This window comes from Adiantum capillus-veneris, chromosome 9 (genome assembly GCF_014529385.1).
Source record: "Adiantum capillus-veneris isolate H3 chromosome 9, ASM1452938v2, whole genome shotgun sequence".
NCBI lineage: Eukaryota > Viridiplantae > Streptophyta > Polypodiopsida > Polypodiales > Pteridaceae > Adiantum > Adiantum capillus-veneris.
The window spans coordinates 146,927,347-146,999,435 of NC_140939.1; the positions used below are offsets into that span (position 1 = coordinate 146,927,347).

A 72,089-nucleotide genomic window follows, 5' to 3' on the forward strand; every position below is an offset into this window, starting at 1 on the left:
CAACCAAGTTTGAGGAATCCTAAAAAGATTGGGCATACCTTCACAAAGGAGTCTTTTCAAGAGTTGCAAATTGGTTGCGAGGAGTTTCTAACACAGGAGGAGACAAAGTGCTTCAAAGAAATGCTTTCAAAGCAGGGTAAGGCTTTTGCATTTGAGCCACATGAGATAGGATGTGTTGATCCTTCTATTGTAGCTCCTATGGTAATTTTCACAATACCTCATGTGCCTTGGAATCTACGGCCTATTCCGGTTCCAAAGGCTCATATGCCAAAGTTAGTAGAGCTACTGAATGAGAAAATCAAAATGGGAATCTTGGAGCCTTCTTGTGCTCCATACTCAAACAGGTGGTTCACAGTTCCAAAGAAGAATGGTTCTCTACGCTTCATCCAAGATATGCAGCCACTAAACATGGTGACAATTAGAAATGTAGGTATAGGTCCAATTGTGGATGAGTTTGCAGAGGCGTTTGCAGGGAGGGAAATCTACTCAATGGGGGATCTCTACTCAGGGTATGATCAATTTCATCTTGCAATCGAAAGCAGAGACTTGACAACCATGAGGACACCTTTGGGTTTGGTAAGGATGTGTACCTTGACACAGGGAGCAACCAACTCGGTTGCACATATGATGAATGGGAGGAATAAGGTCTTACGTGACTTTATTCCTCAAATCACAATTCCTTTCATTGATGATTTGCCTATCAAAGGATGTGAAGAAAGTGACAAAGATGAAGCTTTGGATCTCAAGGGATGTCGTAGGTTTGTGGTAAATCACATAAATGATTGTGATAAAATATTGTCTAGGTTGGAAGAAGTGAATCTTACATTGTCAAGGAAAAAGTCTATGTTTGGTGTCACTGAAGTGCTCATTGTGGGGCACATGTGGGGTCCATATGGTAGGAAACCTTGTCCAACAAAGGTAGATGCCATCCAAAGAATGAAAGAAACGTGAACTAGCATCACTGAGGTTAGAAGGTTTCTGGGAGCATGTGTCTTCTATGTTATTTGGATTTCACATTATGCACATGTAGCTGATCCTCTTTATCAGCTCCTTAGAAAGAATCAAAAGTTTAAATGGACAGAAGCACATGTAAAATCCATGAAAAAGCTAAAGGAGTTACTCCAATCAGCAACAACTTTGAGAAAGGTAGACTATGAGTGTCAAAGGCCAGTAATTGTGATAGTAGACACCAGTCCTACAGGGATTGGATGGGCAATAGGGCAAGATGACAAAGAAGGACACAGGTATGTGGTAAGATTTGGAACAAAGGTACTAAGTGCTCGCCAAAGAAACTATCCACAAATAAAGAGAGAGCTATGGGGTATGGTTATAGCCTTGAAAAGTGGGAAAGAGTACCTAATTGGTGCATGTGTGGTTGTAGAAATAGATTGTCTACCACTTCTTGGGATGATTACAACCTGCTCAACGCCAGACATTGCTATGTTGCGGTGGATTGCCTACATTAAGTCCTTAAATCCCGAGTTTAAGCACATTGTAGGAAAAGACAATACAGTGGCAGATATGCTATCAAGGGCAAGGTATGAAGATGAGTCACAAATGATTGACGAGGGGGATGATGTAGGCACAAAGTTCTATTCTATCTCTCATGTCAAAGGTAACAATGTCTGCATGACTAGTCCACTTGAATTGTTCTTGAAATATCTTTATGAAGGTGATTGACTTTCTATTGGAAGCTACTTGAGTACTCTAACAAAACAGGATGATTGTTCTGAACAAGAATTCAAGAGGATACGCAAGAAAGCATACGGGTACTTTTTAAGGGATGGTTACTTGTGGAAGCATCCTAAACAAAAGGATGCTACACCACAACGGGTTATATGTAAAAAGAGACTCAAGTAAAGCTCATTCAATTGGACACAGGGGTGTGTGGGCAACCTTCTCCAAGTTGAAAGAAAAATACTGGTGGTGGAAGGGTATGTATAAAGATGTATCTCAATTTGTAGAGTCATGTGTACTTGTCAAATGTATTCAAATGTCTGACATCGTGATGGATTGCACCCTACATATCCACTAGCCATGCACTATAAATGGGTTGTGGATCTAGTCACAATGCCTTTAGGACTCTGGCAGATAAGGTACTTGGTTCTTGCACGAGAGGACCTAACTAATCAGGTTGAAGGAAGAGCATTAAGAGCTAAAACCACAGAAGCTGTGTGCAAATTCCTTCTTGATGAGGTGATTTGCCATTATGGTTGTGTGGGAAAGATCACTGCAGATATGTCAAAGAAGCAAGGGAGTTCTTTTCTAGATTAGGAATCAAGCTTTCTCTTACTACAGCTTACAACCCTGAAGGCAATGGAAAGAGTGAAAGAGGGCATCCTCCTATCATCAAAGCTTTGGCCAAGGCTTGCGAAGGAAGAGCTGGTGAGTGGCCAAAATTGTTACGATATGCTTTATGGGCTGATCGTACAACACATAGCTCAGTAAACTGGCTACATACCTGCGGAGATGTATGGTCAAAAGCCAGTGATGCCGATTGAAGATACAATTCCCACATGGAATGTACTACCTTGGCAAGAGGGGCTTAGCAGGGAAGATCTCCTTGCATTGCGCATAAGGCAACTAGAGAGAAGACCTGGAGACATTGAGGCTACAAAAGAACGACTCAAAAATGCAAGGTTGAAAAACAAGGACTACTTTGATAAGCGACATGGACTCAGGAGCAAAGCAATTGACAAAGGTGATTGGGTTTTAGTATATGATAGTAGCCTTGATAACCAGCACACAGTCATGCGTAAGTTTTCAAAAAGATGGTTTGGACCGTATGTTGTAAAGCATGTGCATGAAAATGCTACTTACAGCTTGTCTGAACTAGATGGTACAGAAGTAAAGATTCCCATTGCAAGAAAAAGGATCAAAATGTTTAAGAGAAGAAGAGACAATGATCCAAAAGATGTTGATGAGGAAGAAGAGAGAAACACGGGTGAAGATCAAAGTGAAGATGAAGCTTTGGAATAATCCAGTGAGAAGAAAGCAAAGAAGTTGTACAAGAGTGCTAATCTTACAAAGAGACAATGTGGCACATACCGGAGGATGTGCAGGTTTAGAGGGGGTGGATGTCGTGCTGTGATACGTACATAGTGGGAACGCATGCTACAAGAGTTATCTTGTAACTTTTTAGACACATAGTTATATTTTCTATAATGTACATATGCATATTTAAGTATAATAATATGCTTTCTATCTCATCTTATTATTTATCTCAAGGGTAACCTATTCTTACTTTACCATCAGAAAATACTATGGAAAAAGCGTCAATAGCTCCACCTCTTTAACTTCGGGCAAAAAGCATTGATTCTTTCTTTCTACCATCTCATTATTATCTCACGCCCTATCTAGATCCTATATCTAGGGTAATTTTCAATCTATACATTTTCTATGCATTTTTCATATTTTTCTTATATTTCTTTTTAAATAGCTACTAGGAGGGAATCAAATCCTAGTGGGACACTAGGTGGCATGATTTCAAAGATACACTTATTTTAATGCATTATTGCAAGCATGATTACAAACATTTGTCAAGGAGCAATGTCATGCTTTCATATGGCATGAGGTGTCCATTGGAATCAAATAAAAGTTTAGGCTAAGGGGACCACAAGAAGACTTTTGCTGCCAAAACTGTACCCTATTTTGATGATTTTTTTACACAAGGTTCCAATTCGAATTGGAAAATGTATATAAGAATGAACTCGTAGGTAATGCGCTTAAGTTTCTGCCTATATTTTTACTTTTTTATTTGGAGCCACGGTTGAGGAGATATGATCAAAATACTAGACCCCAGTCTGCCCACACCATGCAAGGACAGCTCATTTCCAACTTTTCCAGTTTTTGTTCACACTGGCTCTTCTCTTCTTGTGTAAACCCTTGGGGTTTCCCTTCACCTATAAAAGGAGACCTCTTCTTCTTTGAAAACAACTCAAGCATTCAAGCCATTGATGAGAGGAATTCATGAGGGAGTGAGTAGTAATGCCAAATTGTACTTAGCCATTAACATAAGCCTAAGCCTACACTTTCTCCTAGAGGAATACTAGCCATTCTTGCATGCTATCCATGGAAGATCAACTCTAATCAAAAAAGGTCTTGGACTTGGCGTATCAATCAAAGTGGAGTTGTCCCCTCTTCTTCTCTCTCCATCAATAATGTGTCGAAGGGTTTGTCAAGTAAAATGTGTTATACATTGATGTTTTCTTGATTTCTTGTTGTTTTCTTTTTCATCTCTAATCCAACATATATATATATATGTATCTAATCTCATCTTCTTAACCAAACCTATCTCTCTCATTCTTACTAATTCATCCTCTCTACAAATTCTAGGTTCCCTTTGCTACAGGTACATCTCTCCCCGCAGTATCCTTATTGCCTACTGGCAAGAATAGGGCTTGGGAGGGAAACTTCTCATATCTACATTTCTCACATACTATCCTAGATGAATAACCCACATGATGATCATTTCTATCGCTTTCACTCTATGCGATCTATTAGAATTAACCTATGGATTAGCCGTAAAATACACTTTCAACAACGTCTAGTGTTTCTCTTTGGCCCAGAAAGGCTTAATGAAATACTTCTATCACCGGATCCCATCATAATACCTCTCATAGACTATAACTTTTCTTTTGACGTAAGCATAGTTATCTTGCTATGAACCAAGAGGATTTGTACACACAATTAATCCCAATCACTAGACAAAATATATATATTATGGTAAGCACAAAACTACAATTCCAAAGAACAATTCGTAGCCTATTTGGTCAGCCAAGATTGAATGCCATTAATTCTTCTATTAACCCTTTCATATTACCCATGATACGATATGACCATAGCTTTGATGTTTTCATCTTCGTGTTGTTTTGACATTCTCTTTTGTGTTCTTTCTTTGTGTATGTGAGTGCAAGAGAGAAAGAGTGGGTCTTCTTTGATTGCACTTCTTTCCACACCCTAGTCTTCATCACTACAACAGAAAAAGGTTTCATCGACGCAGATATCAACTCAGTGCGTCGCTATGTGCGTTGATATCCGCGTCCCTGTGAACCTGTCGCTATGTGCGACGCAGATATAGACGTAGGTAGCGACGCAGATAGCGACGACCATAACAGAAAAAAGAAATCTTGGATAGAGGGCAGGTGGCCTAGCCTATGCCCAGTTAAAATATGGACGCAGTCACAGCCAGACTTCCTGCCCTCTACCCAAGAAAGCGAGCAGCACCAAAATCAACCATGCTCCCGCGCGCAGAAATTTCGACAGAGTTCCCTTTGTTTTTACATAAACTTTTCAAAAAAAACCATATCATGTATACGCCTCCTACATGCTATCCATGTAGGATCTCACATGAGATTTAACGCCAATGAAAGACAAGTACCGTACCAACTGAAAATCATAACCATAACGAACCATAACCATAACTTAAAAGCATAAGCATAATGCAGATAACCATAACCATAAAAAAAATTAACAATAACCATAAGCATAACCAGAAAGTTAAACATAACCATTAACAAAACCTGAACCGTAACTATGTCTATACAAGAATAGGAGAAATAACCATGTCTATACAATGACAATGACAATAATCATAACCATAAGGGAAACAATAATTATCTGAACAGTAACTGTCTGTAAAAAAAAGAGACACGGAAGCGTGTCTGTGTCTCACAAAGCATATATATGAAATCCAGTCCACTAATGACTAGGCGTCGCAACCTGCACATAGGACAACTCACAAATTTAGTATTGATATTACTTCACATATACTTACTTAATTAAATCAACTTACACATATTAACGTCTCACCTCAAGCGAAGCTTCAAGATCATTCAGTACTTCATAGATACCTCTGCGATATCCATCTCACTCCTCCTGGCGTGTCGGAGCTCGATGCATCGCAAGATTCTGCGTTTATACAAAAATCAAAGTAATAAGAATACATGATTCATCACGTTTTAAAAAACTCCATAGTTAAGATTGGATTAGAAACTCACAAACTCATAGCGAAAGGTGTCGAAGCCTCCGCTGCCAAGATGAGATGTCCCCCTGGTCATTTGTCGTACCTGCGCAGCCTCACGCTGTTGTCTGAACCGCGTGTTCGTTGTCCGCTCATCCTCCCTGATCTGCAGCCACGTCTCGTGTGGGATGCCCGAAGGCTTCGGCGAGCCGGTCCTGAAAGCCTTCTGAGCTGCATCTCGTCGATGTTTCACGGTGTCCCATGAAACACCCTTGATCCACCTCCTCGGAACAACGAAAGAACCCGGAGCAGGCTGGTACTCTCTCAGGATGGTCTCCACTATGTAATTGACTTTGTCCCCATCCTGATCACCCCAAGACATGAGAAGGATGGTCGAAAACTGCAGCTCTGCGAGCTGGTGAATCCGCTGTCACATCTTAGTCCCGACTCTATCCATGTCAACAGAACCATCTGCCTGTACAGTATAGAGCTTGGAGGCACTAGGATCGTGTGCCCCCCAAGGGGTCCGAGGTGTGCTAAGAGGTGTGTCGAGAGGTGTGCCTGGGTAGGACAGGGGTCGTGAGCAAGGAGGGGTCGAAGCATCTGTGGACCATCCTCCATAGCAACCACCACCTCCACCTGACGATCGCCGAGATCGGCGAGTGCGCCTGTGCTGCGGAGATGAGGACTTACCCGCCTCTGTCCCACCCCTAGGTATCGAAGTGGCCGTGATAGGAGAAGCAGGCGTCCTCCCCCCCGTAGGCGTCCCCCCCTAGGAGTCGGACCCTCTGGTGTGAATCCCGGAGGCGTAGTACCAGTGCCTCTGGCTACCCAGTACTGAGAAGCCTCTGCCATCTGAGCAGGCGTCATCCGTGTAACGAAGCCCATGAATGCATCTGCACTCATGGAAGCGGGATCTGGAATTTGGTCTGCCATACTAAAGTCCTGCACAAAGAAAGTAAAATAAAGCGTTAGAACACAATTGTTTAAATTAACTTTAAGCTTAATTTTAAATCAACGTTTTTACACAAACACTTACAGGCCTAGGCCTCGACGAGTGAGGCATCATCGATAAGTCCTCTATCTCTAATTGCAAACGTAACTTTGCCCCAACTCATTCTGGCAGATTGTCTTCATCCATTGCATCTTCATCTACAAGTGTCAATTCTGGCTCGTCTGCGTCATCCCTTGTATATCTGTCAGCTTCCTCTGCCATACCTTCGTCCATCTCATCTAATGTCATAGTAGTATGGACGTCTTCTAACTGACTTTCCTACATGCATGAATCTTGTTGTAGTCCAAGCCAACTGAGGTCAGAAGTTGCTTTGCGTCTGGCCTGGAGGGGGGCATTTCATTGCCAACCGAGAGAAGTTGCTCCCGCAATAACCTGTTTAAGCCACATTAAATTAAAAAGCTCTCCGAGCACATCACCGTTGCAATCGGAAAATCTCTTTTGTAAATTACGTACCTAAACAAAGCAGTGACGCTTGCATCTGACCACCCGTACACTAACTGAAGATTCAAAAACGCCAGACAAGTACGAAGCACAGATATTTTGGCGCCTTCATAGATTGGTTGACGTGCCAACTTCCTCAACATGTCTTCAGGAGATAGGCGCACGGCTTCTGGTACTGCTTCGTTCGCGTTCTCCTCGCTTGTCTGGAAGAAGGCATCCAGCATCTCCTCCATGCCGTCGTCTTCTGTCTGTAAGCCCTTTTCTGCTTCCATCCGTGGCTCTATATCGGTCGGACCTTCACGCATAATCTTTTTTCTCTCTCTCTCAGATGTAGGTGCTATGTCACAAAAATCAATGCCCGTTTCGTAGGAGTCGTATCGCGGATTCTGTACGGTTTCTCTAGAAAACTCTCCATACTTGTGCACATGCTCATTACATATCCTACGCTTGTGCAGGATTTGATACTTGCAGAGCGTGCACGAGCATGCAATCTTTTCCTCCATGTTAGTTGATGACGTTTCCATCTACAATGATTATGAATGTTGTTTTAATATATATATATATATATATATATACTCCTCACAATGTAAACTACCTCGCATTCTCTAGTCTTGCCCAATCTTCGTACACCTCGGTCCAGAGGTGTACGGAGATCAGGACCACCAGGTCAAAATCTCGTCTTTATTGGTCAAATCCTATATGGGTAGACACATACATGCACTCCCAGGTGTACATGGCAATGCATGTAGCAGGCAAAACCCCTTTTGCCTCTTTTAGTTCCATAGTTTCTTCTCTGTCTACGTACCCTATCTCTCGTTCTTTCTCTCTCGATCTCGCTCTTGCTATCTCTCTTTCTCTCTCTATTTCCCTATTTTCCTATCTCTCTCTCTGTCTCGCTCTCCACTTCCCTATCTCTCTCTCTCTCTCTCTCTCTCTCTCTCTCTCTCTCTCTCTCTCTCTCTCTCTCTCTCTCTCTCTCTCTCTCTCTCTCTCTATATATATATATATATATATATATATATAGCTCTCTTTCTCTATCTCTCTATTTCCTCTCTCTCTCTCTCTCTCTCTCTCTCTCTCTCTCTCTCTCTCTCTCTCTCTCTCTCTCTCTCTCTCTCTCTCTCTACTTACCTCTCTCTCTCTCTCGCTCTCTACTTCCCTATCTCTCTACTGATCGAACGAGCGACTGAGCTAGGGATATCTAGAGGCCCACGACTGCGGAGGACTACACAACATCGACAGAGGCTGCATCGAAGGATCTAGCTAGGTCACTTTGGCTCTACATGCACAACGCCCGGTCAGACTACTGACCATGGAGGAGATTGATGAGATCCACCAGCGACGACAGATGTTGGGTTTCCTATGATCTACCTATCCCAGCTAGCTGGTTTAGCCGTTTAGTCCACACCCAGCAGTTTAGGATTCCATAATATTTTATTTTGTCATCTTCTTACTCTGACTTTGTATCAGATCCATCACATTGTAACTTTCTTGTCTCATGTCTCATAGGTCACTTTGGCCTTTCGAAGACGTTAATATAACATTTCATTTCATTTCTCTCTTTAATTTTAAATTTCCTAAGCACATTAATTCTCTCTCTCTCTCTCTCTCTCTCTCTCTTTGATTACCTACACACACACACACATTTCTCTCTCTCTATCTTTCCTACACACACACCCCTCTCTCTCTCTCTTTCCTACACACACACACCGCTCTCTCTCTCTCTCTCTCTCTCTCTCTCTCTCTCTCTCTCTCTCTCTCTCTCTCTCTCTCTCTCTCTTTCCTACACACACACACGATGTAGAGAGAGAGAGAGGGAGGGGCTGGGGGGGGCGGAGATGGACATAATACCTACGCAGCAAGTTTCGGCCAAGATCTGAGCAGGCGAAAATGGCCCCTGCGCGCGGGTTTCGCTTTTTTCCCCCAAATTTTTTTGCGTCGCTATACGTGTGGATATACGTGTCGATATACGCGTGGCAAATAAAGCCTTTCCACGTGTATATCAATGCACACTGCGACGCGTATATCGACACATATAGCGACGCACGCTAATTACGTCGATATACACGTGGAAAAGCATGGTCGTCGATATATACGCGTCGATATCTTCATGTAGTGTTATAGTGCATGGCATCTATGGTTTAACTCCTTCATATAGTTTTTGTTGAGTTCTCTCACAAACTCTCACAGCCATAAGCCCGGTGCTTTCCTGGCAAGACCGCAAATTTCTCGACTACGTATAAACGTCATCTCATGATACATATGCTATGACAAAAGGAAACTAATGCTATCTAGCTACGGCTAAACTGACGTCGTCTAATCAGACGTCTCATCACATCCAAGCGGCGTATCTGTCGAATTTTGCAAAAAAAAAATAAGGCAGCTTTTTGTAAGTATAAACATATAGCGAGGTTTATAAAACATTACAATAAATAGAAAAGAGTAAAGCCTAATACTAACCATGCCACCACGAGAACTCAGAATGTCCATCAGGGCGTTTAAGCCCCTCCTGCCTGCGTACTCACGCTCGTATGGTGTGGGGTCACGTCCTGTCATTGACTACTGTCAAAACATATAAAGAATCCATTATGTTAAAATTAAAAAACCCCTAAACCTTAAACTATCAAAGCTAAAGAGCAATGAAAAAACACTTACAAAATTGGCCTCAAATGATGCCCACCCGCCGCTCCCCAAGTGGTGCGAGCTCCCTACCTCTACTCGCGCTCTGCTACCTTCTTTTGTTGCTTCCACTTGTCGGGATTCTCGCGTGATGCTTTCTTTGCATTCTTCCAACCTTCTTTGGCGAGCTAATCCGGTCTGTTCCACCTATGCTTCATTGCTTTTTGCACTTTGGAACGCTTGTGCTTGCAGTATTCGCGCATTCAAACCTTCATCAAGTCTTCATTGAAGTGCTCATCCCGTGTTGGAACGGGAAACTCGTCATGAAGCATGTTGATGACTATGTCTTTTAAATCACTTGGCACTTCACTCCAGGTGTTTAGTATGCAGTGTCTAAACACCTGAGAGCAAAGACCGCGCTTGCGGGAGATCACCTTCTTGCCTTCATTATCCAAGATGATGCCACTGCTGAAGTCGATGGAGTAGATGATGCCACCGCTGAACTCAGCAAGTGTCTCCACTGGAGTCTGGGCCCCGAAGCGAGGAGTGTCGACTGGAGTGACTCCTGGAGGAGTAGCTAGTGGTGTGTAGCCACTAGGAATAGCGGTCAGCCGTGCAAAACCTGGTGTCGATGGCGATGTCGTGGCTGGTGTCAGGGCGTGCAAAGAAAGAAAGGGTAAAGAGCCTCGTCGTGTTAAGTATGGAGCCTGATTTACCCTTGTAATTTTCTGTGGTAAAAGCGCACATTTGTAAGGCCCCCATTATGAGGAGAAGCCATTGTGCGTGAAGGAAAATCACTCACCGGAAACCAAAATTTTCATGGACAAGAATCAGGGGCAACTTTAAAGGCCTCGGGGGTGGAGGCCCCCGAGACTTTTTTTTCCGCCGAAATATTATGGCCGGACGGCGGCCGGAAAGTGGTCGGAAAACAACCGGTCGGTTGTCCGGTGGCCGGTAGTCAATGGCCAATGGCCGGTGGGTGGAAGTCAATGGCCAGTGGCCGGTGGCCGAATTCAAAAGCGAACTTGTCTTCTCAAGGGCGGCCACACATGGGCGGATTGGAGGGTCCGATCTGGACTTATTCGCACAAGGACAGCTACACATGACTGTCTCTCATAAGAGAGGGCAGCCCTTTTGGCCTAAAAAAGGAGGCCATTTCTACACACATTTCATAGTGTAAAGTTGATGCAACAAGGTGAGTGTGAGGTGGTGAGAGTGAAGCAAGGCGGGAGCTCCATTAAGGGTATAATCCCTTTGTAAACTACTTCTTGTTTTGAAGTACTAAAGCCATTGAGTGGCTGCTTTCCCGTGGACGTAGCCCACATTGGGTGAACCACGTATATCGTGTGTACTCTCTCTCTCTCTCTCTCTCTCTCTCTCTCTCTCTCTCTCTCTCTCTCTCTCTCTCTCTCTCTACTCTATAATCTCGTGTATATAAATCTGTCTCTCTCCATTAAGTAATCTACTCAATTATCTATTTAGCTACGTCTTATTTCCTAACAACTGGTATCAGAGCAAGGTTTGCTCGTAGCTAAATTATCTCAAGGAAAGGATTCCTTGAATTGAGTGGGAGTTATGGCGGGGGAAGGGAAGCTCAAGATTGAGAAGTTCAACGGCAAAAACTACCAACATTGGAAGATGCAGATTGAAGACTATCTCTACCAGAACGACCTCTATTTGCCACTAGGCGGTCTTGCGAAGAAGCCCGCAACAATGGCAGATAAAGCATGGATTGTCCTTGATCGAAAGGCACTGGGAACAATCCGGTTAAGCTTGGCGTCAACGGTGGCCTTCAATGTTTCAGAGATGAAGACCACGGAGGACTTGATGAAGTCACTTGACGACTTCTACGAGAAACCATCGGCATCCAATAAGGTATTTCTTATGAAGCGCTTGTTCAATCCGGTTAAGCTTGGCGTCAACGGTGGCCTTCAATGTTTCAGAGATGAAGACCACGGAGGACTTGATGAAGTCACTTGATGACTTCTACGAGAAACCATCGGCATCCAATAAGGTATTTCTTATGAAGCGCTTGTTCAATCTAAAGATGGCAGAGAATGGTTCAGTTGCAGAACACATAAATGACTTTAACACAAACATAAGTCAACTTTGATCAGTGAAAATCAATTTCGATGACGAAGTGCGAGCTCTCCTTATACTATCATCTCTACCGGATAGTTCGGACAGCCTTGTGATGGCTGTAAGTAATTCTATCTCTGGCACAAATACTCTTAAGTTTGATGATGTTGTGGGTGTTCTCCTAAGCGAGGAAATGCGAAGGAGAAGCACAGGAGAATCATCAAGTGCTGCACTATCAGTGGAAACAAGAGGAAGGCTTAAGGAGAGGTTCAAAAACCAAAAGGGTCATGATCGCTCAAGGCGGAGCAAGTCATGCACAAAGTCAGCTCTTAAATGTTGGAACTGCGGCAAGAAGGGCCACGTCAAGAAGGATTGCTGGTCCAAGAAGAAGAAGGAGACAGAGTCTCAAGACAACAAGCCAACATCGGAGGCCAATGTGGCAGGTAAAGTAGAGAAAGATGCTCTAATTCTCTCATTAGACAATGTGTCTAATTCCTGGAAAGTAGATTCCGGGGCTTCATTCCATGCGACACCACACAAGAAACACTTCCAAGACTACACCAAAGGTAATTTTGGGTCTGTATACTTGGGAGATGATGAAGCTTGTGAGATTGTCGGCAAAGGTACAGTTTCTGTCAAAACTTCTAACGGAAATGAATGGAAGCTTAAAGATGTTAGGCATGTTCCTTCTCTTCGCAAAAATTTGATCTCTACAGGACAATTGAACGATGAAGGTCACAACATTGCATTCGGAAACAAACGGTGGAAGATCTTAAAGGGATCTTTGGTGGTTGCCAAGGGTGAAAAAGTCGGTACACTTTACTTGTGTACTGTTAGCACGCAACCTTCAGCTTGTGCAGCAACTACAGAAGTTGACAGTGTGGTGTGGCACTACCGACTTGGGCATATGAGTGCCAAAGGAATGCAAATCCTTCAAACAAAGAAGCTTCTACCAGGTTTGAAAGAAGTGGACTTAGAGTTCTGTGAAGATTGTGTTTATGGTAAACAAAACAGGGTAAAATTTCAAAAATCAGGAAATGAAAGAAAAAAAAAAAACTTGAGTTGGTTCATTCTGATGTTTGGGGTCCTGCAAGTACGCCATCACTTAGTGGCTCATTGTACCATGTAACATTCATAGACGATGCGACTAGAAAAACATGGGTTTATGTCATGAAGAATAAATCCGATGTATTTTCCATATTTCAAAGGTGGAAAGCCTTTGTGGAGAATGAAACAGGTACCAAGGTTAAATGCCTCAAATCCGACAATGGAGGCGAATATTGCAGCCAAGCTTTTGAAAGATTTTGTGCTAGCAATGGCATTCGGAGGCAAAGGACAACCCCAAGGACACCTCAACAAAATGGGATTTCGGAAAGGATAAACAGGACAATCATGGAACGAGCACGAAGCATGCGGCTACATGCAGGCCTACCGCTTGAGCTTTTGGCGGAAGCTGTAAGTACGTCTGTGTACTTAATCAATCGGTCACCCTCAACGGCATTGGATGGGGGAGTTCCAGAAGAGGCATGGACAAGTAAACCGGTGAATTATGCATTTCTCAAAGTGTTTGGGTGTGAGGCTTTCATGCACATAGATAGAAGCCTAAGATCAAAGTTAGATGCAAAGTCCAAAAAGTGTTTCTTCAATGGCTATGGAGAAGGAGACTTTGGGTATCGCCTATGGAATCCTGAAGATGATAAAATCTTAAGGAGTAGGGATGTAATTTTTAACGAACAAAATATGTACAAAGATTACTTGGAAAGAAAACAAACAAAAGAAACAGGTGATGAGTACATGGAGCTTGAGGACGGTGAAGACTCAAGGACTGCAAACGGTGACAATGTGCAACAACGTCAACCAAATGAGGAGCCTCAACCTATTCCCCGAAGATCTACAAGAGCAAGTAGACCTCCAGAAAGGTTTGTTCCTTCCTTCAACCATCTCTTGATCTCAGATTCTGGAGAGCCGGAATCATATGAAGAAGCTATGCAACATGAATTCAAAGAAGAATGGACGAAGAGCATGCAAGTGGAGATGGACTCACTACATCGCAACCAAACATGGGAGTTGGTTGAGTTGCCTAAAGGTAAGCGGGCACTTCAAAACAAATGTGTGTACAAGCTAAAGGAAGAAGAAGGTGGGAAGAAAAGGTACAAGTCTAGGCTTGTGGTAAAAGGTTTTTCTCAAAAGAAAGGTATTGACTTCAATGAAATATTTCCTCATGTTGTAAAAATGAACTCAATTAGGCTTGTCTTAAGCCTTGTGGCTGCTCATGAGCTAAATCTCGAGCAAATGGATGTAAATACGGCATTCCCTCAGGGTGACTTAGAGGAGGAAATCTACATGCTTCAACCAAAGGGGTATGAAGTAAAAGGTAAGGAGAAAATGGTTTGCAGATTAAAGAAGAGCTTGTATGGTTTAAAGCAAGCATCAAGACAATGGTACTTGAAGTTTGATTGATGGATGTTGGATCATGGATTCACAAGATGCAACTCGGATCACTGCGTCTACACAGAGAATTTGGGAGATGGGAAATTCATCATCCTAATGTTGTATGTTGATGACATGTTGATTGCAAGTGCTAACATGCAAGACATCAAAGACCTAAAAGAGGAGCTGTCCAAATCTTTTTCAATGAAAGATTTAGGTGCTGCAAAGAGGATACTTGGTATGAAAATATCAAGGGACAGGACGAAGAAGACAATAAAGCTATCTCAAGAAGATTACATCAAGAAGGTACTAGAAAGGTTTGCAATGCAAAATGAAAAACCAGTTTCTACACCTTTGGCTGGTCATTTTAAACTAACGAAGGATATGTGTCCAAAGACACAAGAGGAGATAGCCTATATGTCTAAAGTTCCATATGCTACAGCGGTAGGTTCTCTAATGTATGCTATGGTCTGGACAAGGCCAGACATTGCACATGCAGTGGGAGTTGTGAGTAGGTTCATGGACAACCCAGGTAAAGAGCATTGGCAAGCTGTGAAGTGGATACTTAGGTATCTAAAAGGGACAACAACAAATGCTTTGTATTTTGGAGGAACTGATATTTTTCTAGAAGGGTATGCTGATGCAGATATGGCAGGTGACAAAGATACTCAAAGGAGCACTACTGGCTATGTGTTCACGGTTGGAGGCACAGCAGTAAGCTGGGCTTCAAAGCTGCAGAAAGTGGTTTCACTTTCTACCACGGAAGCAGAGTATGTAGCAATGACGGAGGCAAGCAAAGAAATTATGTGGCTTCACAGATTCTTAAAGGAGCTTGGATTCAAACAAGACAATTGTGTCTTGTACAGTGATAGCCAAAGCGCTATCCATCTTGCGAAGAACTCAGCCTTTCATTCAAGGACAAAGCACATTGAGGTGAGATATCACTTCATACGCACTCTTTTGGAAGAGGGACAACTAAAGCTAGGAAAGGTGCATACAAGTGAAAATCCTACAGACATGTTTACAAAGGTGGTCAACAAGGAGAAGTTGAGCTTTTGCTCATCTTCAATCGGCATTCAAGGATAAGAAGCAAGAATGGAAAGCAGTCACAGGTTTGGTTTGGAGATCAGTCTCCAAGTGGGAGATTGTTAAGTATGGAGCCTGATTTACCCTTGTAATTTTTTGCGGTAAAAGCACACATTTGTAAGGCCCCCATTATGAGGAGAAGCCATCGTGCGCGAAGGAAAATCACTCACCGGAAACCAAAAATTTCATGGACAAGAATGAGGGGCAACTTTAAAGGCCTCGGGGGTGGAGGCCCCCGCGACTTTTTTTTCGCCGGAATATTCTTTCTCACCGGAATATTATGGTCGGACGATGCCGGAAAGTGGTCGGAAAACAACCGGTCAGTTGGCCGGTGGCCGGTAGTCAATGGCCGATGGCCGGTGGTCGGAAGTCAATGGCCGGTGGCCGGTGGTCGGAAGTCAATGGCCGGTGGCTGGTGGCTGAATTCAATGGCAGGTGGCCGAATTCAAAAGCGGACTTGTCTTCTCAAGGACGGCCACACATGGGCGGATTGGAGGGTCCAATTTGGACTTATTCGCACAAGGACGGCTACACATGGTTGTCTCTCATAAGAGAGGGCAGCCCTTTTGGCCTATAAAAGGAGGCCATTTCTACACACATTTCATAGTGTGAAGTTGATGCAACAAGGTGAGTGTGAGGTGGTGAGAGTGAAGCAAGGCGGGAGCTCCATTAAGGGTATAATCCCTTTGTAAACTACTTCTTGTTTTGAAGTACTAAAGCCATTGAGTGACTGCTTTTCCGTGGACGTAGCCCACATTGGGTGAACCACGTATATCGTGTGTACTCTCTCTCTCTCTCTCTCTCTCTCTCTCTCTCTCTCTACTCTATAATCTCGTGTATATAAATCTGTCTCTCTCCATTAAGTAATCTACTCAATTATCTATTTAGCTACGTCTTATTTCCTAACACGTCGAACACGAGGCGGTGTCAAGGAATCGACGGCGGCATCCCCACAACAACTGCCACCGCCACCACTAGAGTGCCGGCGATGAGACGAGTGTGAAGATCGTCTCGTCGACATTGAAGCTTCGGAACGGGTTGAATGCTCCGAAACAGAGGGGGATGCGGCCGGAGTAGGAACGCGTGGTGGTGCGCCAGAGCGATGACGCTCCACGTACCACTCTCTCTGCTGGGGTGACAAAGAAGAAAGAAACTCCTCATCATCCATACGTGCATTAAACACACAAACATTTAAACTTAATATTAAATGAATGGAGAAGAAAACATGGACAAGTAGAGAGAGAGAAAGAGAGAGAGGGGATTCATAAAGGGGGAGGGACACAATGACGCATATAGACAGAATGGACAAAAAGCCACGTGAATACAATATACATTATAAAATGGAGCTAGATTGTTCAAATACAATGGCTTTAAGAGGTCTCTCTTTCATCCTCGCAAAGCTCAGCATAACTTCCTATGTCTATATAGAGATGTCCATTTAAACAGATGTCCTCCATTTTATTTTGTAGATCCTCTGCATGCACCCAATAGAGAGTAGCAGCTTGATGTTCATCTAGCACCACCTCAGCGGCTTCTGACTGTACATCTTCTCCGATCTCCTCCATTGATGCCGCTGTGATTGGCACATGGTAGCCTTCATACGTTTGTGCACTACGAGGGGCTACCTCTATGATGTACCACTAGTTTGATGTAGACTTTGTAGGATGAAATATCACCTGCCAGAGCCACATAACTTACATGAGAGCTTCCAAGCACATAACTTCTAAAATTGGATGTTAACTATTTACATACTTACTTGTTCACAATGCTCGGTTAGTACAAAAGTGTCTCTTAGGTCAGTCCATTTCTTAGTTGAATCCACCTCAAGAAACCAGACACTCCTCTACGCACAGTAGCGTTGCGACCCTCCATGATTATCTTGAACCATCGCACGTCGAACAAGTCAGCAAAAAATCCTCTATAATCGATCCTCAAAATCTCTTGTAGCATGCCAAAGTAAGTGAGTTTTGCCACCACAGGATCTGCATCAAAGGACCATCGTTGACTAGACTGTTCAAATTTTGCCATGACTCCCACAATCTTGAGTAAAACGCTTTTTGTCGATCCGTTCCACCCTAAAATGTCAACTTTTACACCATGCTGTTGTGTATGACTTATACTAGAAACAACAAAGATTATGAGTGGCCGTTCAAACATCTAGAAAGTCACTATTTGTACATTGCAAACTTACCTTGGTCGCGCAACCCAGAGAGTACTCCCACTCCTCCTCAGTCACTTCTTCACCGCAGTGTTGTGCGCTTTTGAGTTGGTTGTGCCACCATCTTAAGCTCATGAATGTTGGTAGGCTCTCCAGACTCGTCGGAAAGTGCATCGGTGGGTGTCTTCCCCGTCTCCACTCAATTTGTGCCCTTTGTCGCTCTTGCTATATTGTGAAATTTACTTTTGCATCATTGGATTGTGAAGCATGCAAAATTGGTTGATTTTAGCCTCTAGATCTTCCATCATCTTCTTCTCAACACCGAGATTGCACATGACAATCCCAAATATGCGCTCATCATCTATGGTTCGCCATAACATATCCCAAGCTTTATCAAATTCGTCTAGCCACTCTCCAATGTACACTAGGGACTTTGATACCAGCCAACCTTCTACCACGCTACCTTCCGAACGTGCCTTCTGATGCACATATCCCTTGAGCGTTTTCATGAAATGTTCTAAAAAGAACATCCATCTGGAATGTACTATGCCACCTATTTCCACCTCATCAACTATGTGAACAAGAAGATGCACCTGAATGGTTAGCAGGGTAGTAGGAAAGTGTTTCTTAAACATCCAGACAACCTCTGCAGCATTTAGTTTGGCGAATGGTATGGAGTATACGTCGTTGATCTCCTTTTGTGAGATCCATTGCACCAACTTTCCATAGTTTCCTACGACATTAAAATTCTCTTCTTCTCGTGTATGTGTGTGTGTGGGTGTGTGTGCCAATAAAAAGAGGAAAATGGTATAACCTTTCTATCACCCAAGTGTGGTAGATTGGTTACGCCATTTCCCTCTTGAATAACAGGTCTTAAGTTCAACTCTTCGTCGGCTAGATCTTTAAGGTCTCTTGGGATAGTTTCCTACGACATTAAAACTCTCTTCTTCTTATCTCTTCTCTCTCTCTCTCTCTCTCTCTCTCTCTCTCTCTCTCTCAATGTATGTGTGTATGCATTCTTTGTTTATGCATGTGTGTGTGTCGTTTCCTCTCTCAATGTATGTGTGTATGCATTCTTTGTTTATGCATGTGTGTGTGTGTGTGTGTGTGTTTTGTTTATGCATGTTCTCTCTCTCTCTCTCTCTCTCTCTCTCTCTCTCTCTCTCTCTCTCTCTCACTCACTCAAAAACACAATGTTTGTGTGTATGTGTCTATGTGTGAGAGAGGGAGAGAGAGAGAGAGAAAGAGGGCAAGGGAACATGAGAGAGAGGAGAGGGAAGGTGCATACCTGGCTCTCCTTCCTCTCCTCGTGTATGTGTGTGTGTGTGTGTGTGTGTGTGTGTGTGTGTGTGTGTGTGTGTGTGTGTGTGTGTGTGTGTGTGCGTGCGTGTGCGGGGAGAAGAAAGAGAGAGAGAGAGGGAGAGCGCGGGTTACCTTTGTTCGCTTGAGCGTCAAAAACTCAGATCTGAGATCTGAGTTTTTGGACGCTCTCGGTTATTTTTTTACCCCTGTCGGCATCGCTATGGGCGTCGCTAAGTTACGTGTAACTTCGCGACGACCATAGCGACGCCGTGGGTTTTCACTTCTGAGCGTCGCACTGCGAGCGTCGCTAATGTGAAGTACCTCTTGTAGTGCCACCCATGCCTTGGTATGGAACCAACAAAGTAGAACGCTGCATGCGACCTGATATTTTTTCCATTAGCGTCAATACTCCAACTATGCGGGTCTTCATCCACGACTTTCGATATAGCCTCTAGTTCTTATTGTGACTTATCAATCACAATAGCTGACGGATGAATGTGGCCCATCCTCTCCAAGACTACAGTAACTATCAACATTAAAGCAATGACGTTGGTACAGCTGAGTTATGTCAACACAAGTTAATGATTCCTGCATTCATATGGCATCATGCAAACACAGGACGAAGCGAGGGAGTCAGTACCAGATGCTGACTACGGGAAGTTTTTCCATGATGTGTACGCCAGATGTAGCAATTAGCAGGTCAGGCATTGGTTTTCAATCTCTAATAATTGAAATGCTCGCATTTGCACGGAATTTGCTCTCTGGCTACTCTATGGTTCAATTATTTGGCCATGGGGTCCTTTTTGGAGGACTATTGCACGGTTAAAGATTGAACGAGGCTATTTGTCGTGATTACGTAGAGTTCGGGTGGTCAACGCTTGGAGTGGCCACCACTATCGGCGAGTGACAGAGCAGGTAAAGTGCGACTCCAAAGGGGCGGTCGGGGCTACTTGAAGCTGGGAGTATTCGGACTCGGTGACCACGACCTTGAGTTATACCAATTTTGCGGAGCTTTTGGTTGCGGTCGGCCTTGGGTGGGAACAGCAGATTGTGTAAGTGAAAAGCTTGGAGTTTTAAAATAACGCCATGCTTTAAAAAACAGGAAGAGTTGTACGTCTAAGGTGGCACCACCAGATGGCGGGCTAGAGCAGATGAAGGGAAAGTGGATGAAGGGGCAGCCATGTGGTTGAGGCCAACAAGTGGCACAAGATTTGCAGTACCTAACGGGCTGGAAGCCATACTGTGTACAGGTGGAAATCATGCAGCAGAGACGTCGTCCACATCATGTGAGGAAAGGAGGGAAAGTTGCGCCATCTGGGGGGTTGCCAAGTGCGTGAGCAGAGGCAGGAGGATTCGCCATACAAGGGAGTGAAAAACGGAAAGCATAAGGCGATTGAGTCAAGCCTAAGCAGCGGCTGGAGGCCATCAAACGAGGGGGCCTCCCAAGCTGAACAATTGAAGAGCATCACAGAGGGCGGGCTCAGGTCTACAAGAGTGCTACAGAGAGGGTGTTTCAGGAGACCCACCACCTGTAGAAGGAGGGGAGATAATAACACTGCACTAGGCAGGTTGGTTGGCTGCTCTATCGGGTGGATGCCCGAGGTCTGAAGCCTGCAGATTTTGGTGCAGCTGCATTCAGAGAAAGGGTTGATAAGAGGAAGGCGTGATGGTTTGATAGCGAGCTACACAAGATCTGCACAAGATCAAAGGGCGTTAGCTCCAAGAAAAGTTGGTGGCCGTGAGTTGGTGGGGGTGGTTTTAAGCAGGGCAAGTTGAAGGGTTGCAGAGTAATGCAGTGAGGGCCAAGAGCACTAGCTTGGAAGGAGGGAATCCCCGAGGACTGCAGAGGGACGCAAAGAAAGGCTGCCAGGAGTGCCATTTGCAGGGAAGAAAGAATGCCAGAGAGCTGGCCATTATGAACGGGATGATAAGGGCGCCCGACAACAGTTTCTTGGCTGCATAAAGCAAGGGTCCGGTTCTGAGCACGAGGAAGAAAGGGCGCCCGACAACAGTTTCTTGGCTGCATAAAGCAAGGGTCCGGTTCTGAGCACGAGGAAGAAAGGCAACACGCAGAAGAGAAGGGGTCCCATAAGCAGATTAAAGCAAAAGAAGGGGTATTACAAGGGAGTTGAAGACAACAGGCGGCAAAGGAAAAAAGGTTAGGAGGGCGTCATCTGGAAGGGACTGATCGTGATCAGGCCGAGAGAAGCCAAGCAAGCAAAAGGCCATCATCTGCAGATTGTCCATGGGTTTTGTATAGGGCTATCATACTCTTGACTTGAATTGAAGTGGCTCATAGCCTAAAGGTTCTCCGTCATCTTCTCTATTATAGGCTTGACGACATCTCGTGCCTTAACTTGGTTGTGTGCGTGTGTCGCCCCCAAGTTACATGTGTGTGCGTGCCAAGAAAGAGCGGGATAGGGGATATGAGAGATATGGCAGGTATGAGCTAAAACATGTTTGCTCATAAAGGCATAAGTATCTCTGTGATTGTGATTGAATGTCATTGTTGAGGTGTATGAGGAAAAAAAAGTGCTTGATTGTCAGTGTGTGTCATCGATGATCTCCAAGAGCGAGTCTATACAATTGGAATTTGTAAATTGGGTTGTATTAAGTGCAAGTTTGTGTGGGGGGTTGCCAAGTGTGTGAGTAGAGGCAAGAGGATTCGCCATGGAAGGGAGTGAAAAACAGAAAGCATAAGGCGATTGAGTCAAGCCTAAGCAGCGGTTGGACGCCATCAAAGGAGGGGGCCTTTCAAGCTGAACAATTGAAGAGCATCACAGAGGGCGGGCTCAGGTCTACAAGGTGGCTATAGAGAGGGTGTTTCAGGAGAACCACCACCTGTAGGAGGGGAGATAACAACGCTGCACTAGGCAGGTTGGTTGGCTGCTCTATCGGGCGGATGTCCGAGGTCTGAAGCCTGCAGATTTTGGTGCAGCTGCATTCAAAGAAAGGGTTGATACACAAGATCTGCATGAGATCAAAGGGCGTTAGCTCCAAGAAAAGTTGGTGGCCGTCAACTGGTGGGGGTGGTTCTAAGCAAGACAAGTTGAAGGGTTGCAGAGTAATGCATTGAGGGCCAAGAGCACTAGCTTGGAAGGAGGGACTCCCCGAGGACTACAGAGGGGCGCAAAGAAAGGCTACCAGGAGTGCCATTTGCAGGGCAAAGAAAAAAAGGTTAGGAGGGCGTCATCTGGAAGGGACTGGTCGTGATCAAGCCGAGAGAAGCCAAGCAAGAAAAAGGCCATCATCTGCAGATTGTCCATGGGTTTTGTGAGGGCGATATCATTGTATAGGGCTATCATACTTTTGACTTGAATGGAAGTGGCTCATAGCCTGAAGGTTCTCCGTCATCTTCTCTATTCTCGGCTCGACCATCTCGTGCCTTGACTTGGTTGTGTGCGTGTGTCGCCCCCAAGCTACGTGTGTGTGTGCCTTGACTTGGTTGTGTGCGTGTGTCGCCCCCAAGTTACGTGTGTGTGCCAAGAAAGAGTGGGATAAGAGTATGTGAGGGGATATGAGAGATAGCGCAGGTATGAGCTAAAACATGTTTTTAAGGCATAAGTATCTATGTGGTTGAATGTCATTGTTGAGGTGTATGAGGAAAAAAAAGTGATTGATTGTGAGTGTCATCGGTGATGTCCGAGAGCGAGTCTATACAATTGGAATTTGTAAATTAGGTATTTGTAAATTAGGTATTAAGTGTAAGTTTGTGTGGTTTGGGGTGTTGGGTATCTGTTGAGCTATAAAGAGGCAAGTGTACAACGTGTTGTTCCCCCATTCCAATGTCATGATGACAGCCAGGATCTGTCGTACACAACATGAACCAAATTATTAGGCCAACACCTTGTTGGTTTGGCAACACTTCATCATACAATGGTATAACCATATATATTTGTTTTAGCTGTGCTGTCAATAGCCCATGAGTTATTTCTAGAGAATAGCTTGGCCAATTGCAGCATCCAGTCATCTTTAATGATCAAGATAAACGCTTATCTTTGTCATTAGCTTCTTTTGGATTGTATGATTGGCAATAAACCACCTGCATAAAAATTTGAATGTAAAAAGAAAAAAAAATTGAATTACTCTTGACTTATGACAAAGCTATTACCTTGTTGGTTTCGTATAATTTCATAGCCTCATCATTTGATACGCGACCTATATCAACTTGATCACTTAGAGGGTATCCTTTTTATAAAGCAATTTATAAAAGAAGCAAGTCAAAGTGCTACCTTAATAACGCATTTGATAAGACAAGATAATGATTTCTTGCGGTAATATCATAAAGAACCCATACATATAAGTACAGTCAAGAAGGGAGGGTCACTCCATGTGAAATCTTTCTTTTGACAAATACATGGAAGCAACATATTGAGCATTCCCGACATCAAAGAGTTCTTCCATGCAACACTCAATTACAGATGGATGGACGGGCAAGTGATATATATCACTTCTTGAAGGTGGGCCATGACCACTGTGACTAGTGTTTAGATAGATATGAACATCATTACGCCCATTGGTAGTTATCACTTGTATTTTAAATGGAAAACCACATTTCTTTGATGTCCTTGTTCTCTTTTTATCTCCCCTTTGTCGAGGCGCACCACCTCGATGACATATATAATCAATCACAGTTTTTGATGCGCCAGAATTTTTGTAAGAGCGGACCATCACTAGCCTTGTTTTGTGTTCGATCATGATGGTCTTTAGGTGCCTCTCTAGATCGGAGGAGTTTGTAGTAATCACATTTGGAGGCTCTTTATTTAGGTCCGTTCTTTGACGCCATGATCTTGAAGTTGAAACGTTAGCTACATTGCTACACCCACAAGCATTTATGTACTCTTTGATGTATATGGTAGATATACCATGCTTCCTAACTTCAATGCGCCATTTGGACTTATGGAAATCAGGGTTTTATTAAACCCTTGGTGTTTTGATCCTTCAACAATGTGGACAACTTTTACAATATCCTCCCAATCTTCAACACATGGAACTCTCACCGTCTACGAATTTCGCAAATATAAACAAAGCCTATTGTCCTCATCACGCCCAACATGAAGCTTATCCTTCATCTTGCGCCACTTCTTCAAATCCAACATGTCTCTAGAGTCATAGGTTTTAAGAGTCCCCAATGTTGTGGAAAGGCCACTTTGAAGCACTCTTATCATGTAATTATAAGCCCCTCTATCAAAGGAAAAATATGTTGTGGACACAGAGATTTGGATCCGGAAATACCTTAAACATTTGATTGTCAAGAGGTCCGTTTTCTCCAAGAACATCACCTTTTTCATGGAGTACCTCAAAGTAGTCATCAATACTTTCACTACTTGCATTTCTTCAATCCTCATCAAAGAACTCTTCAAGCATATGATCACCTTCCACGTTTTCTTGATGCCAATCCATCACTTGGTTGTGATTGAAAGTGATTGGATGAGAAAGCAGACTTTGTTGTGTGCGTGGGTGTGAATGTGTTTGTGCGTGTGAGTATGTGTGTGTGTGTGTGCATGTGAGAGAGAGTGACAGAGAGAGCGAGAGTTTTCTCTTGCATGTGTCAAGATTGCACATAGTGTGCCGAGATTACATACAGTGTGCGTCTCTACGTTACTTTTGATGTGGATCATAAGTTAAACTCTTTAAAATAGGAAGAGTGAATGTTGCGCATACTTGCGCGAACATAAATGAAGGAATCTACTTTAAGCTTGACTTCAATGCACAAATAAAAGGGCCCCGCCACCAAAAGTTATGACTGTGCAGAGATTACTTTTTGTGTCGAGATTACAATTGCACGGCGCCGGTAAATTCGCGATCCTCATTGAATCTTGATCCAACTTTTCACTACAACCCTTAATCCCTTCAGTTGAACCCCCTGTTACATATAGACGAGGGGGCACTACCACACTGGATGTGGACATATCCACACTGAGGGCTTTCCTTGTGAATCTTAACTAGCCATTTATATTTTTGGCTTGCCCCAAAGGGGCCCAAATTTGAGGGGACGGGGCGGCTTTAATTTCAGCCGTCGGATCATGCAGTGAACTGGGGTGAACTAGGGGTGGGTGAACTGGGAGTGAACTAAGAGTGAACTTGGGGCGGGTAAACTAGGGGTGGGTGAACTGGGGGTGAACTAAGGGTGAACTAGGGGCGGGTAAACTAGGTGTGATCATGTGCCATGCCAACATGGACAGCAACACGCGCTAGCGTGGTGGTAAGGCAGTCGTGTGGCAACCCAGACGTACAAGTTCGACCCACACCCCGCGAGGCAAGTGAACTAGGAGTGAACTCGGGGTGCCATTTTTGCCCCGAGTTCACCCTTAGTTCACCCCCTAGTTCACCAAGTCCACAGACGACTGAGATTGCATTGCGATATCCGCTTCTCTTTCCCACCATAGATCCCCCCTAGCTGGAGCCGTGCCATATAGTGACGAGGGGGGATGAAGCCATCTGACACATGATTTACGTACACTCCTTTCCACATCAGCACCCATTTGGGCTGTCCAATCACCATGTCGACTCACTATAGAGAGAGAGAGAGAGAGAGAGAGAGAGAGAGAGAGAGAGAGAGAGATGGGTACTAGGAGTCCCGGGGGAGTCGTAGGGACTGAGAGCTTCTCATGAGAGTATTCTTCAACAGCTTGTAACGAGAAATCTCTGCTCGCATTCGGTAAACAATGGCGCATGGGTTCTACTTTACTTGCCCCAACGTGTATCCTCACAGAGTAGGAGGGCGTCGAAATGAGCTCGACAGCCGTGGAGATGAGCAGTAGTGCCATGAATGCTCTGTCCAGTGTGAGCCTCTCTATGCACCAGTCATCCCTCGGGCGCTGGCCTCCTCTCCTCTGTTCGCCAATCACTTGGCTATGCCTAGCTCCGAGCTTTCTTTGTGCTACTCTACCTCAGGTGCTTCCTCCGCTCCTTCAAAGCCCCTCACCATAGCAAACTCTTACAGCCCCAGGCGACCTTAGAGATAGAAGCTTTAGAGGGGACCAGCCAGATTGATATGGATCCCAACAAGATGCTACAGCCTGGAGACCCCAATTCTATGCAGGCCATTATTACGGACGTCATGCCTGTAGGTTACTTCGTCTCTCTGTCCACAGGCAGAGATGGGTATCTTTACATGTGGGCTTTCTATTCTGTGCAAGCTTGTCAAGGAGGGTCAAGGTAGTATTGTGTGCATTGTTTGTCACAGTGGGGCAGGAAGGGAGATTGTTTCTGTAAAAAGCCTGAGTTTGCCCCTCCCAGTAAGCAGAAGACCATTGAAAGCTTGTGGCTACATTTGAAAAGTAGAGCAAGATGAATTCTTGGAACAGACGGAACCAGCAGTACAATAATTACTGACAAGTTCTGTGATTGCCTAAGGCTTGCTACCTATTCAAACTCGACTCCTGCTGCTTTTATTGACAAGTTATGTCCTTTGGAGTTTGGTGTTAAGTAGGCTAGCATGGCCAGATATTAAGTAAGTGGAGTTTTTGCTAATAAAACATGTCCTATGTTGACTATGCCTGCAGATGATTTTTGAAGCAGCACTATGGTTTTGTGCTTCCATGGGAAATCTTGTGTACATGTATGACATTTAACTAGCAACTGCATTGGTTACCTACCATGTTCCTTATCCGTGTGAAGCTATTTGTTTGCCGACCTCTTCTTAACATGACTCTGGATAGGCAGTGGGTTTATAAAGCAATTTAAATATGTGTGGATGGAAGTTTCTGGGCAATGTCCTGGGTGAAAGCATATTAACCTGTCGCGCTTTTTGTGGTAGTTAGCAGTTTCAAGTTAGCACATCTTCAAAAACTTGGGCGTCCGATAAATTTTTTACAAATAATATCAAAATTTGCCGGAGGTTGTACATTTTGATTCTTTGTTTCAAGTGTTTTCTATTGATATATCATATGTCATAGATCTTGGAGATGTAGCTCAAGTTATTGTACTAGTTAGCATATGTCAAAATTGTGCTAGTTAGCATTGTCCGGGACATGAAAAAGCATGATAGGTTAACATGCTTTCACCCTCGGACTATGTTTGTGGGCAGTCTTGGAAGTTGTTTTTTTGCTCCATCCTCCTCCATGCTAAAGTTGTTTGGTTTGTAAGCTGATGTTAGTAGTGGCTCTTCTAGGAAAAATGTCTCTAAGTAGAGTAATCTGAGCTGCTCGCATGTATTTTGTGCTTAGAGTTCTTGGTGATAGGGAATTTGTTAACTAGCAACATGAGACTGGTTGATATTCTCAGAAATGTGCATAGTGTAGTGTCTGAGATTGCACTTTTGGCATTAGATTGTTTATCAGGCACTTGTTAAGGAGAATGCGGTTTTGGTTAAACTAGTCGATATCCAGGTAATCTTATTATGGGCTTGTAATCTTATTATGGGCTTGTATGTAGCAGGCAATGTGAAAACATTGTTGACTTTGAGTATGTACAAGGAGATCACATTTTCTTACTGTTGGTAGGAAGCTGTCAGGGTGTACTTAAGTTCTGGAGTTCTTTTCTTGATGGTTGATGGAATAATAGTGTTTGTCATGAGGACCTTAGTTGTTGGTTTTTTTTTTATGATTTTTGTTTAATTTTTGAGACCCTATTTTTGAAGTTGCAAATGGCCGGACATTGTATGGCCAATGTGTAAGGACCTGCCATCGAGCGGGCAGCCTCTTACCCTGGACAAATACCTTGTCTGCTATCTTTTCAATGCAAAACACGGACTCTGCTTGAACTTGTGACCCCACGAGAGTAGAGCCAAGCGTTGTAGCCACGAGGCCAATTTTCATTTGCTGATGTTGAAGCGTTAGATATGGTTCTTTACCTTGCCCATTCACAATGTGAACCAAGCGTGCATGCCAAACCAAGAACCTCGTGATTTTATCAGTTTTAAATAGAGAGTTTCGCAACTAGAATTTTGGCCTTTCCAAGTCATGTGCTACTGGATTCAATGGGTTGCAACTTGCCTCTCTTTCTTGGTCAAGTTTTGCTTTACATTTTTTATAAGCACAAATTATTTCTATGGCAGGTCTCATGATTATCACTTGTTTAATTTAAATCTAATGCTACATGGTGGCTTCTGCGTTGAGATACTGCAAAAAGAGACTTTGGCTCAACAAGTAATTAAAGCAGTACATGTGTGTGTGTGTGTGTGTGTGTGTGTGTGTGTGTGTGTGTGTGTGTGTGTGTGTGTGTGTGTGTGTGTGTGTGTGTGTGTGTGTGTGTGTGTGTGTGAGTGTTTCTCTGTGCGCCATGGCAGCCATTCCAGTCATTCGAAGCCTTTTCTCAATCACCTCACCGGAAATCTTGTAATCGTTAAGCTCAAGTGGGGCATGGAGTACAAGGGATACCTCGTATCAGTTGACTCTTATATGAACTTACAGTTGGCGAGCACAGAACAATATATCGATGGTCAGCATACAAGCAACTTAGGTGAAATTTTGATCAAATGTAATAACGTGTTGTATTTGCGGGTGTACCGAAGAATGAAGAGATAAGACACAAGAAGATTTAGAAATTTTCCCATGTAGGAAAACAGTCTTTTTCAGTATTTTTTATACAATGCATAACATCAAGATCTTCTGCTCGAGAGGCACCGCATACCTAGCTAGGTATGCGGTGCCTCCCCATAGAAGCACATGATGTTCAGGTGAGTCACAATTTGGGAATTATTTGTGAGAATTTGTCCTAAACTTCTTGTGAGAGGAGTAGCATCCTTCTTGTTAACGTTCCATGCGGGCCTTTCAAAATCACACACTTATTCTTCGTTAGGGGCATGGTTTTCATTGCATTTTAGGCACTAAGTACAGACCCACTACCTAATTAGGTTCATAGGCTTCTCATAGGAATTGTAATGGTTTTGAACATTCTGGTTTCTACCTCTTAACTCTGTTGATTTAAGCAGGTTAATGTTGGTGTTTTATGCTTGCTAAAACTGTGTGTGTGTGTGTGTGTGTGTGTGTGTGTGTGTGTGTGTGTGTGTGTGTGTGTGTGTGTGTGTGTGTGTGTGTGTGTGTGTGTGTGTGTGTGTGTGTGAGAGAGAGAGAGAGAGAGGGGACTATTATGGTTGTGTATACTCATCTTCTTCTTTAACTCAGGAGGATGTGGTGGTGATTTTCTAGAGGAAACTCGTATCAATAATCTTTGCAAAAAACTTTATTCACAATGTATGTTACAACATTTTGGAGTACTTGACACCTCTCTCTCTCTCTCTCTCTCTCTCTCTCTCTCTCTCTCTCTCTCTCTCTCTCTCTCTCTCTCTCTCTCTCTCTCTCTCTCTGCCAAGTCAAAGGTCGAAAAGCGCTCTCTCTCTCTGACGTGGAAAGAAGGGGGGAATAGTCGAAAAGAACTTTCTCTTTCTCATGTGGAAATAAGGGGGAATATCGCAGGGGGGGGGGGGGGGGGTGCGGGCAGGAAAATGTATTCCAGATCAAGAAAATGGATTGTTTGAAATACCTCAATGCACTACACCTAATCTATAGAGACAAGATTGTTGAGAGCATAGAAATTTGCAAGTCTCTAAATTATGAATATTAATCTTGGCATACCAATCTAACTACACTTGGCCTTCGATGGAACCAAAGTAAAGACATTATCAGTTGCAAAAAGAGTTTTCTGGAGCAAAATTTTGTCTATGTAGAGCACATAATTGCAATTTGCTTGGTTGATGAACATTTGGAGGACTGCCTCGCATATAATTTGCATGATAGATCAAGCACCACAATGTGGGTAAGGGTTGGGGGTTGCAAACCCAAGGTAGGTACAAGGGTGAGGATTAAGAGGAGGATAGAGGTTTTTAGGTACAAAGAAATAAATACAAGCATCTTTTGGTACAGAGAAGTAAATACTGGCAAAATTTGGTACGATGTGCACCATTGAGCAGGTAATATCAAGATAAGAGAGGCTAGAAGGGGCAAGGCATTAAGTGCAAAATAGGGGGGAGAATCAAACTTATTGAAAGGCGCCAAAAAGGGAAAGGGATAGGATACAGAACAAAATATTGACATCCAATTGGGGGGGGGGGGGAAGAAGTACTAGGAGGGGCAAGGAGGGGTGCGAGAATTGGAAGGGTGTGAGAGTTGGAGGTTAAGCATATTCTTGTCATTGGGCTCATTGAGCCAACAAATAAGGGTCTTGGGGAGGTGGGATAATTCGGGTGTGGAGTCAAGCAAAAGGGAGAGAGAACACCATTTTAGATGAAATGGGAAAATCCCACAACTTTGGGACTAATTTCAACGCCTATAGATTCCTATTTCCCATTAAATTTGGAAAATTTTCATTTAATTTGGGAATGTGACAAAGAGATAGATTCTCAAGAAAATGATGGTGTTGAGAAACACCTTTTAAAATTTTTATCTTTATGTGGGTGTTTCAAAACACTTCATAAAAAAGATAGATTCTCAAGAAAATGGTGGTGTTGAGAAACACCTTTTAAAATTTTTATTTTTATGTGGGTGTTTAAAAAAACTTCATAAAAGAGATAGATTCCCAAGAAAATGGTGGTGTTGAGAAACACCTTTTAGAATTTTTATTTGTATGTGGGTGTTTAAAAAGACTTCATAAAATCATACATAAGCTGGGGAAATAAAACAATGAGCAAGATATTGAAATGCTATTCAATTTCTCCTATTAAGCTAGCCTGTGCCTTCTCCATGACATTTGATGGGATCTTGATTGTTTCCGCAATTCTTCCACCCCTTGGAGTCCATGACCATACAATTGTATGAACACACTCCCAACGCTTTGGGTCAGCAAGATTGTAGCACCAACTCTTTTTCCAACAATCCTCATACTATTCTTGGATTGTGGGATTTCGTTTTCAATGTTTTGGTGCCCAATACTGAATCAAAACTTTCTTGTAGTTAGGAGATGATTTGTCTACATCAACGTTTGACTCTGCCACTCCTAGCCATATCGGATATTTAGGATCTGCAGGTCTCACAAGAACAAGATCCCCTTTTCTTACATCAATTTGAGGCCTAAAGGCCTCTTGTGGCCTTACACTTTGAGGACCAACATAGTGATCCTTCAATTCTTCATATCCTTGAAACTCATCTCTGTCTTCCTCTATCTCTTGCATTCGATGACTCCCTATAGTCTTTGGCCAAAATTTTGTATATTCACCACTGTGTTTTTTGGTTGGTTGTTCAAGCTCATTTATTATGTTTTGCCAATAAGTGATAACAGGCTCCATGTATTTTGTGGAGTCATGGTCCTTTCCCTTTAATAGAGAACATCTTTTCCAAAATTCAAGATATGATTTAATCCCTTGAATAACAAGCGGACTATCTCTCACATAGTCTGCTATAGGCACCACATCTAGACAGCCTGTTGGTAATTTTGGTTTTCCCTGGTCATCTTTTTTCCACAACTCAATTCCCGACTCCTTTGGCATCCAATCGGGTGATTTGGGATGAATTTTGTACTGCATTACTGGGACTTCACCTTGCATATAGAAACGAAATTGAAGTGGCTTAGAGTGTCTGACTAGAGCATCTTGTCCGTCACACTTGTACCCTTGCACAAAGGATTTAAAGTCGGGAACTTGTGTCATCAAAAATGGTGTTGGAGCTGAGCTTTCACATTTTTGAAAATGTTCCATCAGATGTGGAAAAGTGAATGTCATTCCTGTTCGCAATCTTTCTGAGAACCTACTAAACATTGTATCTATGTCCTCATGTGTATGACCCACCATTAAGAATCCCAAATGCACGGTTTTGAACACTCCTTTTGCTACTAACAAGGATAAGTATGCAAACAAATAGCGATTTTTATTCTCTCCTGCACAATTATCTAGCTGTAGCAAAAGATTCTCAGGCAATTTTTGAAATACAGGAGTGGATATGGTATCCACAACACATTGAGAGGAAGTTGATTGTATGTGTACAATCTGTTCATTACATCCTTGGATGGCCAACGGTGGTGTCATTGTTGATGCATTCCTCTCACGCTCTTGCTTCATTTTGTTTTGGAGGTCTAGAGCTCTCCTTGAGTTCAATGCATTGAATAACGCTACATTGCTGCGTGGCATACCGTCATGGCATAAATCTCCTAGTCCATGGTTTTCTGTTCTTTCCAAATTCTGTAAGCATAATGCAAGGGAACCAATTGTAGCATTGGGATCTGAAGGCCATAGACCATTAAGTGAGAAGCGACCATACATTCCATGACCATGTCCATGTATTATCATACCTGTTAATGATACTTGCAATTAATATGCATTTGCATAATCTTTTGAGTTCACACGCAACCTAGGTATTGCTGTCTTTTTTTGATCCATTTTATCATGTATAATTCATAAATACTTATCCTTTTGCAATTGGGAGAACTTAGGCCAGGTGTAGTACACATTCCTACAACTTTGTTGTTGCAATATGTGAATTCGACGTTCATCCTTCAAACGTGCAATCATCTCGTCATCCTTTGTTGACTCTAGTTAAGACTTTATCCGACTACACACAACACATTTGGAGAACTCACTTGTTTTTGACAATGTCACATTAGCAAACTCTGTATTCCAAATCCTATTGAATGTCATGCTAGACATTGGCTTGAGACTCATACTGTCAAGTGTTTTATTGACATCATGTAAAATGTCTACTTGTTTGTACGTGTTTGGTATTGCAAGCAAAGTTTCCCTAGTACCATCTTCCATGGTTCTACTCTTATGTGGCATTCTCTCCGAGTTTTCATCAACAAAAGAGCGCATCAATGCCCTTCCCATTTCTGTATGGTCTCTTCCTTTTCTCATGACACCATCATTACCATGCACTGAGCGTCTAACCCCATTCTCAAAATGTTCACTCTAACGATAAAATGAAGTTTTTGGAATGCCATGAATTTTGTACCAAGCTCTACTGAAAACCTCAGTGCCATTAAAAGAAAACACATAGCATGTCTTTGTAGTTGTTTTGTTCTCACGCCATGCAGTCAACATTGTATCATACACATAGTTTGGTTCTATTTTGCAAACTCTGTCCCAAAAATTCATTGTGCATAGCCATGACCTTATCTCGATTGGCATATTGACAACACCTTTTGGAACAACAATCTATGGTTGAAAGAAGCTGGACAGATGCTAGAGATGCTTGATTGGATCTCTTAGAAGCTTTCACTGAAATTTTTGGCTTCCTATTTACAAAGCAATATTTCCGCTTTTTTGAAATAGGCTCTACCAAATAAGCTGATTCAATGCATGTGTCTTGTAACGCATGCATAGCATGTAGATCCTCATAGCATAACAATTCTTTTCCATCCATATTTGTCACTCTCTTGATAGGCCAACAAACTAGATTAATGCTGCATACACTAGGTTCTGCAGAAATAGTAGCCTCATCTGCATAGGATGTTTCGATACCAATACCAATGTTATCTTCACCTAGCTCACCAAAGTTTACAGAGTCAAACAGACACACATACATGACAACCCCTTCGGCTACTACATGTGTTTTGCTTTCATCCCAAAGTTGAACCCTCTTATCCTTCCAAACCTCTCTGTAGCTCATTCCATTACATTGTGCATCCAATGCTCCTTCTGCTTTGTCAGCCTCATGCATAGAAGCCCCTTTGTACTGCATCTCATTTATATGTTGCAACAACCCACTACTCCATTTCACAATACTATGAAAAGCATCTCCCACTGTCAATGCATCCATTGTTGAAAAAGGGATGAGTGCTTTCTTTTCAAAACACAAATCAACTGACACTGATACATTGCCTTCCCCAATAAGCATTCCAGAACAATATGCACTTGGATTTATTTCAAATACAGTCCCAATGGCAACATTTTGTGTCGCTACAAACATGCACACTCTATCACCATGATTGAAATTAGCCATACCTACAAGAAGATTTGCAAGAATAATTGTTAAACAAACCGCTTGCAGAGTATATTGATTTACGTAGCATAAAGCATAACAAGTATGTATGTGGGTGTTTCATGAGAAGCACCATGTGGCCTGAAGGTCATAGGGTTCCCTCTATGCTACTAAGAATCTCTTTGTGCTCTATGCTCTATGCTCTATCATCTATGCTCTATGATCTATATTGACTTCCTATGGCCCCTAGACCACAAGGCGCCCTCATTGTTTACAAAAAACCCTCATTGTTTTGCTATGGCCCCAGGGCCATAGCTCTCTATGCCGGTATAAAGCATATTTGCTCTATATTAGCTCCCTAAGAATTGAAGGCCATAGGGTTGTCCTCAAGATCACCTCACGGAGTTTCATGTCAAGTATATATACATCCTATGTCCGTAAGGCCATAGGGAGTTTCATGTCAAGTATATATACATCCTATGGCACCCCATGACCCTAGGGCCATAATATATCCAAATGAAACATACGGCAATGTATGGCCCTTGAGCTTATACATTGCAACCCCATGACCCTAGGGCCATAGGATTGGCATATGAAACATACGGCAATGTATGGCCCTTGAGCTTATACATTGCAACCTGATGATCCTAGGGCTATAGGATTTCCAAATGGAACATAGGGCAACGTATGGCCCTTGAGCTTATACATTAACACCCTATGGCCCTAGGGCCACAAGACTTTAAAACATACAAGAAGACAACCTATGGCCCTAAGGCCAAGGGTGTGAGCATTGACACCCTATGGCCCTAGGGCCACAAGACTTCAAAACATACAAAAAGATGTCAAAGGTGTCCAAGATGTCAAAGGTGTCCAAGATGTCAAAGGTGGCCAAGATATCAATGCAGCCCCATGGCCCTAGGGCCATAGGATCTCTATATGGAACATGTGGCACCCTATGGCCCTTGAGCTTATACATTGCCACCCCATGACCCTAGGGCCATAAGATTTCCAAATGGAACATAGGCAATGTATGGCCCTTGAGCTTATACATTGCCACCCTATGGCTCTAGGGCCACAAGATCTCACAACATACAATAAGAGAACCTAAGGCCCCCAAGCTCAAGGGTGGGGGTTCAAGGGTGGCCAAGATATCAATGCAGCCCCATGGCCCTAGGGCCATAGGGCCATATGATCTCTATATGGGACATGTGGCACCCTATGGACCTTGAGCTTATACATTGCCACCCCATTACCCTAGGGCCATAGGATTTCCAAATGGAACATAGGCAATGTATGGCCCTTGAGCTTATACATTGCCACCCCATTACCCTAGGGCCATAGGATTTCCGAATGGAACATAGGCAATGTATGGCCATTGAGCTTATACATTGCCACCCCATGGCCCTAGGGCCGTAGGATCTCCATATGGGACATGTGGCACCCTATGGCCCTTGAGCTTACATATTGCCACCCCATGACCCTAGGGCCATAGGATCTCCAACTAGAAAGTAGGGCAACGTATAGCTCTTGAGCTTATACATTGTCATGTACCTAGGGCCATAGGATCTCCAACTGGAACATAAGGCTATGTATTGGAGCGTATCCATTGTCGCCCCTAAACCCTAGGGCCATAGGATTTCCAAATGGAATATAGGGCAACTTATGGCTCTTGAGCTTATACATTGCGACCCTATGGCCCTAGGTCCACAAGCTTTCACATTGCCACCGTAGGGCCACAAGGATCTCACAAGATAGAAGAAGAAAACCCTAGGACATAGGATTTTCAAATGGAACTGAGTGCACGCTTTGATCCTTAACCTCCAACATTGTCGTCCTATGGTGTGAGCCTAGGGGTGGCTGAGGTGTCTTCATAATAATTTCGGCCATTCAAGGGATATCCGCAAGTGGCATAAATTTAAAAAATAATTTTTAAAAATTAAAAAATAATTAAAAAAATTACGCTACGACAAACTTTGTCATAATGGGTTTTCAAATACACTTATTGATATCAGACAAAAACATAGCGCACAATTTTCGGGATAATTTTTTTAAAACTTAGCTATTTTTAGTGTATTTTTTACTATGCAGATTTTGATTCTGGAGTCAAATTTTGCTTCATGGGTGTCGTTCCACTCATACTACAAAGATATGGACATTGACAAAGCCTTGCACCAACTTTTTTTTTCCATACTCTTTTTTTTTTTTTTTTTAGCTCTTTCAATTTCGGAGCCGACGAGCTATGTTTCATTTTTGCACAAAGCTTAGAACTCTAGTAATCTCGACTGCAAACCCTTGAGAACAGCCCCTACATTCAAAATTTGAATTTTGAATTTCTAACCTAACCTAACTAACCTTATCTCTCTCTTTCTCTCTCTACCACAATTTTTTTCGCATTTCGCTCTCTTTCTCTCTCTCGTTTCTTGCTTGAAACCTACACAGAAACCTGCACAGAGCTTGTCTTTCTCTGTCTCTCTCTCCCTCTCTCCCTACGCATACAGTTCTACGCCATCGTTGCGACGCGCACACAGATCTACGCGAAGCCATCGCCACAACCTTCAACAAAAGGACTGCTGTTGCGACCTCCCAAACACACATTTGTTACCATCATCGTCGCGGTCTCAACACACCTAAGTGACTGCTTGCTACTGCTGCAGCCGGTTTTCATCAAACATAGATTTACTCAGAGGTAACCTGTAGAAACCCTAATCTTTTTGCTTAATTCGGTTTTAACTATTCTTAATCTAATTACGTTTTAGCTAAGTTGTGAATCACCTCTCTCTAAAACAATAAACAAAAATCATTAATTACCTCTCTCTAAAACTGTAAAACTGTAGAACTATAAAACAGAAAAATCTCTAATTAGAGGTCTAAAACTGTAATACAGAATACTCTAATTAGAGACCTAAAAATATAAAATAGAAGACACTAATTAGGGACCTAAATTTGTAAAACAAAAAACTCTTATTAGGGACCTAAATCTGTAAAACAGAAAACTCCTCATAAGTGACCTAATACTGTAAAACTGTAAAACTCTAACTGCAAAAATCTCTAATTACAAAAACAATTATAAACCTGCAAATACAAAAGACAATAACTACAGAAAATGCTGAAACTATGGATACCTGTAATTGGGTTGTGGGGAGTTGGGCACACGTTGTAAGAGGACGAGTAGAGCGCGCTGTTGTATGAGGATGGATTAGGATTCAGTTGCAAGAGGATGGGAAAAAAAAAATAGGCAAAAAGGTGGGAAAGAAAGTGTACACTATATGTGTTTGTAAGATATGGTGTAATATAGTTTCTTTAAATTCATTTGTCGTCACTAAAACTAGACATCGAATCTTTAGAAGGGCAGACAGAGTGTGCCTACATAGGGTTTCACCTCATACTAAAGAGTAACATATGGCCCTAAGGCACCCTATGACCATAAGGCCATAGGGTGGTTTCACATCGTACTATAGGGTGACCAATGTCCCATCTGGCCATAGGGTGCCAATGTACAATCTCAAGGGTCATAGGGTTCCCTATGTTCCTATTGAAGATCCTATGGCCATAGGGCCATAGGATCTCCAAAACATATATATGGCACTATGGCCATAGGATCACATGGTGCTCTATGTCCAATCTAGAGACCTTGTGGCCCAAGGGCCTTAGGGTGGCAATGTACAATCTCAAGGGCCATAGGGTTCCCTATGTTCCTTTTGGAGATAGGGTGGCACTAGGGCCATAGAATCTCCAAAAGCAACATAAAGAACCTAGGGCCATAGGATCAAAGGGTGACCTATTGGAGACCTTGTGGCCCAAGGGCCATAGTGTGGGAATGTACAATCTCAAGGGCTATAGGCTTCCCTATGTTCCTTTTGGAGATCCTATGGTCCTCCAACCATAGGATCTCCAAAATGAACATATGGCCCTACGGACATAGGATCATAGGGTTCCCTATGTTCCTTTTGGAGATCCTATGGTCCTCCAACCATAGGATCTCCAAAATAAACATATGGCCCTACGGACATAGGATCATAGGGTTCCCTATGTTCCTTTTGGAGATCCTATGGTCCTCACGCCATAGGATCTCCAAAATGAACATATGGCCCTACGGACATAGGATCACAGGGTTCCCTATGTTCCTTTTGGAGATCCTATGGTCCTCGGGCCATAGGATCTCCAAAATGAACATATGGCCCTACGGACCTAGGATCACAGGGTGCCCTATGTCCCATCAAGAGACACTGTGGCCCAAGGGCCATAGGATGGCAATGTACAATCTCAAGGGCCATATGATTCCCTATGTTCCTTTTGAAGATCCTATGGCCCTAGCGCCATAGAATCTCCAAAAGGAACATAAGGAACCTATGGCCATAGGATCAAAAAGTACCCTATGTTCCATCTTGAGACCTTGTGGCCCAAGGGCCATAGGGTTCCATATGTTTTTTTTGGAGATCCTATGGCCCTATATCCATAGGATCACAGGGTGCCCTATGTCCCATCTAGAGACCTTGTAGCCCAAGGGCCATAGGGTGACAATCTATAATCTGAAGGGCCATAGGATTCCCTATGGTCCCTAGGGTCACAATGTGCCCTACGTTCCATCTGAAGACCCTATGGCCCAAGTGCCATAGGGTGGCAATGTACAATCGAAAGGGCCATATGATTCCCTATGTTCCTTTTGGAGATCCTATGGGCCTAGAGCCCTAAGTGCATGGGGCTGCCATGGTTCCCGTTAATATGCACCATGGTGTACCCTATGTACGTAGGCCACCCTCAGGCCCTTGGATGCCCTCTGTCTCATATAAAGACCTTGTGGTCCAAGGGCCATCGGGTGACAATCTACAATCTCAAGGGCCCTAAGATTCTCTATGTTCCCTAGGGTCACAAGGTGCCCTACTTTCCATTTGAAACAATGAGGGCACATTGTGGCCTTTGGGCCATAGGATCTCTATGTAGAAAATAGTGTTTTTTACTGGCATCGAGAGCACCCTATGGACCTCGGTCCATAGGTTTCCAAAAAACTATCATGAATGGTTTCTTTAAAACATACAGGGCACCTTGTGTCCTTAGGGTCATAAGATGTGTAGAGCATAGAGAGGTTCTTACTAGAATACAGGGGACTCTATGGCCTGAAGGCCACAGGGTCCCAATATGGAGCATAGATCGGTTCTTACTAGCATAGAGAGACCAAATAGTGCTTTATACATGGGTCCATAAGGTGTCAAAACAATGAGGGTTTTTTCAAAACAATGAGGGCACCTTGTGGCCTTGGGGCCATAGGATGTCAATATAGAGCATAGAGCATAGAGCATAGAGAGCTTCTTACTACCATAGAGGGAACCCTATGGCCTTCAGGCCACAGGGTGTCAATATAGAGATAACAGAGGTTCTTACTAGCATAGAGGGGACCCTATGGCCTTCAGACCTGGCCTTCAGCCCTGGCCTTCAGCCCACAAGGTCTCCTCAATATAGAGAAAATAGTGTTTTTTACTGGCATAGAGAGCACCCTATGGACCTCGGTCCAGACCTCGGTCCATAGGCTGCCAAAAAAATGTCATGAATGGTTTCTTTAAAACATACAGGGCACCTTGTGCCCTTAGGGTCATAAGATGTGTAGAGCATAGAGAGGTTCTTATTAGAATACAGGGGACTCTATGGCCTGAAGGCCACAGGGTCCCAATATGGAGCATAGATCGGTTCTTACTAGCATAGAGAGACCAAATAGTGCTTTATACATGGGGCCATAAGGTGTCAAAACAATGAGGGTTTTTTCAAAACAATGAGGGCACCTTGTGGCCTTGGGGCCATAGGATGTCAATATAGAGCATAGAGCATAGAGCATAGAGAGCTTCTTACTACCATAGAGGGAACCCTATGGCCTTCAGGCCACAAGGTGTCAATATAGAGATAACAGAGATTCTTACTAGCATAGAGGGGACCCTATGGCCTTCAGCCCACAAGGTATCCTCAATATAGAGAAAATAGTGTTTTTTACTGGCATAGAGAGCACCCTATGGACCTAGGTCCATAGGTTGCCCAAAAACTGTCATGAATGGTTTCTTTAAAACATACAGCCCTTAGGGTCATAAGATGTGTAGAGCATAGAGAGGCTCTTACTAGAATACAGGGGACTCTATGGCCTGAAGGCCACAGGGTCCCAATATGGAGCATAGATAGGTTCTTGCTAGCATAGAGAGACCAAATAGTGCTTTATACCTGGGAGCATAATGTGTCAAAACAATGAGGGTTTTTACAAAACTATGAGGGCACCTTGTGGCCTTGGGGCCATAGGATGTCAATATAGAGCATAGAGCATAGAGCATAGAGCATAGAGCATAGAGCATAGAGAGCTTCTTACTATCATAGAGGGAACCCTATGGCCTTCAGGCCACAGGGTGTCAACGTAGAGAAAACAGAGGTTCTTACTAGCATAGAGGGGACCCTATGGCCTTCAGCCCACAAGGTCTTCTCAATGGCATAGGGAGAATCCTATGGCCCTGGGTCCATAGGTTGCCAAAAAACCCTCATAAAGGGTTTCTTCAAAACATATAGGATGTGTAGAACATAGAGAGTTACTTACTAGCATAGGGGGGACCCTATGGCCTTCAGGCCATAGGGTGCCAATATAGAGCATAGATCGGTTCTTACTAACATAGAGAGACCAAATAGTGCTTTATACATGTGGCCATAGGGTGCCAAAACAACATTGAGGGTTTTTTCGGAACAATGAGGGCACCTTGTGGCCTTGGGGCCATAGGATGTCAATATAGAGCATAGAGCATAGAGCATAGAGCATAGAGAGCTTCTTACTAGCATACAAGGAACCCTATGGCCTTCAGGCCACAGGGTGTCAACGTAGAGAAAATAGAGGTTCTCACTAGCATAGAGGGGAACCTATGGCCTTCAGCCCACAAAGTCTCCTCAATATAGAGAAAATAGTGTTTTTACTAGCATAGAGAGCACCCTTTGGCCCTGGGTCCATAGGTTGCCAAAAAACTATCATGAAGGGTTTCTTCAAAACATAGAGGGCACCTTGTGTCCTTGGGGTCATAGTATGCGTAGAGCATAGAGAGGTTCTTACTAACATACAGGGGACCCTGTGGCCTGAATTAGGGTGCCAATATAGAGAATAGATCGGTTCTTACTAGCACAGAGCGGACCCTATGGCCTTCAAGCCAAAGGGTGCCAATATAGAACAAAGACCAGTTCTTACCAGCATAGAGAGACCAAATAGTGCTTTATACCTCGGGCCATAGGGTACCAAAACAATGAGGGTTGTTCAATGGCATAGAGAGAACCCTATGGCCCTGGGTCCATAGGTTGCCAAAAAACACTCCTGAAGGGTTTCTTCAAAACATAGAGGGCAACTTGTGGCCTTGGGGTCATCGGATGTGTAGAGCATAGAGAGGTTCTTACTAGCATACAGGGGACGCTATGGCCTTCAGGCCATAGGGTGCCAATATAGAGCATAGATCGGTTCTTACTAGCAAAGATCGGACCCTATGGCCTTCAGGCCAAAGGGTGCCAATATAGAGCATGGAGCGGCTCTTACTAGAATATAGGGGACCATATGGCTTTCAAGTCACATGCTGCCAATATAGAGCAAATAGTGTTTTTACTAGCATATAGAACATCCTGACCTAGGGGGATTGGTTGTCAAAAATCCATCAGAGAAGGGTTCCTATGGCCTTCAGCCCACAAGGTCTTCTCAATATAGAGCGAATAGTATTTTTCATTGGCATACAGATTACCCTTGGGGCCCTTGAGGCCAACCCTATGGCCTTCAAGCCTTAGGGAGCTAATATAGATCATGGTGCTTTATATCGGCATAGAGAGCTATGGTCCTAGGGCCATAGCAAAACAATGAGGTGTTTTTGGAAACGATGAGGGCACCTTGTGGTCTTGGGGCCATAGGAAGTCAATATAGATCATAGAGCATAGATGATAGAGCATAGAGCACAAAGAGATTCTTAGTAGCATAGAGGGAACCCTATGACCTTCAGGCCACAGGGTGCCATTATAGAATAAACAGAGGTTCTTACTAGCATAGAGGGGACCCTATGGACTTCATCCCACAAGGTCTCCTCAATATAGAGCAAATAGTGGTTTTTACTTGCATGGAGAGCACAATATGGCCCTGGGGTCATAGGTTACCAGAAAACCCTCATGAAGCGTTTCTTTAAAACATTGTGGCCACCTTGTGGCCTTGGGGCCATAGGATGCCAATGTAGAGCATAGAGAGGTTCTTACTAGAATGCAGGGGACCCTATGGCCTTCAGGCCACATGATGCCATATGGTGTTGTTGTAGAGGCTCTAAAGGGGTATTTAGGCCATTCAAGGGATACTTCTTTGAGGGTCCTCTAATGTCATAAGGGAGCATGTGATCACACTACCATAGAGTGGCCTAGGTACACTTGTAGAACCATTTTGTTGGCACCCTTTAGACCTAGGACCACATGGGTTTAACATAGAGGTGACTCTATGGCCCTAGGTCCATATGGATGTAATTATATCCATCTTGTCTAAATATATGTCATTCTTTTTATAGAAAATGTCTCAGAAGAGAAAGTCAAAGTCAGTTGATGCAACAGGCTCAACACCAAGTTCTTGGTATCTAGATTTTCACTTACCAAATGGTGGAAGTGATGAGAAAGTCCACTTGTTCTTTCAAGATAAAGAGCAATTGCTCTTCAAGGACTGTGGTATTGTCAAGGAGATAAAGAAATATTGTTCAGATCTTGAAATGTCTCCATGCCTTGGAGTAAAACTACTCAATGGTGACTCCTACTTGTTGGAGGTTGTGGCCTTTGCTCAAAAATTGATGAAGGTTGATTATGAAGGAGTGACAATGACAAAAGCAGGGTGGGTGGAGCTTCAAGACGACACTCCAAGTGAGAACTTTATAGACTTATATATTGAGGGCTTTAAGAAAGTCAATCAATATTTAGGTAAATTGAGGAGCACAAAGAAGAATAAGAAGCGAAAGAATGAAGACACAGGTACAGCAAATCAATCTAAGACGCTCAAGGAGAGTCAGACTCCCTCACTTGGAGAAAATAGTGGAAATTGTTGGGATTAAGGCCTATGTGCCTTGACCGGTCGCCCAGGTCATGGGCGCCCGCCCACTGTTACCCTATACTTATAGTGAGTATACTGTATAGGGGGAGCTGCCACTTCACAGTCTCCCCACCCACATCGTGTGTGTGTCTCCTTCTCTCTCTCTCTCTCACTCTCCGTCTATGGTGCTCCCCGATCCCCTTCAATTGGTATCAGAGCTATGGTGACCGCGGAGAACACGACGGCTTTGAGAGCTTCGAGGCAATAGCTCGCTCGCTCTCGACGGTAAAGAGATTAAGAAAGCTTGGAAGCTTTGTGAGAATGCAAAGGGAGCTTGTGAGCTCAGTTGAGAGTGATGTATGCTCTTGTGGAAGCTCAGAAAGGAGTGTGGAAGATTGTGTGTAAGTGAAGGTGCTGCCCTAAAACTATGTGCGCAGCAGCACAGTTTTCAGATTCGTTTTTCTCCTTGTAGAATGCGGATCTGAGAATTCTGTTCTATTTGCCATCCGTTTCGACGTGGTCTACAACTTTGCAGAAGAAACTTTTTGCAAATTCCTCACCGTTTTGCTGATATTCAGCTCAGACTGACTGTATACAGAAAATTCCAGATTTTCTGTTGTCACATTGTGTGCGAGTTTGATGCACTTTTGGAAGCACGTGAGATGCTTGAAATTGAGTGCATAAATTCTGAGCTGAAGATGCAATTGCAGCTTGTGTTAAGCTTGTGGTTTGAGGGTTTTTGGTAGACTTGGGCAACGAAGTACGGAGGCGTTTACACACCATCGAGGTGGTCTCTTGAGAGACGCAGTTTTTTGGAGCACACAGGTGGAGCTTCTTTCACTGGTTTTCACAGGATACTTTGGCAGTGATTTTGTGCTTGGATTCATGGTCTTTGCGGATGGTTTGCATATGGTTATGGTGCATGGTTGATGCCCATTATACATGCATTTTGGCGAGCACTTTCAAGTGCCTGTGAGCTCTCTTGAGAGCATTGTTTTCGCATTGATCAAGTTTCCGGATTGCAAATCTTTTGGCACTTGCTTATGCGTGGTCACTCCGTTGATGTATGTTGAGTGTACTTTGATGCGCATTGATTGCTCATTGTATTGAGCTTGCAGGACAATGGTTATTTTGTGTTGATAGCCATTGTGCGTCGAAACTCTGGCGAAATTTTCCCAGGAGTTTTATGTGTATCATTTATGCGATCTAGGTAGAGATTGCAGGTTGCACTCAGCATTTGCGTGCGGTGTTCTCTGCAGGTGGGAGATTTGTGCGTGTGTATGCATCGATACCGCACAGTGTGGGCTTGGTGATTAGCTCACAGATTGCAGTGTTTGATGGGTCAGACTTTGCGGCATGGAGAGATTGTATGCTTGATGCACTGACACAGCGAGGGTTGCATCGACCATTGGGTGGTGATGCAGGTAGACCTTCAAACATGTCTGACGATCAGTGGCAGGAGCTAGAGGAGATGGCACTATCTACGCTCTCTTTGCACCTTGTGGAATCTGTATATGCTCTTGTTATGTATGAGACTACTTCGAGAGCACTTTGGTGCAGATTACATGATATGTATGATAGATCTGAGTCATCACGGACTCGTGTGAGACATGTACATTCACGAGCATGCCGACAGGTGACATGTTGGTATTGTGGTCATTCTGGACACGTCAAATGGCGTTGTTTTCGTCGTATGCGACATCGTAGGAGACATGGCAGTCTCAGAGATGTATGTAGTGATGCCATGGACTCAGTTGCTTTGACAGTTGAGGCACATGTAGTGTTGGAGTATACTAGTGACGGGGATGTCACTTTTACCTCGAGCTATGCACGAGATGCTATACATGTGGATAGTGCACTCCCTTTGCAGTGGTTGCTAGATGCAGATGCTATGTTTCATGTCACGCCGCATCGTGCATGGTTTTGTAGCTATTCTAGCGGGATGCTTGGCAGTGTACGTTTGACCGATGGAGCGGTGCATGCGATAGCAGGTGCAGGAGATGTGAGACTGTCATTACCGAGTGGTGCATCTTACTTGTTATGACATGTGCGCTATGTACCAGATTTGACAGTGAGTTTGATCTCGATTGGTCAGCTTAGAGATTGTGGATGTCAGATTTCGCTACGAGAGCGAGATTTTGTGATGCATTTGGGTTCGCTAGTGATTGCGAGAGGTGCCAGGAGTGGTACAGGTTACCCATTGCATGTGGATCACGCGAGAGACGATGCTGTCTCTGTGATCATGCAGCCAGTTAGAGAGCGAGAGAACAGGCGAGTCTCTTTTGCTTGTGGGTTGTAGGATGCTTTGCATGGAGTGCAGAGCAGTGACCTTGTTGTGCAGGTTGCGTCTACGGATGCACAGGTAGAGCGGGACAGCTCTAGTAAGTCACAGCAGGATGAGTCATCAGAGGTGATGACAGAGATGACTCACATGGATGCTGAGATGTCGGCTATTGTGGAGTCATTTCTTGATATGCTTATGCCAGAGCTTGATGCAGATTTAGGACAGATGGATACTCTTGGTACACATGTGATATGTGGTGGGCACGAGGAGTCACTCCAGATCTCGGAGTCAGAGTGCCATGGTCTCTATGATAGGGGACAGGATTGCCATGAGTTGAGTTCTGAGTTAGAGGTGGCAGAGGTTGCCAGGGTTGCATCAACGTTCGGTGTCCTCATGTACGAGATGCTGATCTCGAGGCCCGACATAGCAGTTGCAGTGGGAGCATTTGCAGCAGGGTTGATTAGTTGTTCAATGATTGATTTTGGCATTGAGCATAGGGGATATTTGCAGGTATTGGACCCATACTTGCAGGAGTGCATGAGCTCTTGTAGACTATTTGCAGAGCTTGGAGCTAGCTCTGTGTGGCTTCCGCAGCGGGATGTTTGTCTATCAGTAGAGCCGGATGCACTAGCTCATCGAGAGTCAGTGGGCATAGGTTGAGAGAATATCTCACCTTCTATTAGTTGTACACTAGTAGATCTTGCTTAAAGGCACATTGGCCTTTAAGTGGGAGGTTGTCGGGGTTAAGGCCTATGTGCCTTGACCGGTCGCCCAGGTCATGGGCGCCCGCGCACTGTTACCCTATACTTATAGTGAGTATACTGTATAGGGGGAGTTGCCACTTCACAGTCTCCCCACCCACATCGTGTGTGTGTCTCCTTCTCTCTCTCTCTCTCACTCTCCGTCTGTGGTGCTCCCCGATCCCCTTCAGAAATGTGGTCGAAGAAAATCTTTCAGTTATACCCTTACAGACTCAAGAAGCAGGAGATTCTAGTGGACTTGCAACCCTAACAGTTGGAACCCCCTCAGTGGCAGTGGTTGCGGACTCAGCATCCTTAGCTGTGTTGGACTCTATTATACAGCCCAAAGAAAAAGATATTGATAAAGAAGTTGCCAAAACTTCTAAGAGTGGGCTAGATGGATACGTCGGAATTGACCACTATTTTAAATTTGGTGTACAATTTACCCAATTGATCCCAGTTGAGAAATGCAACCTTGCACGAGATGGCTATAGATGCAGACCATTGTCAGATGTATATGTGAAATATCTCTTGAAGCAATTTGCAGGGCACTCTAGGCCAGTCTCCAGTGCAGCAGACTTGATGCCGTATAACCCAATTACAAAAATGCCTTTACAAACAGTTGAAGTGCATGGAGACAAGCTATCAACATACCACTATTGGATTCTAGCTGGTCAGCATTCCATCATAGCGGCTAGATCTTTTTTGCGTAACAACATCACTAAGTATGCTTTGAGAAAAGAGTTCTACAAGTTTAAAACTGCAAGGATAGTGGTAGACGCTCCAAAAGACGTTGCTGTTTGAATTTCCAAAATGGAGAACATGGAGAGAATAACAGCAATGAAACACTAGCCTTATGTGGAGGTCTTGAAGCATGGCCGTAGTCAATGGCTTGCATATTCTAAACCAACAAAACCCAAGGTAGGTGTTCCTGTCGGTCATCCGAGTCGAGCAGGTTGGGATGTAAGTTCCACTTCCCTATGCTTGTTTTTGTTACAAATATGTCTTGAAATAAAGTTAATTTTCTTTTCTTTATTTTGAAGTCCTTTGTAAATGTGGCGAACATCGTGTTCAACCATAAATCATTTGCCAACAAAGAAGCACACATGGTCATGTACGATGATGAAATCTATGATCAGTGGATACACATCTTGGAGAAGCATCAGACATCAACTGCTCGTGGCGACAACCAAGCATAACAACCTTTAGATGCCTAAATGGTTTAGAAGATAATGATGTCAAGCTACTACAACAAGAGCTGGCAGATGAGAAGATCTGCTAGTAAAGCAACCAGGTCAAGCGGGCATGCTCGACCTCACTGCACGTGCAACGGTCTTAAAGAAGACCAGGGTTTTTGAGCCTCAAATGTTGATGGCATTTAAAGAGATAGATCCATTAGCAATAGCAGTTACTTCATGGGATAAATGTAAGTCTCATTATAACATTACAGATGAGATTTACAAATCTCTCTTCACGAGTTGTACACAATGGCTAAATCTCCTACTACAAAAAGGAAAGGAGAAAGAGCCAATTCCTGAGATCACTAGGGGATATGTGCAATGGATCATTGCACAAAATAATGGCACTTCTAGTTTGCAATTCATTTTACCATGGACAATCAAGTGTGTTGGAAAGAATCTGGAAGGCATTGAGTTTCTCTGCAGTGAGAATAGCTCTAAAATTCGTGTTGGTGTTTGCATCATAGACACAACACACAAAAGTCTTACATCTAGTGGTTGGAGTGCTGCCCAATTTGGTAAAGTAATTGATGGAGTATGTGGGGTAGCACATCAACCATCAGAGTTTTTAATTGCTGTCTTCGTCAAGTATTAGTATGCTGCTTCCCTAGAGAAGGCAATTTTTGAAAAAGCTAAATGGTATGAAATGCACGTTCTACCTTTGAGCTCCTTAATGGGATCAGAGACCATCCAAACATGTGCTCTTCGCGAAGTAATTTTTGGGGTTTGGGCATTTTTCAGTCAAGGAGAGCAGTACACCAACTACTCTAGTGTTAAAGAGTCATTGTTGGAGCCAGTGCATACTCTCTGCATCAATGACGACGAGTATGATGCTGTGACCACGGCCAAATCCTTTTTTTTACGTCGTGCAATCAAATGCATCTGTCTCAAAGAAGATGATCAAGTGATAGACATCTTCTCATTAGGCTATGGGACTAAAGAGGCACTACAACAACAGAGAAAGGTGATATCAGTTGCATGTAGTAGTGATCAAATGACGCAATTGGAATCTCTTTGCCATTCCATAGTGGAAGAAGACCTTGATCTTAGAAGGTGGGCAAGTGTGGATAACACAGAGAAAGTCAATGCCAAGGATTCAGAGGAAGAAGAAATTGAAGAACCATTGGATGCAAGTGCTGAGGCCATTCTAGAAATTCTACAGGAAACAGGTTAAGCTAGCCACCCATGATATTACATTACTGATACTTAGATTATTATTGTTGTCATTTTATTTTATTTGTCCCATCTCAAATCTACCCATGATGTTAAAAACATGGATGCTTGGCTCGTTATTTTTCTCAATTTATTTTCTTTGAAAAAATGTGAACTTGTGAGTTTGAGTTTTTTCACAATAAATGAATTAGACTTAAGTGTATGATATTATATGGACATGTTTTGGTAAATAGAATTCTACATTTATATATGGTCATAAGATATATATTATGTAATACTTTAAAGTTAATTGATCATATGAGGTTTGGGAAGAATACACTATGACTTGAGGATCATAGAGTTCTTTGTAGACTTGAGGATCATAGAGTTCTTTGTAGACATGACACCCTATGGCCCTAGGGCCATAGAATCCCCCAAAAGAAAATAGGATACCCTACAACCTTACAGATGTAAGGTGATTACACCGAGTCTCTAAAAGGGCACATAAGCATCTGGGTTACTCTATAGCCTTAGGCCCATAGGGTGTCAACATAGAATCGCCCAAAAGAATTTGGCTACCCTACAATATTACGGATATAGGGTGATTATATAGAGTCTTTAAAAGTGCACATAAGCATTTGGGCTAGTCTACAGCCTTAAGGCCATAGGGTGTCAACACAGCTATCCTACAATCTTATGTGTATAGGGAGATTACATAAAGTCTCTAAACGTGCACATGAGTATTTGGGCTATTCTAGAAGGAAACATAAGTTATCCAAGAGCATTTGGGATACCCTAAGGTCTTAGGGCCATAGGGTGGTGACATAGAATCTCCACAGGGGCACTTAAATCACCCCATGGATGCAAATCACCTAGCCCTTATGGACACATCTTATAAAACATCACATGACACCCTATGGCCTTTAGACCATAGTTTGGTTATTCTAGGTCACCTAAAGACTCTTTAAGTGTTTAAGAACATTTTTTGTTGGCCTTATATCTTGTGTCCATATACATTAGGGACATATATTTCTTATCTTGTGATTAAGGTTTAATATTCTATTGAGAATGAAATAAGCTAAAAAAAACTAAAAAGTATTTAGTCCTCAAAATTCCAAAATGAGAGTTTGAACAACTGATGTATGATCATTTTTTGTTGGGTGTAAGTTCTTCTATTCTGAATTGATGGTGTAAGCGTTTGAAATAATTATCTTTGTATTGCAACTAACTAGATTAAACATATTCGCTTTGAAATAATTATCTTTGTATTGAAACTAACTAGATTAAACATATATTCAATATTTTTTGTAAATGCCAATTATTTGCTTAGATAGTAAACATCGAGTATAAATGGTTATTGAAGCATTTTTCCTTTGGATTATGTGAAGATCTAGTTCTTTGATTGTAACAAGATTTTATTCAAAGATATAAAGTGCGAGTATTTTGTTCCAAACTATGATTTTGTTTCTCTTCTACATGATGCAGAGAATTGGAATTTATATCTTGAATTTTTTTCAATAGAGGGAAGCTAGGACTAGTAGAATTTTTTAGCTTGTCATGTAGCAATCGGAACATTGTATCAATGTTTATTGCAAAGAAATGATTGTATAATGTATAGCCATTGTTTAAGTTTGTGAATTGGAAGTAGAAGGCAATGCAAGTTCCAAAACATGTGCAATGCCATAAGGAGAATCCAACACAAATACTTTTGCCCCTCAGGATTTGTAAATCAAAGTGCATGGTGAGCCGGACCTTCCATCCACCAACAGATCAATGTATTTGTGAATTAAAGTACTTGCAAATTTGATTTAAATGTTATGATGATATTTGAAGGCAAAGACCCCTTCAACTATGTGGCAAAGCAATAAATGTATGATGTATAATAATGATTCAATTTTGTATATCTTGTTGCATATTTATCCCAGTATTAACTTACACATTTTGCTAGCATAGAGGACACCCTATGGCCCTAGGACCATAGGATGCCATCATATCCCATGTACAATTTCTCTTTTACCATAGAGGACATCTTATGGATCTAGGGTCATAAGACGCCAACATAGTGCATAAATGGCTTCTTATAAGTATACACGTAAACATAGTGCATAGAGGGAATTTTACTAGCATAAAGACCGCCCTATGGCCTTGGGACCATAGGGTGCCAACATGGAGCATAGAGGGATTTTTATTAGCACCTTGTTGCCCTTGGGACGCCATAGTGCCATAAAGTGGTTTTTGTATATATAGTAGAGAATTCTCACACACATGATACCTTGGTCACTATCTAGCCCTTGGACCATGTGATAGTAGCATAGAGGACACCCTATAGCCCTAGGGTTTCCTTCTATCCCTAGGGCCATACACTGCCAACATATAGTATACATGGTTTCTTCATAGAGCAAACCTTTTAGCCCTACACTATAGAGTGGAAACCTAGACCATATAATGTATCCTACTAGCATAGAAGGCACCCTATGACCCTGAGGCCAAAGAGTACCAATTTAGGGCATAAAGGGTCTCTTCTTAAGTTGACGGGCACCTTGTGGCCCTAGGAAGCACCCTATGGCCCCAGGGCCATAGGGTGTCAACATAGTCAAATGGGGTGTAAACTTAGACCATAGAGGGTTTCTTACTATCATGGAGGACACCCAGTGTCCTTGGTGCCATAGGGTGCAAACATTCTTGCTAGCATAGAGAGCACCCTATGGCCTTGGGGCCATATGATTCCAACAAAGAGCATAAACGGTTTTTTGATAGCATAGAGGATAGCTTATTTCCCTGGGGCCATATGATACAAAAATAAAAGAGTCTTAAGAAGGGCACCTAGGCCACTAAATCACCATGAGGCCATATGGTGGTCTTTGTGGGGAATGCTCCTAAAGGGTTCCTTGGCTATCCTCTGGCCTTTGGCTACCAACATAGAGTTTAGATGGTTTCTTACTAACATAGAGCTCACCTTGTGGCCTACAGTCTTTAGATTCTAATATAGAGTTTCAATGGTTTCATACTAGGCGTAAGGGGCACCCTATGGCCTTAGGGCCATAGAGTGTCAATGTAGAGCGTAGAGGTTTCCTTTCTAGCATAGAGGGCACCATGTGGCCTAGGAGCCATTTGATGCACCCTATGGCCTGAGGGCTTTAGGTTGCCAATGTAGACAAGGTTTCTTAGTAGCATTATAAAGGGTACCTTGTGGCCCTCAAGTCTCCATAGAGTTCCAACATAGAGCGTAGACGGTTTTTCTTACTAGCATAGAGGACATCCTATGGCCTTGGGGCCATAGGGTTTCAATATTGAGCATAGAGGATTTCTTACCATCATAGAGGCTACCTTGTGGCCCTAGGTCCATAGGGTGCAAACATAGAGAATAGAGGATTTCTTACTATCATATAGGGTACCTTGTGGCCCTAGGTCCATAGGGTGCAAACATAGAGCATAGAGGATTTGTTACTAGAACAGAGGGCACCCTATGGCCCAAAGGCCATAGAGTGACAACATGTTGCATAAAGGGTTTCTTACTAGCATAAGAGGTAGACCTTGTGGCCCTCGGGTCATAGGGTGCCAACATAAAGCATATATGGTTTCTTACTAGTGCTCATAGAGGGCATCTTGTGGCCCTATGACAACCCATGGCCTTAGGGCCATAGGGTGACACATAAATAAAGTACCATATGGCTTTGAAGCAATATATCTATTTATATGTTGAGACCTCCCAACAATCCTAACCCTATGGCATTGAGGCCATAAAGAGACATATTTTGGATTATCTTAAAGTCATAGAGATATCTACAAAGAGAACCATATGGCCTGAAGGCCATAAGAAACTTAGTCAAGGAAATCATCCAATGCAAGAAGATCATGGCAATAGAAAATGAGACTTCTGCTCTAGAGCTTAAAGGCATAAATGTTTCTCCAAGTATACTTCTAGGCGCCACCAACATGGACAAAGAACTAATGTAGCTAGATAAAGATTAGGAATCTCATAAAAATAAATTCATTGTAGATGTGTTGTCAGTTAGTAAATTTGCTATTTGCGATTAGTTTTTTCTAAGAGTGTGACAAAAAAGAGTTATCAAAATGTAGATACTTTGGAATCTAAAATTAGGTGTTCTTTAAACTTGCAGTCCTTCAACAAGATATTGCGGCTGACAAAGTTTTACTCGAGACTGTTGGTATAGAGGATGCTAATGCCATTGACCCTACTGAGAAAGATTCTATCAATCTCCATGTCAACCAAAGAGTTTCTGACGAAGATGACAAGAATCTACAAGTCCTTGAAGGTCAACTGCTACAATGACTAGAGATAAATTTACAGAGTAATCCAATGGAAGAAGACGGTGAAAGTTCCAGAACATGTGCAAGGGCAGAAGAAGAATCTAATGAAAATATTCTAGTAGCCCAAGAGTTGGGAATTGGATTGCATGACACCACAATGGAAGTAGAAGGTTTTTTTTTTCTTTTTTTTTCTCAAAAGCTCTTTCAATTTCGGAGTATTAACTTACACATTTTGCTAGCATAGAGGACACCCTATGGCCCTAGGACCATAGGATGCCATCCTATCCCATGTACAATTTCGCTTTTACCATAGAGGACATCTTATGGATCTAAGGTCATAACACGCCAACATAGTGCATAAATGGCTTCTTATAAGTATACACGTAAACATAGTGAATAGAGGGAATTTTACTAGCATAAAGATCGCCCTATGGCCTTGGGGCCATAGGGTGCCAACATAGAGCATAGAGAGCTTTTTATTAGCACCTTGTTACCCTTCGGACACACATGATACCTTGGTCACTATCTGGCCTTGGACCATATGATAGTAGCATAGAGGACACCCTATAGCCCTAGGGTTTCCTTCTATCCCTAGGGCCATACACTGCCAACATATAGTATACATGGTTTCTTCATAGAGCAAACCTTTTAGCCCTACGCAATAGAGTGGAAACCTAGACCATATAATGTATCCTACTAGCATAGAAGGCACCCTATGACCCTGAGGCCAAAGAGTACCAATTTAGGGCATAAAGGGTCTCTTCCTAGGTTGAAGGGCACCTTGTGGCCCTAGGGAGCACCCTATGGCCTCAAGGCCATAGGGTGTCAACATAGTCAAATGTGGTGTAAACTTAGAGCATAGAGAGTTTCTTACTATCATGGAGGACACCCTGTGTCCTTGGTGCCATAGGGTGCAAGCATATAGCATGGAGGGTTTCTTGATAGTATAGAGAGCACCCTATGGACTTGGGGCCATATGATTCCAACAAAGAGCATAAACAGTTTTTTGATAGCATAGAGGATAACTTATTTCCCTGGGGCCATATGATACAAAAATAAAAGAGTCTTAAGAAGGACACCTAGGCCACTAAATCTCCATGGGGCCATAAGGTGGTCTTTGTGGGGAATTCTCCTAAAGGGTTCCTTGGCTATCCTATGGCCTTTGGCTACCAGCATAGAGTTTAGATGGTTTCTTACTAACATAGAGCTCACCTTGTGGCCTACGGTCTTTAGATGCTAATATAGAGTTTCAATGGTTTCATACTAGGCGTAAAGGGCACCCTATGGCCTTGGGGCTATAGAGCGACAATGTAGAGCGCAGAGGTTTCCTTTCTAGCATAGAGGGCACCATGTGGCCTAGGAGCCATTTGATGCACCCTATGGCCCGAGGGCTGTAGGTTGCCAATGTAGACCGTAGAGGTTTTCTTTCTAGCATAGAGGGAACCTTGTGGCCTAGGGGCTATTTGGTGCTCCCCTAGAGCATACAAGGTTTCTTAGTAGCATTATAAAGGGTACCGTGTGGCCCTCAAGTCTCCATAGGGCGCCAACATAGAGCGTAGAGGGTTTTTCTTACTAGCATAGAGGACATCCTATGGCCTTGGGGCCATAGGGTTTCAATATTGAGCATAGAGGATTTCTTACCATCATAGAGGCTACCTTGTGGCCCTAGGTCCATAGGGTGCAAACATAGAGAATAGAGGATTTCTTACTATCATACAGGGTACCTTGTGTCCCTAGGTCCATAGGGTGCAAACATAGAGCATAGAGGATTTGTTACTAGCACATAGGCCACCCTATGGCCCAAACGCCATAGAGTGATAACATGTAGCATGAAGGGTTTCTTACTAGCATAAAAGGTAGACCTTGTGGCCCTTGGGTCATAGGGTGCCAACATAAAGCATATATGGTTTCTTACTAGTGCTCATAGAGGGAATCTTGTGGCCCTATGACAACCCATGGCCTTAGGGCCATAGGGTGCCACATAAATAAAGTACCATATGGCTTTGAATCCATATATCTATTTATATGTTGCGACCTCCCAACAATCCTAACCCTATGGCATTGAGGCCATAAAGAGACATATTTTGGATTATCTTAAAGTCATAGAGATATCTACAAAGAGAACCGTATGGCCTGAAGGCCATAAGAAACTTAGTCAAGGAAATCATCCAATGCAAGAAGATCATGGCAATAGAAAATGAGACTTCTACTCTAGAGCTTAAAGGCATAAATGTTTCTCCAAGTATACTTCTAGAAGCCACCATCATGGACAAAGAACTAATGTAGCTAGATAAAGATTAGAAATCTCTAGACAATAAGGAGCATAAAAATAAATTCATTGTAGATGTGTTGTCAGTTAGTAAACTTGCTATTTGCGATTAGTTTTTTCTAAGAGTGTGACAAAAAAGATTTATCAAGATGTAGATACTTTGGAATCTAAAATTAGGTGTTCTTTAAACTTGCAGTCCTTCAACAAGATATTGCGGCTGACAAAGTTTTACTCGAGATTGTTGGTATAGAGGATGCTAATGCCATTGACCCTACTGAGAAAGATTCTATCAATCTCCATGTCAACCAAAGAGTTTCTGACGAAGATGACAAGAATCTACAAGTCTTTGAAGGTCAACTGCTACAATGACTGGAGATAAATTTAAAGAGTAATCCAATGGAAGAAGACAGTGAAAGTTCCAGAACATGTGCAAGGGAAGAAGAAGAATCCAATGAAAATATTCTAGTAGCCCAAGAGTTGGGAATTGGATTGCATGACACCACAATGGAAGTAGAAGGCAATGGAAGTTCTAGAACATGTGCAACGCCAGAAGGAGAATCCAACACAAATATTTTAGCACCCCAAGATTTGGAAATCGAAGTGCATGGTGAGTCAGACCTTCCATCCACCAACAAACCAATGCTGACTATAATAGTGAGCTTGTGTGGATTGTTCCTGAGGAGATGCTGGCAAAAGTCCAAGAAAATGAAGAGCTTAAAGTTTGGACATGAGCATATTGTTCTTCGTCCAGGATGCATTCAGTTTTTAAAGGCTCTATTTAGCAATTTCAATGTAGGGATATGGTTAGCTGCTAATGACATGCATGTTGTGGACATCATCAAGATTTTAGAAAAGGAAGCTAAAGAAAAATTTCCATTCTTTATTATCTAGGGGCAAAGCCAATGTCAACCATGCGTAGAATCAAGGATCACTCGCTTAGATAATCCAAGAGTAGAAGCACTTTTCAAACCGTTGGCTATTGCATCATCATAATTTGGGCTTGATGCAAGAAGATTGCTTCTTGTAGATAATGAACCATTAAAGGGATGTGTGAATCCTGCAGCAGTGAATTGTATTTTTCCACCATCATTTAATGTTGATGATGAGGAGGATAATGTCCTCCTTGGGGAGCTGCTACCATATATCAAAGCTCTCAATCATGTTAATGACATTCGCACAGTTATAGGGTCTCATTTATATGCACAAGCACCCATTGCTCAAGGTCATGAGCTTTTTAACCGTATGCACAAGGTTGTTGCAGAGTGGGAGGAGAGAAATCTAATTTTTCTAGGAAAAACCTACTCCACAGGAAGGCTACCAGAAGTTTCTCGTGCTCTTCAAGATGAGAAAGTTACAACATCTAGCACTAGTGGAATGTCCACTCGAAGTCAAGACAAGAAACTTTCTGCACGTTGTGAGCGGGATGAAAACACACACAGCGCCTCTATAACGACCCGTCACACACTCTTGGGAAGATACACACACACACTATGGGGCACCACTCGGCTTAGACAACACACCTGGCCGAGACAGGGAACACACCTCTGGAGTGAGAGGAGAGAGACTATCCACTTGCCCACTCCACACAGACACACACACACACACACACACACACACACCCAAAAAACTCAGCTCAAAAGAGGAGAATTTCTGATGTTTAGATACAATTGAGCTTGGGCCAACACCAATGGGGCAAATAGCTCACACACTATGGGTGAAAGAAGCCAGATACAATCACAAACTGGAGCAGAAACTTCGCTCATAGGAGGAACTTACACAGAAAAACAGCAGGAAAAGAGTGAGGAATTTGGCAAAATGGACAGCGCCATCGCGTCCGGAACGGCCCAAAACCCCAGTCTACAATGTCAAAGTGCTCAAATCCGACCTCGGATGAGCAGTTTACGGCCAAAACAGGCTCCAAAATGGGCAAAAACACACCTGCGGCTGTTCCTCCTCTCTTCTCCATGTTTTTTCTGGTCTTTTCTCTATTTTTTCAGTTCCCACACTTAGCTTTATTACTTGGGCACCCTTGGCCTTTTAGATGACCTCAAACGGACCCCGAACAGGCCAAAAACTGACCTCGCAGTGCATAGTTGTCACCTTTTTGCATCATTCGCACACCTGGCACTCAGCTTTTTTCCAATAATGCATCTCGCCACCACGTGAAGTGGCCCCAAAAAGTGGTCCTAATGATGACCTTTCTGCATAATTATCACAAGAAAACACCCAAGCTGTGTCCGTACTCATCCACGTGCAAGTATTGACCCCGTTCGGCCTCCTGACGCCACTAGATGCCATCTGACGCACCTGCTGACCTCACGTCGTCGGCCAGCGGAGAGCTTCCTCGAGAAGTTTTACGCGCTACCAACTCCTCATTATTGTATAAAAAACACACTGGTACTGGTAATAGTGAAAATCGCTGCACTATGTACATGTTGTCCTACCTGTACACATGTGGGCCCCACATAACCACCTGGCTAAGGAAAATGGGCAATCCTTTATTTGATGCACCATGCATGTATATGTACATATGCGCAATCCCTTGCTCCAAAAAACTCCTGACATAATTTGCCCATCCCCTAGCCTGCTAGATCATTCATGATCAGCAGCAGCAAAGAGAGATATGAGACTCGCCGCATCACAGGTCTCCTCATCCCTCACCAACACAGCTTGATCCACAGACAGCTCATCTTGCTCCACCATCATCAACCTGGCATGATACAACTTAAGACGCAATCCATTTACCCTTGACGTATGTAGAACACCATCCAGGTTAGCCAGCTGATATGTGCCATTTGGAAAACACTCCACTACCTTGAAAGGGCCTTCCCACTTAATCTGAAACTTCTTTTGGAAGGTGTTGTCCAGCTTACTATTGTAGCGCAAAACCAAGTCATGTTTCTTGATACCCTTACTTTTCACCTTTTCATTTATCTTTGCCAAAGCCTTATCCTGCATCTGCCCATAATGTTCCAATGCGCTCATCCTATCCAACTGGACCTCTTGTAGCTGCAAAAGCCTTTCTTTGAATGCATCACTAGGCGGCCCAAGCAACTTCTCTAACATCTTGACCGCAGGCAACTCTACCTCCACAGGCAATAGTGCTTCCTTTCCATACACCAAATGAAATGGAGTAAACCCTGTACCTGTCTTCACCGAAGTACGGTAAGCCCATAATGCACTAGGCAATTCCAAATCCCAATTCTTTCCTTGGTGCTCTGTCACTTTAGAAAGAATTTGTACCAACTCACCATTGAACCTTTCATTTAAGCCATTACACTGCGGGTAATAAGGAGTGGTATGCTGGTGCCTAATCTTCATCTTTGTGCATAAGAAGTCTAGCAGTTTAGCTCTAAATCCTGGCCCCTTATCTGAAAGTAGCTCTAATGGCACCCCAAACTTGCAACATATTTCATCATACACAAATTTTGCCACATCCTTTGCAGTGATCTGTTTTACTGCTGTAGCCTCTGCCCATCTAGAAAGATAGTCCACTGCCGTCAAAATATAGCTTTTGCCCCTGCTTGTGATAGGTAACGGGCCTATTGCATCAATCCCCCACTTTTCAAACACATCAAACGCCATAATGGTTTTTCGTAGCTCTGGCTTCAACACTCTCTTCCCAAATGCTTGACACCTATTGCAAGACCTACACCAATGGTGAACATCCTTGTGCAAACTAGGCCATACATACCCCTCTTGCAAAATCTTATGCAAGGTGATCTTTAGAGCAAAATGGCCACCACATGCGCCTTCGTGATTCTCTTCCAACACTCTGTAAAGCTCCTCCCGCCAAGGTACACGTCTCAACACGAGATCAGCCCCTTTCATGTATAAGACATCACCAATCAATTTGTACCTGTATGCTCTACGCACAAAGCCATACTTTTTAGACTTCTGAATCTCCTTTGGAATGATTCCTGTTAGCAAAAACTCCTCTTCTTGAGCCAAACTTTCCCGGCCATGATAAAGAGGTAAAGTGGTCCTCAACACAAATAGCTCCCCAATCATGCCTTGAGCTGCTTCATGTGCCTCTCCATTTAGAGCACGTTCAATGTGTCTGATACTCCATGCTTCAAACTTTTTTAACACTGGGCCTTTAATTCTGAAGCACATTTCCTTCAATGAGGTGTTCTTGCTCTTCCACACACCCAACACTTGCTTCACCACTAACAAGGCATCACCTTTTATGCTCAACCTTCGAACCCCATGCTTCAAACAAATGTGTAATCCGGCTTCCAATGTAGCATATTCAGCCTCATTGTTACTATGAGCATCCAATTTGAACCCTCTCTTGCATACTAGCTTCCCCTCTGGATCATAAAGTGCTATACCCCCTGAAGCTGCATCATGGCTCTTTCTGTATGAACCATCAAAGAACAACACATGTGCATTGCTGATCTGTGGCACTTCTTCAACTACCTTTCTCACCACCTCTTCCTTAACAATAAGGGGATTCTCCTTGTAGGTCAACAAATCAGCTAGGGTAGCCCTTGTACTATCTTCCACTAGAAAAGAGAACTCAAACTCTTGCAGCTCAATTACCCATTTCTTCACCACATTTGACATGTTAATACCATTAATTAACTGTGGCAAAAAGGCATAACTCGTCAAGAAAACAAAAGGCCGTGGCAGCAAGTAATGACGAAATCGTCGACAAGCAAATATTACACTAGCCATCACTAGCTCTACTTCCGATAACTTTCTCTCCGCTACCAACTTCACTCGGCTTGCACAATACACTGGCCTCATATAATGGCTGCCCTTCCCCTTTTGCAATAGCATGGCTCCAATGGCATCATCCCCTACTGATGGATTTACATAAAAAACTTTCTCCCAATCAGGAGCCTGCATGGCTGACAACCCCCCTAACACCTCTTTCACCTCTTGAAACACTTCTTCACACTTGTCATCCCATTGCAATGGATCATGCTTTGCCACTTGTTGTAATGGATAAAGAAGCTGCGAAGACAATGGAATAAACCGTGCCATGTACTTCACTTTGTGTATAAAGGTTGCCAATTGCTTCGTACTCATAGGTGATGGAAGAAGAATAATAGACTTCACCTTATCTGGATCAGCCTCAATGCCATTTTCTGACACCATATGGGCCAATAACTTCACCCTTGGCTGTGCTATATGACATTTCTTTGGATTTAATTGTCCTCCACATTCATCATATCGAGCCAATACCATCTGCAACTTCTCATGATGCTCAGCCCTACTGCTATAGACACAGAAGTCGTCCATAAAAGCCTTAACACAACTACCAATGAATGGTTCCAGCACCCAATTTGCTCTTTCTTGATAGAAAGATGGTCCATTTGACAACCCAAACGGCAACACTGTGTAGCAATAGCAGCCCCATGGCGTAATAAAAGTTGTCTTTGTGCGGTCTTTAAGAGCAATCTTCAATTGAAAATAGCCTGAAAAACCATCACACACACTGTACCTCTCATAACCTGCCACTGAATCCAAGATCTGATCGATGAATGGAAGAGGATATGGGTTCTTCTTAGTGGCTGCGTTTAAGGGTTTAAAATCCACACAAATTCTCCACTTCCCATCCTTCTTTGGACTGACTACAACTGGACTCACCCATTCTGTGGTCTCCACTGGAACTATGAACCCTGCCTTCAATAACTTGTCCACCTCTACCCGCAAGGCTTCCATTTGCTCTTGACCCATCCTTCTTAGCCTTTGCCGCACTGGCTTAGCACCTTCTTTCAGCTCTATATGCATCTCTTCACCCTTGAACCCTCTGATCTCTTCATATGAAGTAATGAACAAATCAGGAAAACTAGCCAGCATATGCAAATATATATCCTTCTCCATAGCTGAGAGGTCTCCACTGATCATTTGTGTCATCAATTCCTGCTTCTTTGACAACTCAACCTTGGTTTGCATCAGCCCTTCAATCACTTCATAAGGCCCTTCACTTTCATCTTCAACTTCCTTCGCAAATGCGACTAAACCAATCTCCTGGATTTCTTTGTCCATCAAAAGAAATGCAACATCAGCATCCTCATCACTGCTGGTAGTGCTATCACTATCCTCATCTGTCACCGTGGAAGAGTCTTCATCACTAGACTCATCCTCATCTTCATAAAGCTCCTCTAATCGTTTCCTTGTGTCCATATTATAAAGCTTCTTGGTACCTGTCTTTCCATAGAGGCTAATGGTACCATGTCGCCAATCTTGAACAGCTCCCACTGCACGTAACCATGGTCTGCCCAGTATAATAGGATATGCTCCCAACCCTGCTGGCATCACATGAAAATCAACCACTGCCTTTGCATCATATGCCTCCACTTCTAAGCTCTTTACAACACCCAAGCATTTTACTTTTTGATGGTTTGCCAATCTGATCCGAAAACCTGACACCCCAGCCACTGTGAGACCCATCTTCTCAACGCATGAGTGTGTTATGACGCATATTTGGGCTCCGCCATCCACATAACCTTGTCCCAAATTTTTCCTTTTATGCCACACATCTACTATTGGACAAATGTCTGGTAGCTCGTCCATTGCCAACACCTTCACTGAACCTCTCTCTGGCTCTTTCTCCATTGGGTTAACCATCCTCTTCCACTGTCGCTTTAGCTTAGGCACCATCTCTATAAGCTGCCCAAAAGTAACATCTGCCTTCCTGCTCGTCAGATCCTCCTTCAAGTCATAGCTTAATTGCCCATCCCCTAGTGGAAAATCTGAAACATGAAACTTTCGACGAGCTCTCCTTTTCCTCTTGGCCTTGACATCCTCGCCTTCATGGCTCTTTCCTTTCTTCTTACTAGGACCTGGGGCACTTCTTCCTTCCTTATCCTCTGTGGTCCTCTTCCCAATAGGCATCACTAATGTATCCTCTAGCTTTGATGCCTTCTCCAAGGTGACTACACTTAGCACTTTTGTCTTTCCCTTTTCCTCCTGGGTCAGTCCACTGGTTCCTTCGTCTCCCTTAATTTCGATGCCATAATCATTTGATCTAGTTAGCACCTGTCTTGGCAATGGATACATGTCTCCCCCCATCCTTGGTGGCTTATCACATTGCGGGCTGATGTGACCCAACTCTCCACAATTATAACATGTGGGCGTCTGCCTCCAAAACCTACTATTACTTTGTCCAGCACCATTCCTAGGTCTTTCTTCACCTCCTGGCTGATTTGCAAACCGCCCTCGACCTCGATTATTTCCCACTTGACCTAGCATGTTTAGGCTGAGATTCTTCATCAGATCAACCACTTGCCTCATGTCTTGCCTTAGGCCATCATCTTGCACTGCTGTAGTGACCACTGCTGGCATAACCTGAGTAGTAACAGGAACCACTGGTTCATGATGAACCCCTGACATGCGCCCTTGTAAAGACTCTATAGGCTGAAATTCAGACCTCATTGGCAAAGACTCCACCCCTAACTGGCTCATTTTCCTCAGCTTCCACTCTTTGTTCCTTGCTACCTCTAGTGCATCTTCATATGTCCTAGGCTTCTTTAGCTCTACTCTCCAACGTATATTCTCCCAAAGACCAGCCAAGAACCTGTCCTTCTTCATCATGTCAGGCGGGGGTACCTCTGGTGCTAAAGCCTTGCACATTCGCTCCCATGCCAATGAAAACTTACGTATGTACGCATCTACTGGCTCACCTTCCTTTTGCACCAAAGCCTGTACTTCTTGCCACACTTTGTCAGGGTCTTCTATCTTCACAAACTCCACTTCCAATCCATGCCTTAGATTGTCCCAACTCAATCTTATAGGTGGATCAGCCATACGCAACTCCTCTTCAAATGCTTTGGACCAAGCTCGTGCATCACTCTTCAAACAAATTTGGAGAAGGCGTAACATTTGCGTAGGGTCATGAATCTGGTTGCTAATGCAGGCAACCTCCATCTTTTCCAAAAATTCTTCCACATCTTCATCACTTCTTCCATGAAACTCGGGATAAGAGAAAGCCATGGCCACCCAAATTATGATGCTTTGAGAACCCCTTCGAACACACGTGCAAGAACCCAAAACTTTTCACTTCCCAATCCCTAGAAACTTCAATGGAGCTCAACTTTAGATAAGGACAAACACATGCACATCAAATGAGTTTTCATAGTTGATCATCGGAATGACAACAGGCAAAGGACATTCCAGGATCTCTCTCAATCTTCTTGGCCCAAACATAAAGACTATGCGCTGCTGGAAAAAGATCTTCCTGGACACATGAACATTAATCTGGATTCTTTGCGTTAAATGAAAAGGAGTGAACTGAGGGCCATTTTGATCATCCATTAAAGCCAACCATGAAGCTCCCAAGAAGGCACACCTGACTCAACCTCTGATTTTGCCAAAATTTCAGCAGCATAACAGCATAAATGGCTCAAAATACCAAAAAACCAGCCATCATAACTTGGGAAAATTTCGACAGAGTTTCCCCAGAAGTAGAGCAGTAGGAACCCAAAATATAAACTGTCTATGTATGCATAAACTGTCAACAATAGAACCCGAGCATCAAGTAGGACTCACTAGTACATAGCCTATGGCGAGGTCACGAAAAGGGTGCTCCAGCTACCTGTATCACCGAAAGGATCTCCACATTTGAGAATCCCCCAGCTCAATAAAAACCTCACGCTATCGACCCTCATACGAAAGCTAATGCAAATCGCGTATAGTCAAGTCTCAGAAATGACTATCTTCCAGACCAAGTCTCAGAAATGGCTGGGACTGCCAAATAAAACCATATATGGCTCCACAAAGGCGTACAATGGCAGTTTCCACAAGTAACGTACAATCCAACAAACAATGCGCTCAAATAGGCGCCAAGTGATGCATACCCACAACAACTGCAAGTGACATCACTGCTAGTATATCACTGTACTCCAGCTACCTGTACCTGTGTGAATCACCTGTACCTGTACCTGTCCCTGTAACCTGTAACCTGTAACCTGTAACCTGTAATCTGCAACCTGTAATCCCGAATCTCGAAGCTTGAAGCTCGAAGCAGAAGGTACTCGAAGAAGATCCTCCGTGGGGGCGCCAAAAGAATGTGAGCGGGATGAAAACACACACAGCGCCTCTATAACGACCCGTCACACACTCTTGGGAAGATACACACACACACTATGGGGCACCACTCGGCTTAGACAACACACCTGGCCGAGACAGGGAACACACCTCTGGAGTGAGAGGAGAGAGACTATCCACTTGCCCACTCCACACAGACACACACACACACACACACACCCAAAAAACTCAGCTCAAAAGAGGAGAATTTCTGATGTTTAGATACAATTGAGCTTGGGCCAACACCAATGGGGCAAATAGCTCACACACTATGGGTGAAAGAAGCCAGATACAATCACAAACTGGAGCAGAAACTTCGCTCATAGGAGGAACTTACACAGAAAAACAGCAGGAAAAGAGTGAGGAATTTGGCAAAATGGACAGCGCCATCGCGTCCGGAACGGCCCAAAACCCCAGTCTACAATGTCAAAGTGCTCAAATCCGACCTCGGATGAGCAGTTTACGGCCAAAACAGGCTCCAAAATGGGCAAAAACACACCTGTGGCTGTTCCTCCTCTCTTCTCCACGTTTTTTCTGGTCTTTTCTCTATTTTTTCAGTTCCCACACTTAGCTTTATTACTTGGGCACCCTTGGCCTTTTAGATGACCTCAAACGGACCCCGAACAGGCCAAAAACTGACCTCGCAGTGCATAGTTGTCACCTTTTTGCATCATTCGCACACCTGGCACTCAGCTTTTTTCCAATAATGCATCTCGCCACCACGTGAAGTGGCCCCAAAAAGTGGTCCTAATGATGACCTTTCTGCATAATTATCACAAGAAAACACCCAAGCTGTGTCCGTACTCATCCACGTGCAAGTATTGACCCCGTTCGGCCTCCTGACGCCACTAGATGCCATCTGACGCACCTGCTGACCTCACGTCGTCGGCCAGCGGAGAGCTTCCTCGAGAAGTTTTACGCGCTACCAACTCCTCATTATTGTATAAAAAACACACTGGTACTGGTAATAGTGAAAATCGCTGCACTATGTACATGTTGTCCTACCTGTACACATGTGGGCCCCACATAACCACCTGGCTAAGGAAAATGGGCAATCCTTTATTTGATGCACCATGCATGTATATGTACATATGCGCAATCCCTTGCTCCAAAAAACTCCTGACAACGTGATCGAGAAAAAGTAAGGGTCTTAAAGAATATCAAATCATTATCAGCCTTGAAAGGTACAGAAGAAATAATGCTTGCCCAAAAATTGGGATACAAGGAGCCTGTGATCAAAGTACATGAAGCCAGGAATTATATAAAGCATCTAAAAATTCAGTAAGATCTCAAATAGCCCTATATCAAGAAATGATGGAGCAATTTTTTGTAACATTTTGTCATTTTCAAAGATCTTTATGTACTCAGAGACTATGTTAGAGTGCTTACGGTTTCAAGATATATGAAGATGTAAATGTTAATGCCAAAATTCAACTTTCATGATCGGTTACAAAAGAGCCTATCACAAAAATCTTTCGACCATATGGAAGCTATTTGATTATTTAGATGGGGGCAACACTATAATGTTTGATGATAGTCCATATCGAGTGATGTGGAATATGCAAGGAACTTATATGATTTTTCCAAAGTTTTGGAACCAACCTACTCAATTACTTCAAAGTTTTTTAAAAGATGAAATTGTTCCATGGTTATGTGGATGGTTGTATGCTAAAGACAAGAGAGACTATACCATAAGAAATTTTGTAATGTTCCATCCTGATCCTGAGACTCATTATGTAATGCAATGTTATATGTCTCAAAGGACTCAAAATCTCAAGAGAAGGAGTCCATTTTAAGTGTACTAGTTAAGTATTCTAAATACCATCTACCAAGTATTTGGCAATGTGTACTTTTCAAAATTTAAACTTGATGGAATGTTGTGGGATATCTTGAAACATCTTTAAACTGTTTTTTTAATGAAGTGCATCCTATTGTCAGGAGACTTCTCTCATTCAAGTTCTTTGGTTTCATTGTTTGACGCTTCTATGGTATGGTTAACTTTTTCTTCTTATTAATTGTCTTTATTAAGTGATCCAAACAATCAGAATGTTCTTGACATTTGGTAGTGTTACAAAACGGTGTTTTTTGAACACCCTCAATCTTGGAGATATCATACTCTTTCTAGTTAGTTCTTTATTGTAAATGCGATGAAGACCATCATTTTTATGAAACTGTCAAGTTGGTGGTAATTTTTATGTTTATACTTTATATTATGTTGACATAATCAATGTATACAATTCGTATTATTCACATAAAATGGTGTTTTTAAACACCTCTTTTTTTTTAGACACCATCTCTAAAACCTTTGAGTGAGCATGTACTTGATGTAAAAAATCTTCATCTTAACATTGATTCTTTGGCACAAACTTATATTAGGAGTTTTTATATTGTAGTTTTATGTTAAGAAATAATTTGAAAGTTAGAATTATGATAGTTTATCTAAGTCCTCATCTAACTTTGTATAGTTAAATAAAATACCAAATGGAACTATAGGTGCAATAGATGACATCTTATGGTCTTAGGGCCATAGGATACTCTATAGTATTGTTTACATTTTTTAATTGTTTGTGAACATAGATCATAGAGGTTTTTTCTCACTGCCATAGAGGATATCCTATGGCTTTGGGGCCACATGGTCTCAATATTGAGCGTAGAGGATTTCTTACTAGCATAGAGGGTACCTTGTGGCCCTAGGTCCATAGGGTGCAAACACAGAGTATAGAGGATTTCCTACTAGCACAGAGGGCACCCTATGGTCTAAGACCATATGGTGACAACATATAGAATAAAGGGTTTCTAACTAGCATACGAGGCACACCTTGTGTGCCTGGGGACATAGAGTGCCAACATAGAGCATAGAAGGGTTTCTTATTGGCATAAATAACATCTTGTGTCCCTAAGACAACCTACAGTCTTAGGGACATAGGGTGGCACATAAATAAAGTCCCATATGGCTTTGAAGGACTGGATCTCTTTATACGTTGGGACGAGCTAGCAATCCTAACCCTATGGCCTTGAGGTCATAAAGAGACATATTAAAGTCATAGACATGTCTACAAACAGCACCATATGTCCTTAAGGCCATAGGTGCAATAGATGGCATCTCATGGTCTTATAGCCATAGGATACTATATAGTATTGTTTTGACTTTTTAAGTGTGAACTATTAGTTGAATGTTGTTTAAAGTATCGTGTATTTAAATCTTGATAGCATGCTACAAAACCATAACCAAGTATTTTGTTATACATGGATTAAGGTCACCAAATTATGACAAGAGTGTTTAATAGTATTTGACTTTACATATTATCTTTTTTAATTGCTGTAATCAATCTATATGCTGCTTTAAAATCATATCAATTGGTTTTTTTGACACCTCATTTTTGGAGAAGCTACTTCTAGAAGCATTTGTTGAATTTTGAAAAGCACTGATGTCATACAAATCCTCTTTCCAAAAACTATATTGGAGGTTTATTCTTAAATTTAATAGTAGAGAAATTAAAATAGACTCATACAATCATGATAATTTATCTAAATTAAAGGCAACTAGAGCTTAGAAATCATTAAATAACACAATCCTAGCATACACATTTAGAATTTGAGAAACGGGATTTTCCCAAATTATCTAAAATGGTGTTAGAGGTTTAATCAAGGAATGAGAGAGATTAAGGTTGCGCGTAAAGGGTGAAAAGGGAATTTTTACCACAAAGGGGGGGTTTTTTGATACCGGTTGTTTCCTTAGGAGAGAGTCCCTATCGTTGTAAGAGATAAGGAGGAAACAATTACGGAGAAGAGTTTGGGGGTACCCCATTGCTCTAAGTCTTTGAAAAAATAGGGCATGAATGGTAAGAAATACCTCAAAGGATCTCTCTACAAGGATATATCTTTTTAGCTCTGAAATGATAAAAGCGACTTTCTGGTGTGTTGGGTGCCAAGATTGCCAGGAATGTAGTTGTAAGAGTTAAGACTTTTTTGATAGCAATGAGAGTCGAGAATCCCTGTATGAGAAAAAGAGGGTCCTTTGAAGAAATGAATGTCAAGGATGGAAGCTTCTATGGAAGAAATGACAGGGGAAATTTTGATATGTTTTTTAAGTGGTGACCCGTACAACTTGAGGATTTTCTCAAGATCAAGAAGGGAGCCCTGCCAAATGCCAAAGGCATCATCAATGTATCTTTTGCAAAAGAGAAGAGAGGGATGGGAGGGAAGGTTGATATTATCTTCCAGGTGACAAAGAAAGAGGCAGGCATAGACGACAGCAAAATTGGAACCCATGGCAGTACCTTTGATTTGTCGCCAACATTTTCCTTGGAAGGCAATGTAGTGGTGGTTAAGGACAAGAGAGGCCAACGAGAGGATGACACGCGCTTTGGGTGAGGAAAAATGGTGTTGGATAGAGTTAGAGAGTGCAAGCAAACCTTGTTGAATGGGAATGCTAGGGTATAAAGACTCAATGTCAAACGTGAAGAGAACGACATTAAAAGGAAGGACAAGAGAGGAGATCTCCTTGATGACTGAAAAGGAATCTTTGAGGTGTTGCTTCTTAGTGAGAAGGATAGGGAGAATCTGGAAGTGGAGCCATATAGAGGCATGCTCCAGAACATATCCTCTATAAGAGCAAATGGGGCGTCCTACTAAGGAGGGTTTGTGGATTTTAGGAAGTAGAAAAAAGGGACAAGGTTTGAGTTCAGAAGAAAGAGGCTTAAGGATGAAAGCCTGCTCTTTAGAAGAAAGAAGAGCGCAATTGGTAAGAATGGAGGAAAGAAGAGAAGAGACAAAGGAGAGGGGAGCTGAAGGCACGGGGGTGTAGGTAGAGGAATCTAGGAGATGTTTAGAGGCTTCCTCTATATACCAAGTTTTGGATAATATGACCGGTCCTAATTTTTTGTCTCTGCTCTGCTGGCTTGATGATAATGGAAGGATCATTTTTTTAAGGAAAGAAGAGCTTTCTTTAAAAAGGAAGGGGGTGAGAAGTGAGAAGACAAGAAGGAAGTGTTCCAAAAGCTGCTAAGTTGTGAAGAAAGAGAAGAGAAAATATTTTTGAGATTAAGTGATGGAGTTGATGGGTACCAAGAGGCATTATGAAGAGAGAAAGGAGTAGAGGGTGGGGAGACTTCTTTAAAAAAGAGCTTAAGTTGGTAGCTTCTTTCCAAGTTAGAAAAAGAATGTTTTAGAGAGGAGAGAGTAGGATGGGAGGGGGGAGGAATATATTTAAGGCCTAAACCAAGAAGCTTCTTTTCACAATGGAAAAGCGTACGTTTGGAGAGATTATGGCAAGCTAAGTTAGTGACTTTGTTTTCTAACTCAAAAACCAAAGTAATCACCGTGAAAAGAGAAGGGTTAGTAAGCAGAAGCCAATACTTGCATCTTCTTTTAGCAACACCATAAGGGGAAGGAGTGGAGTGGGGTGTAATAGGGAATCTTCTTTTAGCAATGCCATAAAGGGAAGGAGTGGAAATGGGTGTAGTGGGGATGTAAGTTGGAGAAGAGGGAGGAGGGGTCCAAAAAAGAGGAAAAAGGGGAGGTTTGGAGAAGAGCAAATGGACCCATGAAGTAGGGTGCTCAATGGCTACTTCCTCCTCCATTGTAGGTTTTTTGAATATCTAGGTTTTTTAGGAATGTTGGATAAGGGATGGGGAGATTTAGAGGGAAGAGGCAAATAGGTGGGAGAGGGGTAGTTAGAAAATGGAGGAGTATTAAGGGGGTATTTGGGAGATTTGAGTAAAGGTGGAATGGGTGGATGAAGAAGGCCCAAAGAGGAGGGGTTTTTTTCAAGCAAGGTGGTGGAGAGGGAGGGAGAGGAGGAAGCATTATAAGGTTTTTTGAAAGGTTGGCGAGGGTATTTCCCAAAGGGAGCTTTATGCTTAGCAAGGGAAGATGAAGGTTGTGAGGGAGCAGAAGCAAAAGGTTTTTTAGAGGAAGGGGTTTTACAAATGCTTAAAGACGTCTTTTGGGAGAGGAGCTTGCTCATTTGCGTGGTGACCTCATGTTGAACGAGCTCACTCACGGTGTCTTCTTTTGGTAAAGCCATTGCTTCGGCAAAGAGGGTTTCTTGGGATCTTTTTCTTGCATTGTGAGCGGCTGACTCAATAGAAGTGGCTAAATGTGCTTGAAGGATGGAGTTTTGAACAAAAGCATCTAGCTCTAGGAGAGAAGATTGTTTCCACATAACAAGTTGATTGTCCCATGCTTCGGGTAGAATTCTAGGAAAGGATATGGGTGAGAGCTTTTTAACAAGGTCTTCCAAGCGTTCTTCTACCACCTCATGGAAGAAATTAAAAAGCTTTTGGAGGTTTTCTACCAGGAGGGCTTGGGCTTGTATATAAACGTCGGCACAATCAAGTTGGTATTGTATGTTAAGGCTAACAAATTTGGCATCGAGAAGGGCTTGGGCACTTGAATCTTCCAAAACAAGGCACGGTGGTTTCATGCATAGGCTATTGGGAGCTTTATTGTTAGCCCTGAGGTTTTGGAGGTGTAGGAGGTGAGATTTAGCTTTAGAAAGATTGATGTTAATAGTCTTGAATTCATGTAAGGAACAAGACACAATTTTGTCAAACTCTTGAGGTTTGGTGATGGTAGGAATGGTGAGGAGGGGAGAAGCAGAGGGGATAGACTTAAGAGAAGAGGTTTTGGAGCGAAAAGGGGAAGGGGAGGTGACGAACGAGGAAGAGAAAGCACCAAAAGAGAAAGGAGCAATGAGGGGGGATTGGGGAGCATTCCTCTTTGAGTGGTAAGACCGACGGGCGCACCGTAGTTTTTGGTGCCTTTTTAGGAAGGAGGGGAGAAATCAAATTCTTCCACAGGGAGGTTTGCCATGAGCCCTTGAAGCTCTTCTATGTTAAAGAGGGTTTTTTTACAAGAGGAAGCTGGAGTCAAAGTGTTTGGTTGTGCAATAATTGCGAAGGGGTTTGTGAGGGCGGAAGCCGAAACGAAGCCTGGAAGGGTGGTAGGCAAAGTTGAAGAAGAGGATACCGGAGCGAGAAAGGTAAAAGCGGTACTAGGAGAGGGGGAGCCGATGGTGGAGAAGCCGGAGCTGTTGGATGGAAGAATGGTAACCAAGCTAGACGCTGAGAGAAAAGAAGGGGTTCCAAAGGTGGGCGCGCGATTACTATGGAGGGCAGGGGTGGAAGAGGATTCCATGTTCTTCATGCACTACAAAGTCTTAATTAAAAAGGTCTTAATTAAAAACTAGTGCAAAATTCCTCCACAACCTCAATAATTAATAAAGCCAAAGTAGTGATAGTTGTTGGCTAACTAATAGTAAGGACAAAAAGAAGGAAAAAGGAAGGCTACTAAGAGTTTGGAGGTTGAGGGTAAGCTCTAGAGAAGTGAAAGCCGAAAGCTTGTTGGAGTCGTAGCCGAAGACAAGGTAGCTACATACGACACTCAGTGGGTAGTGCTACGTAAAGGCAAGTTAAGCCCAAGTTATATTGGCCTGCTAAGTTGAGTGGCCTACAAAGTTGAGCTAGCAAAGTTGCACACTTCTGTTAAGCAAAGTAGGAGAAGTTTGAGTAGGTGACGCTAGCCTTAGCTTGAGCCATGGCATGGCAGGTCATAGTTTGACCCTGTAGGCAGGCCATTGTGTATTAAAGCAAAGTCTTAAATTGGGTGGTGTATGAACCAAAGCAAAGGGAACCGAAACCAATACACGTGGCAAATGCAGTCGAGCAAATTGCATTGGTTGAAGGCGCAAGAGCTGAAGCAAAAATCGGCAACGCTCGACAACTGCACCAGAGTATGTATGTAGGAAACCAGTAGTCGAGGTTGAAGGCTTCAAACAGTGAAAATATTCTCTCCTAGCTTAGGAGTAGCGCAAAAACCATCTAGAGTGAATCGGATGCTGCAAATGGTCCTTGATGACAAGCTTACCCTTGTTGTAGCAGGCTTGAGGCAAAGCATATCATTACTTGAATGCAGACCGCAAGCTACGACGTTAAGCAAATGCTGCAGGAGGCCCGTGATGAACTGGAGCTCTTACCATTGTGTAAACCGAATGCTGCAAATGTCCCGAGATGAGGAGCTTCACCTCGTTGCAGTAGGCTTCAGTAAACGGCGCTCCCGTGATGCATAGACAACGCAAGCAGGTGACGCAGGCCTGCGAACTAGACTAAGTAATGTTGTGGAAGTAGGAGCAAACAGGTGACATTGAGTAGAAGCTTTAGCTAGCTGTG

At 43.0% G+C, this 72,089-nt stretch overlaps 3 pseudogenes; 1 reads left to right on the top strand and 2 right to left on the bottom strand.

Annotated features, from left to right (window-relative positions):
- Positions 1–20,256: 20,256 nt before the first annotated feature.
- On the bottom strand, positions 20,257–23,159 carry LOC147451329 (uncharacterized; annotated as a pseudogene).
- A 2,665-nt stretch (positions 23,160–25,824) lies between these two features.
- On the top strand, positions 25,825–26,430 carry LOC147451330 (uncharacterized; annotated as a pseudogene).
- A 43,911-nt stretch (positions 26,431–70,341) lies between these two features.
- Positions 70,342–71,058, bottom strand: LOC147451331 (uncharacterized; annotated as a pseudogene).
- Positions 71,059–72,089: the final 1,031 nt, after the last annotated feature.